The sequence below is a fragment of the Nomascus leucogenys genome, chromosome 8, assembly GCF_006542625.1.
Source record: "Nomascus leucogenys isolate Asia chromosome 8, Asia_NLE_v1, whole genome shotgun sequence".
Classification (NCBI taxonomy): domain Eukaryota; kingdom Metazoa; phylum Chordata; class Mammalia; order Primates; family Hylobatidae; genus Nomascus; species Nomascus leucogenys.
The window spans coordinates 25,114,660-25,186,748 of NC_044388.1; the positions used below are offsets into that span (position 1 = coordinate 25,114,660).

At 43.4% G+C, this 72,089-nt stretch overlaps 1 protein-coding gene across 3 annotated transcripts; it reads right to left on the reverse strand.

Annotated features, from left to right (window-relative positions):
* Positions 1-20,726: 20,726 nt before the first annotated feature.
* SLC18A1 (solute carrier family 18 member A1) lies at positions 20,727-58,688 on the reverse strand. Of its 3 annotated transcripts, XM_003265232.2 has the most exons (16): positions 58,545-58,688; positions 56,354-56,600; positions 54,616-54,979; positions 53,917-53,975; positions 50,124-50,207; positions 48,796-48,888; positions 47,179-47,268; positions 46,877-46,920; positions 40,842-40,902; positions 40,664-40,759; positions 26,504-26,582; positions 25,513-25,564; positions 23,890-23,953; positions 23,486-23,605; positions 23,141-23,274; positions 20,727-21,739 (listed from the first exon to the last, which is right to left on the reverse strand). In XM_003265232.2, the coding sequence occupies exons 2-16, from the start codon at positions 56,475-56,477 to the stop codon at positions 21,626-21,628; spliced, it is 1,578 nt and encodes a 525-aa protein (XP_003265280.1). In that variant the 5' UTR covers positions 56,478-56,600; positions 58,545-58,688; the 3' UTR covers positions 20,727-21,625. The 3 variants fall into 3 exon arrangements, with proteins under 3 accessions (XP_003265280.1, XP_030672301.1, XP_030672302.1); XM_030816441.1 differs by lacking the exons at positions 40,664-40,759; positions 58,545-58,688 and having other exon boundaries at positions 21,626-21,739; positions 56,354-56,477; XM_030816442.1 differs by lacking the exons at positions 23,141-23,274; positions 58,545-58,688 and having other exon boundaries at positions 21,651-21,739; positions 56,354-56,477.
* Positions 58,689-72,089: the final 13,401 nt, after the last annotated feature.

Sequence of the window (72,089 nt, forward strand, 5' to 3'; positions counted from 1 at the left end):
ACAGGGTCTCACTATGTTGCCCAGGGTGGTCTCAAACTTCGGCTGAAGCAGTCCTCCAGTCAAGGTCTCTCAAAGTGCTCAGACTATAGACATGAGCCACCATGCCTGGCCTAATAATCTTTCCTAATTCTCTTCCTCTTATCCAGTTATTGGATTTTCTCTATTTTTGTACCTGTTAGTTTTCTCTCACTACTGTAAAAAATTATGACAAACATAGTAGCCGAAGGCAACACACAATTATGATCTTACTGTTCTATAGATTAGAAGTCCAAAACCAGTCTTACTGGGCTGAAATCGAGGGGTGGCAGGGATGTGTTCCTTCTGAAAGCGGGGGCTCTGGGGGGAGCTCGTTTACTTGCCTTTCCAGCTCCCAGAGGTCACTGCATGCCTTGGCTCATGGCTCCTCTCTTCACCTTCAAAGTCAGCAAAACGACGAAATCTTCCTGGCCCTTCTTCCCTTCTTCAGCTGTTGTGTTGTCCCTTGACCGCGACCTCAGCTGCTGTTCCCCAGCGACCTCAGCTGGGGAAGCTTCTCCTCTTTGAAGGATTCGTTTGATTAGATTAGACCTGCAGGAGTACCTCAAGATCACCTTCTTATCTCAAGATTCTTCACCTGAATCACATCTGCAACCCCCTTTTGCCACATAGGGATCATACTCACAAGTTCTGGGGATTGGGCTGGGGACATTTTTGTTGAACCATCATTCCACTATCACTGACTGCCACATTCCAAGTGCCACAGTAAAGAATGAATAGTATGTTCCCTTCCTCATGGAGCTCTCACTCTATCAAGGGAAATGGACTTGGAAACAGCCTTTGGCATCATGCACCTTATATAAGGCAGAGACACTGTGGGAGCACTGAGGGAGAAGCACTATCTGTATTAGTTCTCTCACTGCTATAAAGAAATACGTGAGGCTGGGCGCAGTGGCTTATGCCTGTAATCTCAGCACTTTGGGAGGCTGAGGCAGGGGGATCACTTGAGGTCAGGAGTTCGAGACCAGCCTGGCCAACATGGTGAAACCCTGTCTCTACTTAAAATACAAAAATTAGCCAGGCGTGGTGGCACACCTCTGTAATACCAGCCACTCAGGAGGCTGAGGCAGAAGAATCGCTTGAACCTGGGAGGCAGAGGTTGCAGTGAGTTGAGATCGTGCCATTGCACTCCAGATTGAGCAACAGAGTGAGACTCTGTCTCAACAAAAAAAAAAAAAAAAGGAAAAAGAAATATCCAAGACTGGGTAATTTATAAGAAAAGAGGTTTAACCGGCTCATGATTCCACAGGCTGGACAGAAAGCATAGTGGCTTCTGCCTCTAAGGAGCCTCAGGAAACAGTGATGGCAGAAGGCGAAGAGGAAGCAGGCACATCTCACATGTCCAGAGTAGGATGAAAGGTCTCGTGAGAACCCACTCACTATGGTGACGAAGGAGGATGATGCTAACCACTCCCATGATCCAACCACCTCCCACCAGGACCCACCTCCAACACGGGGGATTACAATGAACGTGAATACAGAGCCAAACCATATCACTGGCTCTGCCTGGAGACATTAGAGACAGGTTCCCAGCGGGGAGGCTTCCTCAGCCGAGAGATGAATTAAGAACAGCATTGACTGGATGTTGCTGTGGTTTCACTGTCCCCTCCCAAACTCACATCGAAACTTCATCCCTAGTGAGGCAGTGTCCTTTAAGAGGGAATGGGATCATGAAAGCTCTGCCCTCAGGATTAGATTAATCCATTCATGGACTAATGAGTTAAGGGATCAGTGGGGTATGAAGAGGAACTAAGACCTGAGCTAGCACATTAGCACACTCAGTCCCTTTCCGTGTGACACCCTACACCACCGCAGGACACTGTCTAGTCCTCACCAGCAAGAAGCCTCTCACCAGATGTGGCCCCTTGGATTTCTCAGCCTCCAGAGCTGTAAGAAATAAATTCCTTATAAATAACCCACTTTCAGGCATTCTGCTATAAGCGGCAGAAAACGGACTAATGCACATGCCTTATCTCCAACTAGAAGCTACTCCACCCACTATTTATGGACTGTTTTACTACTTGGCTTCCAGGAGGGAGGGAACTGTATTAAAAGAACAGAGATGCATAACTACATACAGAAATGGTTTCCAAGGGGGCTGAGAGCTGTGTCAAATGTAGGTTTAAATGTTTTTTAATGATTTTTATCCTCAGAAAACTTGGTTCAAATGCAATCTTACCTGGATGTCCAACAAGTAAAACAAATGAAAATAATGATTACCCTGGGGCTTCACTGACTGAGTGTGAAGGAGGCTTTGGCTGCCGGAAATGTGGAGGACCCCAGAGACCCTCTGGGGCAGTGGTTCCCAGTGTTTTGTCTTTGCTCTTCAAGCAGCATAATCATTCCTTTAAACAACATTTTAGGTGAACATGTGAAGCGGGGTAACCCCAAACTCTGTCCACCTATCTCTAGGGACAGTCTAGAGCTCTGGGGGCCTGGGCGAGCATCTCTGACCTAGACCAACCGAAGATCTTAACGAGACCCAGAGAGCAGCCACAGCTAATATGGGCAGGGTGACAGAGAGGACAACCTGTCACCTGCATGCTTCCCCACACTTGAGGCTCCAGCACGCATGAGAGAGAGCCCCGAGAGACACGCTATGCATCATATAACGATCCTGAAACAAAAGAGACGCAGAGAACTTATTCCAGATGTCACTGTTAAATGAACCATGGTGGCAGTTTCTGCCCATCAGATTCCCATATGTAGAGACTAATGAAATTCCCCTACCCGAAGCTGTAGAAAAGTTCAAGATTCCCACCAACCCAGAAGGGGGAAAGCTGCATTGAAGTCCTGTTAGGAGAAGGAGGAGCACTCAGCCCTCGGGGCCCAGGGCTGTGGAGAGGCCGGGTGCCCCCTGCTGGCTGTGTCACCACAGCACATCCCGGGTTTCCAGGAACAGGAAGGGAGCTAAAGGTGATGAAGTTTAGGGGCCCTTAGGGCCTCGAAACTACAAGCAATTCTTCAAAGACCAAGCCTCACATGCCTCTGGGTCCAGAGGTGCAAAGGCGGGGCTGTGGGTGAAGGGTTTCAAAGGCAGCCCTCTCTTGCTCACCTCAAAAATCCTACCTAGGTAGACACTTCTGGGTATTATACAGTTTAAGGCATCCGTCATTCATTCTCAGTGGAAAGTCATGCAGATGCTAGAAATCAAAAGAGTTTTTATTTATTTTAAAATTTTAATTTTTTTGAGATGGATTTTTGCTCGTCGCCCCGGCTGGAGTGCAATGGTGCAATCTCAGCTCACTGCAACCTCTGCCTCTGGGGTTCAAGTGATTCTCCTGCCTCAGCCCCCCAAGTAGCTGGGAGTACTGGTGCCTGCCACCATGCCTGGCTAATTTTTGAGTATTTTTATTACAGACAGAGTTTCACCATGTCAGTCAGGCTGGTCTTGAACTTCTGACCTCAGGTGATCCACCTGCCTCAGCCTCCCAAGGTGTTGGGACTTCAGGCGTGAGCTACCGTGCCCAGCCAAAAGAGTTTATTGACTGGGGCAGGACGATGGAAGTAAGAATACAGGTCAGACTCAAATAACAGCCTTACCTCTTTTACTTAGATATCCAGATGTTCATTTTAGCAAATTAAATTTTCTAATTTGCTTTTACTTGTACATTGATATGCTAAGTATAAATGCACTAACTCTGCTATGTTTAAACGCATCCAACACACAGAATTTTAAAGTGTTTTATGAGAAATTCTGAACCTCCAGTAGACAACGACCCTTCTCCTACAAACTACAGTTATTCCAAGGGCATTTCACTCTGTCTTCCACATGTAAGAGCTTGTATCAGGAAAAAAATAAAATGAGAAAGAGAGAGAAAGAAAAGAGAGAGAAGGAAGGAAGGGAGGGAGGGAGGAAGGGAGAGGAGGGAAGGGGAGGAGAGGGGAGGGGAGGAGACAGGAGGGGAGGAGAGGGGAGGGAGGCAGGGAGGGAAAAGAGGGAGGGAGGCAGGGAGGGAAAAGAGGGAGGGAGGGAGGGAGAGAGGGAGGCAGGGAGGGAAGGAAAGGAGGAAGTAAGATATGTATGTATATACTTTTATTTATGTCTATGTCTGGATGGGTCAGCACAAATATTGAATTCACACTATGTGCTGTGGCCTGCAACAGATACTGAGGATGCGAGCATGGATATGAGACCCAGTAATTAGCCTGGAAGAGCACAGAATGTACTGAGGGAGATGCTTCGTAACAATACAGCTGCTATGTTATGTTCTCCTGCTATAACAGAGGCAAGATCTCAGTGTTCTGGGGATGCAGGCGGGGAGGTGTGTGGCCTGGATAAATCTAGGAAGACTTCATGGAAGATGACACATTTGAGCTAGATCTTCAAGGACGATAGCAAGCTTTCTGTCTAGTGTAAGGGAAACTCATTTCAGTCTGCAGAAACAGTGTAAGCTGGGGTGTGGAGGATGAGAGATGATGGCAGCTGGGCCAGGCAGACAACAGAAACAGGGAGAGCAGTGGTTGCTGCTACCACATCACCCTCCTTGGCAGTAGTTTGGCCCTGACTGCTGAGGGGCAGGCCAGCTCAGGGGCATCTCGACTCCCCAAACCAGTGCTGAACATTCCCTGATCAACCTGGCTACCAAACCTTCTTCTGAAAATGAGAAGTAGCTTGTTAACCATCAGAGCTTTCTCACATAAGAATGGGCTTCAGGAGTGGTAGTGAGGTCCCTGTGAGAGGAGGTATGTAAGTAAAATTGATAGGATAGGCCCTTTTTTCCAGGCTGTGGTAGAAGGGAGGTTTGGGATGAAAGAAGATTGGCCTAACATACCCCCCTCAGGTTTCTTCCAGAGCTAAAAGGCCATGATTCCCTTTGAAAGTAGAAGTTCCTGCTCTCCTATAAGGAATGGAAAAACATGTCTAGAGAGGTTAAGTGACTTGCCCCAGGCTACACAGAAAGTTATCCGAATCATTGTCCAAACATTTCACTTGCTATGATCTGATCTCAAGTGGACTTTTAAACAGCTGAGAACAGATGCTGGCTCTTGTCTCTCTGCATCCTCTTTACCAACTTTGCAAGCATCAGACAGCATCTGGATCATCATACATATGCCTCACATATGCAGCTTCAGTTCTGCCAAGCAGGGCCATGCCCAAATGTGAGCATAATATGTTTATGTGGACCTTGAGCAAGACACTGTGAGTTGAGTCCTGACTTCACAACTGCAAGCAGGAGGTCACAGAAGCTTTGCAAATAAAATGTTAATCTCGTACCCTTGGCCCATATCAACACATGCTAATCAGATGGGTCAGGCTGTGCAGCTTCCCTCTGCAAGCAGGACTTGTTGTGACTAACTGAGGGGTTTGTAGTGAACCTGTCCCTTTGCCTCCTGCAGGTCTTGGCATCCTAAAGCAAACCTCAGATCTATCAACACCAGTGATACTGAGAAGCCGATATTCTCTTCACTCTGTTCTCCTTCCCAGCATCCATCACGCCTCTGGGCTACAATCCTGCCTCTAGAAGTCCCAGCTCAATTCACGAAGATGTTCTGGGAAGGAAGGCAATCTTCCCAAAGTTCTTGAGAACCTGGGACGTGCCGTTTGTGCAGAACTCTAGAGTATGCAACGTGGCTTCACACACGTCACTCCATTCGGACCCAGGGCTCTGGTACAGGTGTCATCCAAACCTTCTCCTGCACACATGTAGCAAAGCAAGGCCCAGGGATGACGCCCTCTTGAAGTCACAGAGAGAATAAGCGGAGCAGCAAGAAATCGCAGCACAGTTTTCTGACCCTGAAGCCTGGGTTCTCTTCCGCATACACCAGATGGCCTGTTGAGCAACGCTTGGGTATTCCTTGGCAAGGGGTGAGCAGGGCTGGGATCCAGGGTGAGGTGAAGTGGGCTGAGGACTTTCCAGGACTCATAGCTCCAGCGGGAATGTGAGCAGGCCACAGGCACCGAAATCAGTCTTTAGAGTTCGCTGTGGCCACAAATGGGTGCTGGGCTGAGGTGGTGGCTTGTGGTTGTGAGTGTTGAAGATCACAGTTCAGCGCAGGCCGGGTCTCATCCAGGCAGGAGGACCAGGCACTAACTGGCCTGCTCTGCCCTCGATCTGGTGCCTGTGTGCCTGCCTGACAGACATAGCTCAGAGGCCACCAGGGCTGAGCCGTGGCCCCGGGGCCACCCTCTGTGAGGCTGTCTGGAAGACAGAAAGGGCCACAGGGCAGCTACAGGGACAATGAATGGCTTGCTGGTGAGGGACAGTAGGAGGCTGAAACCAAGGTAATGGACGAGAGCTCACAATCCCAAAAACTGATGGTGCCTTGTAGCAGACAGACACCGAGAACCCATGGCTGGGGCTCTGAAAGGGGAAGAAGCCTGCCAGGATTACCACTGGGTCCCACATGATCCTCCCTGCTCCCCGTTCATCCTGTGTGACAGCCACGCCAGTCTTTCAGGCCTTTCTTCCTTTGGTTTTGATGCCTTAGGAGACAGTTCACAGACCCTGGCACGAAGGCCACCTGCTTCTAGAATCCAGCCCACCCCACCCTCCCAGCCTTGCTACCTCCTCCCACACCAGCTCCTCACTCACTGCCCCACCTCCTGGCCTTTCATCACTGCAGCGCCTCGCTCCGAATGACTCCATCTGTCATCCAGTCATTTGATTCCCTCCCATCCTTGAGGACCTACTTTTTGGGACCCTAGTTATCTACAAAGACCTCCCTGGCCCCTCACTCTGAGCATCACTCTCTCTAATCCCTCTAGGGCTTGCCTGGCCCCACCATATACTGTGCTTCTCCTGTGCTGCCTGCCTAGGTCCTCCCAGCCTCTAGAGGATGGGCTGGCCATGCCTTGTCTACACCTCCCATCTAAACTGGGCTTAATAGCTTGGCGGTAAATATCTGTGGTCCATTTGATTGATGGATTCGAGCTACAACTATAGTAGCCTTTGTAGGAGAAAGCAGCAGCACAGGGAGCACCTAAGACCCACAGCAGACACTGATGTTCTCTGTTCTATCATCTCAGGCTCCGTCTGAATTCTACACCAGGAAAAGCAGAAAACCAGAAAAATAGTTGTCTTGCCACTCACTCCACGGGTGCAGTGGCCTGCAGACTAGCATTCATAACTGGCATATTGTCTGGTTTTTACAATTATGAGCACACACTTCCCCTCATCTGATCCTTGCAGCAATCCTGGGGAAGGCAGGGTAAATATAGTTACCAAGTCTTACTACACTCCATGAAATAAGATTCAGAGAGGAGAAGACATCTTCCCAGGGCCTCCCAGGGCAGGCAAAATCCAAACTAGGTCTTTGATTTTGAAGCCAGACCTCCATCCAGTATGAGATGGTTATTTTAGAAAATGACCATGCCAGAACTAATTATTTTTCTGGTGTTTAATACCCACGACGTGCGCTCAGTGCTCGTAATGCCTAATCTCTGACCCTCACGTCTTTCAATGGTCTTCCATGCCCAAATTAAACCTCATTTCAGGTCTGATCAACGATGAAAAGTTAGGTTTTGTAATGGAATGAAAGTGATGTTAAGGAATTGAATCAGGTGTAAGATAACATTTCACATAGGATTTACAGGACATAATTGTATTTCATCAACAGAACTACTCAAGTCATTCATTTGAACACAGAATTTTTTCTTTTTCTTTTCTTTTTCTTTCTTTTTTTTTTTTTTTTTTTTTTTTTTTGAGATGGAGCCTCGCTCTGTCACCCAGGCTGGAGTGCAGTGGTGCGATCTCAGCTCACTGCAAGCTCCACCTTCTGGGTTCACGCCATTCTCTTGCTTCAGCCTCCCGAGTAGCTGGGACTACAGGTGCCCACCACCACTTCCGGCTAATTTTTTTTTATTCTTTTTAGTAGAGACGGGGTTTCACCGTGTTAGCCAGGATGGTCTCGATCTCCTGATCCTGTGATCCACCCGCCTCGGCCTCCCAAAGTGCTGGGATTACAGGCATGAGCCACTGCGCCCGGTCCCGAATTTTTTCTTTAATTCAGTCCTATGCCAAGGAAAGCCCTGCCGGTTTCTGACTCTCAAAGAACATAGAAGGCACGTTCTCCCCTTCTCTGCAGCCTTGCAGTGATGCTATTTGCAAAGCTTCTTTTGTTTCTGAAGAGGCAGACAGAGGCCCAAGCCTGGTGCCATCAGGGAACTAAAGCTTTATCTGAAGTGGTGGAAACTTCCCGGGGATCTCCGCAGCCCAAACTCTGTCTCTCTTTCACTACTGAGCACTGATCTGAGGAGTCCCATGAAAAAATACCCATATTCAAAAGTCTTACAAAACAGGAAGTAAGCGGATTTGCCAGTCACAGGTGAGTAAAACATTCCACTGGTCCACCTAAGGAACTCTGGCTGATTCCAGCTTGGTGTTTCTCTCCAAGGTCCCAGTGAAAGGTAAAAGCAGGATATGCAGAATCCTAGAATAGTTGGGCTAGTAAAGACCAACCTCCCTGTTTCATAGATGAAGACACTAAACCCATGTTAGGGAAATGACAGCTAGTGAGCACTCTCAGTGGGATTCCCTCTCCAAGTTCCAATCAACCAAGATTTTCCAGCTCACATATTGTGGAAAGTTCTGAGGAAGGCAAGAGGAGTATGTGGCACAGAGGTACCCTTGAGCCCACAGTCTGGCCTTGGGAGATACCATTCCTACACCCTGAATAGTAAGAATGACACTGGCAGTGGCTATGGCTATCTGGGTAAGTGACTCTGGGTGTTTGTTTGTTTTTTGTTTTAGGAGGCAGGGTCTCACTCTGTTGGCCAGGTTGGAGTGCAATAGTACCATCATAGTTCACTGTAGCCTCTAACGCCTGGGCTTAAGTGATCCTCCTGCCTCAGCCTCCTGAGTAGTTAGAAGAAGCACATCATACTACAGAGTAAGTGTTTATTATTTTTAATTTTTTTTTGTTTACAGAATCCCATATAGATCTGATTAGTACCAGCCAGATGGTAGGCAATGTTGTTGCACTGAAGTCAGCCATTAGAATATCATCACTTTGAGGTAAATCATTGACACATCCAGTAAACTACTTTTTAGGATTATCCTTGGGAAAAAAAAAACAGAGCCTGAAGAAAACAGAATTTTCACCCACTTATTTTGAGAGCTGAGAGAAGTTCAGAGGCAAGACAGAGTGAAAGGAAACTACCTTTGGCTCAGGAAGGCTGGAGTTGGAAAGGAAGACAAGGATGTGGACAAGGGAAAAGCAGGGAAGGGGAAGGGAATACAGAAAATAAACTGTGTGAGTTCGTTTTCACACTGCTGTAAAGACATACCAAAGACTGCGCGATTTATAAAGAAAAGAGGTTTAATTGACTCAGAGTTCTGCGTGGCTGGGAAGGCCTCAGGAAACTTACAGTCATGACGTAAGACGAAGGGAAGCAAGGATCCTTGTCACACAGCGGCAGGAGAGAGAAGAGTGAGCGAAGGAGGAACTTGCCAAACACTTTTATGAAACCATCAGGTCTCATGAGAACTGCCTCAAATCACGAGAACAGCGTGGGGGAAACCGACCCCCTGATCCAATCACCTCCCACCAGGCTCCTCCCTCAAAACTTGGGAATTCCAATTCAAGATGAAATTTGGGTGGGGACACAGAGCCTAACCATATCATAAACTTTGCTTAAAATGTGTAAGCCAAAGCCAGTGTGTGTAAGGCCCTACTACTTTGTTTAACAGAAAGTAAAGTACATCAAGTCTCAAGTCTCAGAATTTGGTCCAGGCAGATCCAATTTACTTGTTTGGTGTCTGAGCAATTTAGTGTGGGCTCTACTGCCCTCTTCTGGAAATACTGGGAATTGGTATTTACTTGTGGTTTTTCAAGTCAGTCACAAATACTAGAAATCAAAAGCCAGTTTCATCGTGAGAGTTGAGACAGAATTTGGTAGGTGGCTCAGGAGGAAGGAGAATCAAGGTGCGAGAAGGTGAAGGTAACACAGCACATTTCTTAAAACATGCAGAAAAGTTTCTATAGCCCAAACATTAGTAATAAAATTTACTGCTGCAAAAAAAAAAAAAAAAAAGCCTTGTGTTAAATTTGTTCATGAGGAAAAGGTGTTGAAAGATTGATTTGTTAAGGAAAGGCCTCAGACTTTGGAGTCAGACCCACCTGAGTTCAAATCTAGACTCTGCTGCTTGTTGTGTAAGTGACTATGTGACCTCAAGCTGATAATTTAACCTCGCAGGCTGTTCTCATCTGTAAACTGGGGACCACAATGCCCACCCCAGGGGGATGAAGTGAAACAATGCATTTAAGAGGAACAACATGTCACAGACTCCCCTTTAAGAAACTCAGGTAGAGAAAATTATACAATCCTAATGAGAAAAATAAGGAGAGACCCGAGTAAGTGGAGAAGGATTTATTAATGTCAGGAATAGGCAAAAGTAATTGATGGGAAGAGAAGTCAGAATGGTGGTTACCTCTGGAGGTGGGTGGGTATTGGCAGAGGAGGGATGGAAGGAGCCTTCTGGACTGCTGAGAGTGCTCTATATTTCGTTCTAAGTGGTAGTTACACAAACACATAAATTTATCAAGCACACACTTAAAATTTATGCACTTCACATACATAACCTTTAAAAAGAGGGGAGAGGAGGAGGAAGAAGAAGGAGGAGGAGGAAAAGGAGAAGCAGAAAATAAAGAAAAAGACTATTTTTTTGAGATGCTGGAGTGGAGTGACACAATCTTGGCTCACTGCAACCTCTGCCTCCTGAGTTCAAGCATTCTCCTGCCTCAGCCTCCTGAGTAGCTGGGACTACAGGCGTGCACCATCATGCCCAGCTAATTTTTGTATTTTTAGTGGAGATGGGGTTTCACCATGTTGGCCAGGTCTGTCTCCAACTCCTGACCTCAGGTGATCCACCCGCCTCGGCCTCCCAAAGTGCTGGGATTACAGACGTGAGCCAACGTGCCGAATCCAAGATAAAGACTGAAAACAGTGGTGGAGTGGGGGAGATCCTAGAACTTGAGTCAGAATAGTTATCTCAGCTTTTTAAAGTCGGCCCCGTCTCTTCTACCCGTTCATTACACAACCCGTATTGGTTCTGAAAATTATGGGAGGAGACATCCACACGCTGATCCTTCATGCTGATTATGAAGAATTTCTGCCACCACAGCTGTGAGCAGATAGAGTGAAGGCGAACTAATCTGTGATTCAACCCAGGTGAAGGCAAAGCCTGTGAGCAGTGAGTGGGTAGATGTGATTTCCAAAAGAAACCCCTTGGCTCAAAGTGGCAGGGGCTGGAGACCAGGATGGACTGAGAGGCAGCCAGAGTCGAGTTGAAGGGTTCGTAGATTTCGCTACCATAATTTCTGGAAAGTGCTTCAAGTGTGGGGCGTCAACAAGAGTGGGAATTCCCACATCAGCTCCCACACCTTGGTATGCCAAGCATCCTACGCATGCCACAAGCAGTTCAGCCAGGGCTCCGCCCCAGCTACTTGCTAAGAAGAGTTGTCATGCCAGTTACAGGAAGAGAGCCCTTAACTCTAGCCTCTTCCTGCAAGCATAACAAACACAGGCCCACAGGCCCATAGGCCAAACTCTCTTCTGCAGTGAAGGAGCTCAAAACTGGCTCCTTCCAATGTCCTTATGAGAAAATTAAAACTATGAGGAATTTCCCCCCATTTTCCTTTAAATGAGCTGGAAAGATTTGAATAAAGACTCTTGTAAGCTCTGGTAACTACTGTATGAAAAGGTTTAAAAGGAAATAACTTGGGGAAGTAAACAATAGCCCATGAAAGATAGAAATGCTTTCGAGATACTGTTGGAATGAAAATGTTGGGCGAAAACTGATAAGAACATTAGCAAAAGTAAACTGTCTGAATACTAAATTACACACAAGGAGATGTCAATAAAAATAGTCAACTCGTACCACAGAACACAAGACATAGGAATTGAAGGTGATGTAAGATATGGGGCTGGGGGAAAAAAAGCCAGATTCATGAGAAAAAAGAAAAAGTGAAAGGAAGGACACCTCAGTCCCATCCACCATGCCCTGAAGCCAGCCAATAGCCCCATCACCACCCAGGTGGAAGGATTTATTATGTGGAAAACTTAAAGCACAGAGGGTACAAAGAGAGGACTCGCCACGGAGGCAGGGGAGCAGGGCCACACTTAACACCATGAGAGTGACCCGGCTGAGAGTCTGCTCCCCACCCTGAGCCCCCATTAGCCACTTTGTTCCAAGAAGGTTGACTCTACCCATCCTCACCACCAGGAGGAAGTCTCCACTGGAGGAATTACGAGAGAAGTCCTACAGACACTGATATCAGGGAGTTCTCCAATAAAAGAGCCAACACCTACCAGTCACCCTAAGAGTTCACAAGCCCCAGTCTTGCATGTAGACTTCCAGAAGCCTTACAATGCACGCAAGATATTTGAAGAAAGTCTCCGTAGTGAAACAGCTCAAAACAAGCAAAGATTGGAAGTGAGGGCCAGACGCAGTGGCTCACGCCTGTAATCCCAACACTTTGGGAGGTCAAGGCGGGTGGGTCACGAGGTTAGGAGTTCAGGACCAGCCTGGCCAACATGATGAAACCCTGTGTCTACTAAAAAAAAATGCAAAAATTAGCCAGGCGTGGTGGCAGGCACCTGTAATCCGAGCTACTTGGGAGGCTGAGGCAGAGAATTGCTTAAATCTGGAGGCAGAGGTTGCAGTGAACCGAGATCGCGCCGCTGCACTCCAGCCTGGGCGACAGAGCGAGACTCCATATCAAAAAAAAAAAAAAAAAAAAAAAAAAAGATTGGAACTGAGGAAACATAAATGCAGGGAGAAAAAATAGCTTGACCTGCCCTCAGAGACAGAAAAAATATCTCAACCATAAAATGAGATTAGGAGGCCATGAGAAAATTCAGAGAGCTGTTGTAAATCAAATTACGATAGCTGAAAAAAAAATTCTGAAGAACAGCTGAATGTAGAATTGAGAAAGTCTCTTAGAGAGTGGAATAAAATAAGTTAAAATGATTGAATAGGAGGAAAAGGGAAGATTAATCAATCAATCCAACATCCAACCAATAGGATTTCTGAAAGAAAGCAAAGATATAGCATAATCAAAGATATAGCACAATAAAATTGCCAGAACAGACAATATGAGTTTCCAGATTGAGAGGGCCTACTGGGTGTGCAGCACAGTGAATAAAAAATACCCCAACAAATACTCATTATTGTGAAATTTCTCAAGACCTGGAATAAGATCCCAGTAGCTAAAAGCAACCACAGATCTCATTCAAAACACGGAGAATCGAATGGCACAGGGCTTCTCAACAGCAATGCTGAGACCGGATGAAAGAACAACCATTGGAAATATGAGGGAAAATAATATTCAGCTCAGAATTCTGCACCCAGGCAATTATCAATCAAGTGGGACATTTTCACACATATTCGATGTCTCAAATTATATGCCGCCCTTCCACCTATCTGAGGAATTATTGGAGGACATACTCCGACAGAAGACGAAAATGCATCAAGAACAAGGAACCGAATTCAGGAAACTGGAGTCCAGTTTAGGAGAGCAACACAAGAAAACCCAGCTCAAAGCCCAAGCAGGTGGCTTTGAGAATGAATCCAGGGGACGCAGGGCTGGAAACAAAACGAACCGACAGATGACCTGCTATGCTCGGAAACAAATAGTCAGGGGGCTTCATAAATCAGTGAGTAGCTTGAGAAGAAAGGCTGACAGCAATCTGGAAAATGAAGTAAACAAAGCAACTTCAGAAACAACAAAGCAGACGTCATCAGCTTCACCAATAGCAAAATCTAGAGCAAGGAGGTGAAATCAGACAGCATCCCTGCAGACACCATATTCTGCAGCAAGCATTGCTAATATGGTCATTATAGCGCAAATACTTAGTAAGTGACTAAATCATGAAATAATTAAGCTTGAAGCTTGAAGGACAGGAAGAGGCCTGTAAAGACAGTCATTATCTACCATTAAATTAAGACAGTAGGTTACATCAAAAAAAAAAAAAAAAAAGGCAAATAAAGAAAGAACTGAGTAAGCAGATTTTGTAGATGTAAAAAAGTAAAAATAATAAAATAGATAAAAGTGTGAAAGTGGAGGACAGGATTCAGGAGTGGGAAAAGATGACACAAAAGCCTGCTGTTTTCTATCATATACTTGAGGTATTATTACTTTTTAATGATGTAATTTTAAAACTTACTAGAAAGTTACATTAAGACATGAGACAGTAAAGACTGACAGATAGATGAATAGAACTGAATTGAGAATCCAGAAATAAATTTTCATATTTACAGTCAATTGACTTTCAGAAAGGATGCAAGTAAACTCAACGGGGAAAGAATCGTCTTTTCAATCAGTGGTTCTGGGGCAACTGGATATCTATGCGTAAAAGAATGAAATTGGGTCTCTACCTCCCACCATATAAAAAAACTAATACAAATGGATCAAATATGAAAATGTAAGAGCTAAACCTAAAAACTCTTAGAGGAAAGCATAAGTGTACATATTCATGACCATGGGGTAGGCAATGGGTTGTTAGACATCATGCCAGAATCATAAGCAATAAGAAAAAATAGACACATGGACTTCATCAAAATTAAAACCATGTGTGCTGCAAAGGACACCATCAAGAAAGTAAAAAGACAACACACAAAATGGGAGAAAATATTTGTAAACCACACATCTGATAAGGAATTTGTATGTAGAATATGTATTTTAAAATTCTTACAATTCAATAATAAAAAGACAACATTTTTTTTTGAGATGGAATCTCACTCTGTCACCCAGGCTGGAGTGCAGTGGCACAATCTCAGCTCACTGCAATCTCCACCTCCCACGTTCAAGCGATTCTCCTTTCTCAGCCTCTCGAGTAGCTGGGACTACAGGCGCGCGTCACCACATGTGGCTAATATTTGTATTATTAGTAGAGAGGGGGTTTCACCTTGTTGGCCAGGCTGGTCTTGAACTCCTGACCTTGTGATCCACCCACCGCGGCCTCCCAAAGTGCTGGGATTACAGGCGTGAGCCACTGAGCCTGGCCAAGACAACCATTTTTTTAAAAATGGTCAAAGGCTCTGAATAGACATTTCCACAAAGAAAATGTATACGTGGTCAATAAGTACATGAAAAGATGCTCAACATTATTGGTCATCAGAAAAATTCAAATCAAAACCACAAGCGACCATTTCGCACCCTGTAGGATGGGTATAATTAAAAAGACAGACAATAACAAATGTTGGAAAGGATGAGGAGAAATTGGAACCTTCATCCACTGACTGTGGAAATATAAAATCCACCAACTGTGGAAATATAAAAGGTACTTTGGAAAACAGTCTGGCAGTTCCTCAGAGTTTTAACATCAAGTTATCACAGGACCCAACAATTTTACTCCTAGGTATATACCTAGGAGAAATGAGAACACGTGCCCACACAAAAACTTGTACATAAATGTTTAGAGCAGCATTATTCATTATAGCTGAAAGGTGAACATGACCCAAATGCCCATGAGCTGATGAATGAAATAAGATGAATAAACAAGATGTAATATATTTGTATATTGGGACATTATTTAGTAATAAAAAGAAATGAGGTACTGATACATACCACAACACAGATGAACCTTTAAATTTTTTTAAATTTTTACTTAATCCCAGATGTAATAGTTTTCTAATAAACCTTGAAAACATGTTTAGTGAAACAAGCCAGTCTCAAAAGACCACATATTGTATGATTCCATTTATGTCAAGTGTCCGGAATAGGCAGATCTATAGAGAAAGAAAGATTAGTGGTTGCCTGGGACTGGAGGGTGTTGTTGAAAGAAAATTCAGGGATGATTAATGGGCACAGACTGATAAAAATATAAAATTTATGGTGGTGATGGTTGCACAGTCCTGTGAATATACTTAAAGCCAATGAATAGTACACTTTAAATGGATGAATTGTATGGCATGTGAATTGTATCTCAATAAAGCTGTTACCAAAAAAAATGGATTTTGGCTGGTGGCAGTGGCTCATTCCTGTAATCCCATTACTTTGGGAGGCCAAGATAGGAGGATCTCTTGAGCCCAGGAGATCAACACCAGCCTGGGCAACATAGTGAGACCCATCTCATCAGTTTCCTCTTCTGTAGGATAAGAGAATTGAACTCATTGATAATAGAAAGTAGCCCTTAAATAAGTTTTTTTTTGTTTTTTTGTTTGTGTTTCCTTTTCTTTTCTTTTCTTTTTTCTGTTTTTTTTTTTTTTTTTTTTTTTTTTTTTTGAGACAGTCTCACTCTTTCACCAAGGCTGGAGTTCAGTGGTGTGATCTTGGCTCCCTGTAACCTCCACCTCCCAGGTTCAAGCGATTCTCCTGCCTCAGCCTCCTGAGTAGCTGGGATTACTGATGTGTGCCACCACACTCAGGTAATTTTTTTGTATTTTTAGTAGAGATGGGCTTTCTTCCATGTTGGCCAGGCTCGTCTCAAACTCCTGACCTCAGGTGATCCGCCCTCCTCAGCCTCCCAAAGTGCTGGGATTACAGATGTGAGCCACTGCACCTGGCCTTATAGGGGTTTATGGTTGATAAAGTATGTTCTTTCTCTACTTCATATTACCTCATTCATCTTAATTACACTCCTATTACAACTGTGTCATTGTTATTCTCATGTTACAAATAAGAAAGTTTTCACTGTCACATTGTTTCTATGTGGTGGAGATTCCCCAGAGGGCTTTGGTTTGCAACATTGTAACAATGCTCCTCCACCCGCTCCCTGTCATTCCATGAATATCGTGGCAGATCTACTTTTTGAGCACCAGGCCACCTGCACACTGAGTCACACCTAAACACAGAAAACTTCCTGCTTTCCTGTGATGATTTGCTCAGCAACCTGTTGTGATCTGCACCCTGGTCACCTGCCCCTAATAGGTATAATTGCTGGCTGGGTGCAGTGGCTTATGCCTGTAATCCCAGCACTTTGGGAGGCCAAGGTGGGTGGATTGACTGAGCTCAGCTGTTTGAGACCAGCCTGGCCAATATGGTGAAACCGTGTCTCTATTAAAAATACAAAAAATCAGCCGGCCATGGTGGCACATGCCTGTAATCCCAGCTACCCCTTGGGACACTGATGCAGGAGAATTGCTTGAACCTGAGAGGCAGAGGTTGCAGTGAGCCAAGATCATGCCATTGCACCCCAGCCTGGGCAACAGAGCAAGACCCTGTCTCAAAAAAAAAAAGAAAGAAAGAAAGAAGGAAGGAAAAGGAGAGGAGAGGAGAGGAGAGGAGAGGAGAGGAGAGGAAGAAGGAGAGGAAAGGAAAGGAAACGAAGGGAAGAAAAATTATCAATTATTGACCTGGGGTTAGTAGCCAAAACAAGCAAAGTATGATCCCCAGAATGTACTCTTCTCCCCTATGATTTCCAGAGACCACATAATGACTCGATTTGGATGATAAATCCTAAAAGACCTTGACCACGCTCACGCCTCTGCTAACACTGTACTCGTCATTCTCCAGAATAAGAAAGAAAAAAGGGGAAGAAGAAGCAGGGAGGAAGAGAGGAGGACGGGGGGGGGAGAGGAGGAGGAAGAAGAGGGGGAGGAGGGGGAGGCAGAGGGGGAGAAGGGACAGCAGGGGAGGAGAGGAGCGAGGAGAGGAGGAGGAAGAAGATAAGGAGAAGGAGGACAACAAGCAGGGCAAGGAGGAGGGGAGGGGAACGCAACACACTTTACTTCTAATAATTTCTTGAAAGCAACAAATGAAACCTGAAATGAAGTTTGTGTTTCTGGGGTGATGCTGGCTCTCAGCTTTGTCTGCCTCTCAGCTTTGTCTTTGGCTTCTCACTTAGTTCCTGCCCCTGAGCTCACGGAAAGCCACCCCAAAATGAGCCAGTGGCAGATGGAGCCACAGAAAGCCAGAGCTACAGAAGCTGATGCCAAAGCCCAGAGACGTGAAATGACTTATCCCAGGTCACACAGCTAGTTAATGTCAGAGCTAGGCTAGGACCTCAGGATTAGGTCTGTTTATTACTGATTTGGTCCTCCCTCAACCACCTTGTGACTTGATCATTTCTCTCTTCAGCACCTCCCAGCAACAGCAGAGAGCACTTCGTACCAAAGCCACCATGCTCCAATGCTGCCTTGTTGCAGAGAAAGTTCTCCTGTCCCATACACGACATTGTAGGGGTGAGCTCAGCAGAACTGAATTGGGTAACGCAGCGGCCCTGGGGTGTCAAAGCCTGCTGAGAATCGACCACACATCCAGGAAGCTGTGTGGAAGGGCTGCACCACCCTTTCTTCAAGTAAGCCTCAGAGGACTGACACGTACAAGCATTACAGAGCTGCCTCCAGGAATAGGGAGCAATGTTACTAGGAAATTTGTTTGAAGCCTGGGCAACAAAGCAAGACCCTGTCTCTGCAAAATAATAATAATAATAATAACAATAATAATTTAAAAAATAAATAAACTGAGTGTGATGGCATGCACCTGTAGTCCCAGGTACTCAGAAGGCTGAGGTGGGAGGATTGTTTGAGCCCAGGAGTTGGAGGCTGTGCTGAGCCATGATTGCACCATTGCACCCCAGTCTGGGTGACAGAGCAAGACCTTGTCTCTAAAATTTTTTTAAAAATTATTTTATGTAGCTAAGGCTTTATCTTGGAAAAATCAATTCCATACGTAAGACAACACAGTGGGTGGGGGGTGGGGGAAGTATTTCCTAGTATTCACCCTAGAGTTAGCCCTCTAGTGATTTTAGAGTTCCTCCAGTGGTGTTCTGAGACTGTGGCCATCACAAATGAGCCTCCTTAAAGGTGTAGGCAACTTTAATCGTATCCCCTTGAATCTGGGTCCCTCCCCATAAGAACTTTCCTGTCACTTGCCACACTGCTGTTCCTGCCACCCGTTCATCATCCTGTGTGATCTCTGCATTCCTTCAGCCTCCGTAGTTACCTCCTTAATTTAAGGTGCTGTAGCTCCCACCCCAGTGTGGAACTGCCACACTTTTCCTGCTTTCGCACTTTGGAAAGGATGTGTCTTCTGGTTTGTTTCTAATGCTCTGTTAAACTCCAACATTTTCCTGGCTTATCAAGCACCACAGCTCATTAGTTGCACAGTCTTCTTTGCTACATGGTAATTGGTGGTTGAAAGCCCACCTTTCTATAAAGATTTTTGTAGTCTCTGCACCTCCTCCCTTTCATGAGGGAAAAATGCATCTCTTCAACTGTCCCACGGTGGAGTGAAGTGCCATTTTATGATACTTTCGTAGAAAACTTCTTGTGGCTCATCCTTGCTGGGTGGCATTTTCATCATTAGAAGAAATTCATCTGACCTGTGAATATGGGAAATTTACCATGCATTCTCTTCTTTATATTAGTGGCTTTCTTTATAAGGCCACTAATAAAGACTAATTCCATTTCCTATTTTTGTGGAATTCTTCTTTTTATACTCTTCCATATATAGGCTACATTTATGATCTTTAACCTACCTCTGGTCTATAATTTCAAAAAGTGTCCTGACCTACTTTACAGTGTTAGGTGTTGACTCTATTTTTTGAGACAGGGTCTTGCTCTATTGCCCAGGCGGAAGTGCAGTCGCACGATCATGGCCCAGTGCAGCCTCCACCTCCCAGGCTCAAGTGATTCTCCTGCCTCAGCCCTTTGAGAAGCTGAGACCACAAGAACATACCACCGTGCCTGGCTAATTTTTAAATTTTTTGTAGAGAAGGAGTTTCGCCATGCTGCCCGGGCTGGTCTCGAACTCCTGGGCTCGAGTGACCCTCTTGCCTTGGCCTCCCAAAGTGCTGGGATTGCGGGCATGAACCACTGTGCCCAGCCAGGTGTTGACCCTTGACAAGAATTGTTTTAAGTCTCAAATTGTGTCCACTGGCTTCCCTTTATCCACATTTTTGCATATTGTTCAAACAATGTGAGCTGGCAAGCCAGGAATCAGTTTCTCTAAAAAAATATTGTTCCCATTTTTAAAATGTGTCCATTTCTGTAGCAATCCCAGTCTTTATTATAAGCCCTGCCCCAGGTGGATGTCAGAGTCAGCAGGCTGTCATTGCCAGAGCTCCGCATCCCACCCCACCCCACTCCCACCTGTGTAAGGTATCCCAGTGGTCATTCATTCACTCTGCATGCGTACTTACAGTTTGTATATTTTGACAAACAATTTTCTAATTTCACCTTTGGGCTCCTTCAAACTCAGAGAAAGATGTCATCCTGACCAAAGATGATTATAACACACCTGGTTTTGGAAATCAGGTAGTCTAGTTAATGCCAGCCCGCTAAAAACATATCCGTAAGTCAGGTATCTGTCATTTGCAATATAAAGATTCATTGAAAGGTTCAGCTTGAATATGCTCTTTGATTCATGGTTTGTGTTGGAGCCCCAGACTCCTACAGAGCAGTGCAAAAATCAGAGCTGGGTGTCATTCCAGATAAAGTCTGAAAACCCCAATCTGATATTCAGGCATCCCAAAAGCCTGTCTCTGTGGGTCTCTCCATCCTGCTTCTACGTCTATCTCTGCCATTATTTTCCACCCAGCCTATGAGCATCCCACCTGTTCATACTTGAACACAGAATGTATACTAACTTGCAGCGTTCATCATTTTTTATACTGTGCACACCCTGCTTGCCCAAATAGATGGGGAGCTACTTAGGGGGGTGCCATGTCTCCCAGCTCTTTGAAATTCCATCACCCAATAAGTATTTCAAAAAGGTAGAAAAGTGTGCTAATATTTATAGTATTTGCTCTATTTGCCCACACACTCTCTTGTGCTATAAAACAACATCTAGTTTACCAGGTCTGAGTTAGGCAATAATGTATTTATTAGCAAGTACGAACAATGTCTCATTACACACCTCCTATTAGGAAATCTACAATCGGGAGGGATTTCAAGGCAGTTTCTTTTCACTTCTTCCCATGAAATCTTGGGTCTAATCAATTATTTTTTCTGTCTTTCTTCTACTTTTATTTCTAAGAGTCTAAGAGGTTCAGAAAAGGTAGGAACACACAGGGGAGGTCAGGAGAATGTCAATAACTCCAGCAGAAGAGAAATGGGCTCCTCTTTCCGAATGATAATGAAAATAGAAGAAACTTTTCACTGAGGGTAAAGCCCTTTTAGCAGCTGTAGATTTAGCCACAGAAAAATCACTCACTTTATTTAAAAAAATGCAAAAAAAAAAAAAAAAAAAAAAAGCTGGCACTTGGCAGCAAGAAAGTGCTGAGAACATTTTCTCAACTCAGCTGGGAAAACCCAGGAAGGAACATGTTGAGGAACAGAGGGTAACACTCTTCCAACCTGTTGGGACTATGCCAGAGAAAATCAGGCAACAGATAAACGAGGCTTGTCAGTCGCCCCACTGGTTTCAGGGGCACATTGCTCACTACCGCCTCCATGCAATGAGTCACCCCTTGCAGAACCCGTCACAGCTCAAGTTTAATCAACCTCACAGCAGCGGGAAGGTGCATCACTCTGTCTTCTCATAAAAGATGGGCCACTGCGGCACCAAGGCATAGAGGAAGAGCTACAGGTTACACGGGCGGGAAGAGTATTGGGGACGGTGTTCATGGGAGGGGAGGAAAGAAGATTCCCAGGCAGAGGTATAGGAAGCCCACTGAGCCGTGGGCTCAGCCGTGGTGATCTGGTCCCAGGGAAAGAGGTGGTCACTAAGGCATCATGAATTCAGGGAGCACCTTCTGCAGCTACTCCTCGTGGTCAAGCTCCTCATCACTGTCCTCCCCCAGGGGAAATTCCTTCGTGGGCTTCTGGGTTGCATACATTCGGGTCTCCATGGGGCAGTCCTGACTCAGAATAGCCTGCAGAGACAGGCAAGAAGAGAAGTCACTGCACATTTTTTTTTTTTGAGACCAAGTCTCGCTCTGTTGCCCAGGCTGGAGTGCAGTGGCGCTATCTCGGCTCACTGCAAGCTCTGCCTCCCGGGTTCATGCCATTCTCCTGCCTCAGCCTCCGAGTAGCTGGGACTACAGGCACCCACCACCACGCCCGGCTAATTTTTTGTATTTTTAGTAGAGAAGGGGTTTCACCGTGTTAGCCAGAATGGTCTTGATCTCCTGACCTCGTGATCCACCCACCTCGGCCTCCCAAAGTGCTGGGATTACAGGCGTGAGCCACCGTGCCTGGCCAACCACTGCACATCTTTTTTTTACCAATCTCCCCATTCCTTTCTCCCACTAGTTCATCCAAGGCTGGCATTGCTAAGTACTCAAGAAGCATGCATAGGACCCTCTGCATGTACATGCACCGGCCTCCTGAGTTACCTAGTATATCAACCCTTGTCAGGACAAATATCTCATATGCTTTTAACTGAATCTAACAGTGGTAGTGACAGTTACAGCAGGAAACCAAATGGAGTCACCACCACTCCCTCTCACACCTTTCTGTCTTCTTTTGCTCCCTTCAGCAGCCTCTGTCGGCATCCCAAACCCATCAGGCCCTCAGGATGTTTGTGCTGCAGTAAGAGGAAAGTGCTTTACTAAAGAAAATCCTATGGTATGGATCTCTTCCCTGGGGTTTTTGTACTTTTAAAAAGGTGACCTGCTGACCAACATGGAGAAACCCCATCTCTACTAAAAATACAAAAAATTAGCTGTACATGGTGGTGCATGCCTGTAATCCCAGCTACTTGGGAAGCTAAGGCAGGAGAATCTCTTGAACCCAGGAGGCGGAGGTTGTGGTGAGCCGAGATCATGCCATTACATTCCAGCCTGGGCAACAAGAGTGAAACTCTGTCAAAAACAAAAACAAACAAACAAACAAAAAAGTGACCTGGTAAGGATAATCGTGCACTAGAGTGAATGAGTGGATGAACGGATGTGCCAATGGAATTCTGCCCACTTATGAGGGAGTTAACTTGGTAATTCACATCTTGCTAGTAACTAGCAAGCTAAGAACAGTAACTACGTGATGTCTTTGATGGTCCTCTGCCCCCATTTGCCTTCTCTACTGAAGACCCTTCCTGATAGCCCCAGAAGGAGGGAAGTGGTTACTTAGAGAAGGGAAATTAAGAAAGTGCACAAAAGAAATATGTAGATGAAAGGGGACTGGGAAACATGGCAAAGCAGAGAGAGTATCAATAGAGCAACAGAGGGAGGAAATAACAGCCTGAGAGGAAATAACAGCCCAGGATGAAAGGGAATGAGAGAGATGATGGAAAGAAACAGAAGTGAATTTTTTTTTTAGCAGTTGGTGCTCCTTACAAGCTTCTCCTCCTTGGCCGGGGGGCTCCGCAGGTAGTAGCAGAGTGGAGCATAGACGATGTTGATGACCCCAATGATGACCATGAGCCAGGGAAAACCGATGGCCTGTACAATGGCACCCCCGGTGGATGGACCTGGGAGGGATACATCAAAGTCACAAGTGTCTACGGAGTCTCCATATGGAGTGTCCTCCATGTAAGACACTATGCTAGGGGCAGTGGGTGACCCAGAGGATGTCTCAGGGTCAAAGATCTCCAGAAACCTCGGAGGATAGCCTCCTGGCTGCACTTCCAGCTGGTAAAGAGTAGATAGGGGAAAGTGGGGCACCAGGTCCTGCCAACATACCTATAGCAAAGCCCAGGCAAAAAGCCACGTCAGCGATGGCGTAGACACTCCCATACACCGAGGTGTGGCGCAGATCCACCAGGTGCCCCATGATGGGCATCATAGAGGAATCCACCATGCCTGTGGCCAGAGCAAACAGGACACAGTCAGCCCCACCCATAGCCAGTACCATCCCGCCTCTGCTCCTCCATTTAGTCCATTCGCTTTGTCTGCTGTCTTCTCCCTGGGACCAACACCTGTTCCAGGTGGGAATTACGAGCTCATCTCTCCACAACCATGCCAGCTGCCCTCCTGATCCTTCTGCCTCTCCACCTACCTCCTCTGATGAGAAAAGGGGGAGGAAAGGCATCAGACCCAAAGCCAACATGCAAGGGTTTCTTGTTTTCTTTGAGGGCACTTCTTACCTATGGCAAGGCCAAGCCCTGCATTGGGGCCAATGAGACCAAAAATATTGTGAGCCAGAGGAACCTGCAAGGGGAAGGAGGAAGAGTCATCAGGACTCCAGATGGGTCAGGTGGGAGCAAGGTTCAAAGACTTTTCACATGAAATGCCTTTATTCAGAGTGCACTATTGGCCACATACATCATCTTCCTGCACTTTCACACTTTCTCACGGAAAAGAATCTATACCTCCATTTTAAGGATATGAAAACTTGACCAGCGCTATTGTGTTTATTGCTCTATCCAAAGTTACAGATCTAATGAGTGGCAAGATCAAGTTTGGACCTCAGACTTGGCTCCATTATGCTCTAACGAGGGCCTTCCTCTGTTCCATGGATACTTTCTCCCCTTCCTCTACCCCTCTCCACCTAAACATACACTCCTGCTCTCATTCTTCATGGAATAAAGTTGCCTCTGTTTTCCATTATGGACTTCACTGAAAGGTTTCATTTAGACTTCTAACTTGGTAGCTGTTGGAGAAAGAAGACAGAGAAGAGGCCCCAACAACCAGTTAGCTGTAAGCTAGAGGGGGCAGGCAGTGTGGCTTGGGTCCCCTGTCAGGAAGCTTGTGAGACTCATTCCCGTTGCCCTCCCAATCCCCCAACAAAAACCCTTTCTTCCCTCTTTTTCAGATTCCTTACCTCCCTCTCTGGGCACCTGCCATTCAAACCTGCTACCCCAGGACACTCCCCCTCAAGGGTTTAGCATACCATTTAGAGGCTACTGGCTGATAACAATTTTTAGGGTTCATGCCTCAAGAAATGTTTATAATTTATCAATAGTATTGGCTGAGATTCACTATGGGCTAACCACATGCCAGACACTGTGGTTTATTTGGATTACCTTGACAACCCTGTGGACACCATCAGAAACCTCTCTACATAGATGAGGACGCTGAGCACACGGAGATGAGGTAACCTGCTCAAAGTCACATGCATAGAAAGTGGCAAAACCTGCCATGGAGCCCGGATCCCATGCTCCTGCTCAGGACCTCCAGCATGGTCTTGAGCACAGTGTACAGTGCCTTGTAGCCCTGTTCTTCTCTCCCTCAAGCCTAGGAGGTTTGTGTGTTTCTCGTCCCCACTGGGGAGAGGAGGAAATGAAGGCTTTGAGAGCTTGAGGGGGATTCTTGGAAATAGAAAAGTCCTTCTTTCTTTCTTCTTCTATCAAGCCTCTGGTGCCAGAGACTGGGGCATGGATGATGGCTCCCTGGGGATTTATGAGGCTCTGTCAGGGTGGGATGAGTAAATGAAGTCATAAAATGCACCATTTTGCCATCCCCAGAAATAGATACCAACATGTATCACTTCATATGCCCACACGTACAGCCTCAGACCTCCGGCTCCAGCTGCCCTACAGCCCTCTTCCTCTCCTTTCCCACTTCCCCTCAATGGAAAGCCACTGCAGCTGGTGGCCTCTTCCCCCGCGCTAAATTCCTGCCTATTTAGAAGCAGTCTTTCTGACAGTCCTTGCCGAGCCAACTCTGCTCATTTTAAAGGAAAGTAGTCTTTAAATGTCTGGGTCTCTCTCTCTCTTCCTCTCTCTCTCTCTCTCTCCTTCCCCTCCCCCAGGTCTTCTTATACTTACACAGAGCAAGCTGGTACCTACTACCAGCATCCCGATTAAGGAACACAGCCACCTGGAAGAAAAAAGCCATCATCAAACACCACTAGGGGAGAGCTCGCCCCCACCTGTACCCCATCACCACCATGCTGACCTGTCCCACCAGCCCTAATCCCAGCAACCCCTTAGGACCTGAGGAAGGCATCCCTACATGACCAGTTTGTACCCAAATGAGCTCTCTCCCTGCCCTTTCCTTGTCCCGCCTGGCTCCACACCTCTTTCTATAGAAAGGCAGAGGAGGTGCCGTGGGACACACTCTTTCTTCCCTGACAGGAGGAATCAGCTGACTCAGAAGGCACTTGCTCCTTAGAAGTAGCCCTCAAACTTAACTCATGCTGTTGCCCAGCTCAGACTGCCTCCTACCTGTCCATATTTTATTTGGTCCTTGAGGTCTGTCTCAAAAAATACAGAAAGTACCAAACTTCTTTCCTTCTCTGATGTCCTATGGCAGTGCTTCTAAAATCTTGGTGCTGAACTCCAAAGATAAAATTAAAGCTGTCCTTATTGTAGTGGAGGGAGAGAATCGAGACCCATAGCTCTTGGCCCCCAACCCTTCCTCCTCAGTGGCCTCTGGGGTGCCTCTGTAGAACTCCCTAGGGTTCCATAGAACATAATTTGAAAACCACTTTCCCAAAGTACTGCATTTTTCATAGCTGTTCTCTGTTGTGGTTATTTTATCTCTTCAACTGGACAGCAAATGGATGGAAAGTAAGGGCTGCCCCTCGTGTATCCACTGCCTCTTCTATACCAATCAGCTCAGAGCTCAGGACTACCCATTCTCCATACCACCCTCACCACCCACTCATTACCCATCCTCCCAGTGGGAAGTTTTTATCGGTGTGTACTCGTTCTAAACTTTCAACCGTATGGAAGCTGCTCATCATTTCAAGATCAGGAACAGGCACTCTTCCATCTTACATTTCTATTGTTTGTCCCAGATCCCCAGGCTACATACCGACCCATCTTGTTGGCCAACACACCAAAGAGGTTGGTGCCAATGAGGTAGGACACACTGGCAGGCAAGAAAGCTAGACCTGTGGAAGGACACAGATCCTTACCTTAGGACATGCCCAGTTTACTCTAAAATGCCTTGTCTCCTACGAGACAGTGAAGTCCACCCCTGTAACCTTCCAATATCCCCAAACTACTTTGTTTTAGAACCTGGGGACCTTTGTGCAAACCCACAGTAGTTGCCGTAGGACCCCCACCCCTCTCCTTTCTTCAGGAGCAGGGCTTTGTTTAGCCTCAGTGCTTTTTTTTTTTTTTTTTTTTGGGGGACAGGGCCTCACTCTGTCACCCAGGCTGGAGTGCAGTGGTACAATCTTAGCCCACTGCAGCCTCGACCTCCTGGGTTCAAGTGATCCTCCCAGCTCAGCCTCCCAAGTGGCTGGGACTACAGGTGAACACCACCACACCTAGTTGTTTTTTGTTTGTTTGTAGAGATGGAGTCTCGTCATGTTGCCCAGGCTGGTCATGAACTCCTGCCTGTCTCGGCCTCCCAAAGTGCTGGGATTACAGACGTGGGCCACCACACCTGGCCTAGCCTCTGTACATTAAATGTGCTTCCAGCTTCCCACTTAGATTCCTAATGAATGGCCCTGATGAGCCATTCTCATGTATAAAATACCCTTGATTATCAGCGTGAGAATGTGAGCTTCAGAGATGGCATGGTTGGGTGCCACATACCCGTACATAATTCCTGGGAAGTGAATTCCTGCCTTGCTACTTACCTGCCCTTCTATTTCTCTGAGAGGGATCTTGGATTAATTACTAAACCTTTCTGAGCCTTGGTTCCCACATCTGGAAAAAGCAAAGCTATGATTATATCATACCAGGTTACAATGTGGAGCAAATTAGGTAATGCATGCAAAAATATTTTGTAAATTGAAGTCCTGAACACATGGCTTTTTGTGATAGTAGAGGGAAGTGTTCAGGAAACATGGGCTTTGGAGCCACACAAAGCTCCAAATTTTGCATTCAAATCATGGCTTGATGACTTGTTAGCTCTGTGACCTTGGACAATTTACTTAACCTGTCTGAGTCTCATCCATTCATCCATTCATTCATTCATTCATTTTAACAAACTTTTACCATGTGTCAGGTATTCTGGGGGCTGGGAATACAGCGGCGAATAAGACAAACAAAATTCTAGCCCTCAGCTAGCTTATACTCCAGGGGAGGGAGACATACAATAAACAAGTAAACAAATACACAAAAAAGATAATTTTGAAAAGTTTGAGTTATGTGCAGGAAATTTAATGTGGTGATATGGCACAGCAACTCAGAAGGGCTACCCGGGATTTCAGGGTTGGGGAAGGCTTCTCTGGGGAAGTGACATTCAAACTGAGACCTTAATAACCAAAAGACAGCACTTGAAGCAGAAAATTAAAAGCACCTAATGCAAATTAAGATGTCTTAAAGAAATAATTTAGTTTGCTCTAAGAATAGAAAGGATATCTGTGTGGCTGAAATATAAGAGGAAAGTGGAGGGTGAGAAAATGAAGGTCCTAGAAATGAATCTGGTTATTCCAAGGGCAATGGAAGCTTTGGAAGGAAATGACATAATTGGATTTATATTTTCTAAAATCCCTTAGAAGAATGGGTTCATGGGACAAGAGTGGAAGCCAGACTATTTGCAGAATCCAAGAGAGAAGTGATGGTGCCTCAGATTAGAAGTCATGGTGGAGAGAAGTGAACAAAATGAGAGGTTTTGGAGGTAGAGTTGGTGACATATTCTGTTGGATTGGGTAAAGGCATAGCGGGAGTGAGTATGGGAAGTGAGAAATCAGGGATAACCTAGGTTTTTGTCTTAATCAATTCGGTAGCTGGAGATAGGGAAGACTGGTTGAAGTGCAAGAGCGTGGGGGGAACGTGAGAGGTTTGAAGTGACTGGTAGATATCCAAGCAGAGCTGTCAGGCAGTTAGATACACAAATCTAGAGTTCCAAGGAGAGAGAAATTTGAGACATTGGTTTACACATGGTTCTTAAAGCCATGCAAATGGATGGGATTGCCTATGAAAGAACAAATAAAGAATAGAGATCTGAGGACTGAGTCTTGGGGGACTCCTATCTTTAAATGTTAGCAAAGAAGGCAGAGATAGCACAGGTGATGAGTAGTAGCCAATGAAGTAGGTAAGGGAGATGGAATTGATGAGTCTGGCCTTTGATCAGGGCTGGGATGCTCAAACCATAATTAGACAGAAGGCTGTGAATGTGGGTTCAGGTGCAGGATATTGGGTACACTTAGTGATGGAAACGTGAGAGTTCCCTTCTCATTGCTTCCATTTTCTCATTGCTTCTGTTTTCTCAATGACTAGGAGGCAAATTCAACAATTGAGAATGATGATCGTGAAGGGACAGGAGCGCATATGAGATTAAAATGAAGAAATATAAAATAGTCATCTTGGAAAAGAAGGAGGACATAACTAGGGACTTATAGAAAGATTGTTAGACAGTGTGAAACCCACTTTAGATTTGTGGCCATAAGCACAAGGTGAGATCAACAGCCTGGTTGTGCATTTTTTTGCAGCCCCATGCTATGGCTCAGTTACAGACAAGGAGTAGGCAACAAGATAGCATTAGCTAGAGTGAAGTTTTTGGTAAGTGACAAGCCCAGAGGGGGTGAGGAGTTTCAGAAGAGTGACATCCATGATGGGCCATTGAATCCAAGTTGAAGAAAGAAAGAAGTGAGGACAGGCTGGGCGCTGTGGCTCACGCCTGTAATCCCAACACAAGGTCAGGAGATCAAGACCATCCTAGCTAACACGGTGAAACTCCAACTCTACTAAAAATACAAAAAATTAGCCAGGCATGGTAGCGGGCACCTGTAGTACCAGCTACTCAGGAGGCTGAGGCAGGAGAATGGCATGAACCCGGAAGGCAGAGCTTGCAGCGAGCCACTGCACTCCAGCCTAGGAAACAGAGCAAGACTCTGTCGCAAAAAAAAAATAAAAAAAAAAAAAGAAGTGAGGACAGGAGTAGTGATGGAAGAAAAATTACTGAGGACAGTGAATTGGTGATCCCAGTTTAGTCCAAAATTGTTGATATGGGACTATTAGAACACCTGAGAAGGGAATATGTAAGATGAGAACTGGATTGTTTGGAATTGAGATTTCAGAGGAAATATAATTAATACTGATGTCAAGGTGATATTGCTTGGATATTTGTCCCCTTGAAATCTCATGTTATAACTTCATCTCCAGTGTTAAAGGTGGGGCTGAGTGGGAGATGTTTGAGTCATGGGAATGAATCCCTCATGAATGGTGTGGTGCTGTCCCCATCCTCACGGTAATGAGTGACTTCTTGCTCTGTAAATTCACAAAAGAGCTGGTTGTTAAAAGAGCTGGGCCTCCTGAGGCCCTCACCAGAGGCAGATGCTGGTGCCAGGTTTCTTGTACAGCATGTAGAACCATAAACCAAATAAATCTCTTCTCTTTATAAATTACCCAGCCTCAGATATTCCTTTATAGCCATGCAAAATGAACTAATACACAAAGTGAGGGCATAAATAGGATTAAATTGGTTAAGGTGAAAAGGAGGAAAGGATCATTGCAAAAGAGTAGATTAAAAAATTAGGAGGCCAAGATCCACAGTTATCCACCTGGATATTGAAGTCACCAAAAATGGTGACAGGAGTAGAGGTGAAAAGAACATGGACCAGATGTTGACAGCTTTAATGAATGAGGAGGGACAACTAAGAGGTCACTAGATGTTTGCAACAAAGAAGGGTTGGGTGGTGTAATCTAACAACATGATATTCAAAGGAGCTGAGGTCTTTGAAGGAGGACAAAGAAGAAATGACTCGGAAGCAGCAAAGGAGAGCAAGGTGTGGAACATGAACTTCCATCTAGATGCTGTAGGAAAACAATGTTCACAGAAAACATCTGGGTCTCAGTAGGGCAAGAAGATGAAAGACATGTTCAGAGAAAAGGATGAGGGCATAGGATGCTTGCTGATGACAAGTCCAGGATTTGAAAGAGCATTGGGAAACTGGGTCAGATCAAGAAATCTCTGAGGGCAACCCCCTTTGGGAGCTCTGTTTTCACTCTATTAAATCTTGCAACTGCACACTCTTCTGGTCTGTGTTTGTTCTGGCTCAAGCTGAGCTTTCACTCACCATCCACCGCTGCTGAAAGCTGCCATCACAGACCCGCCATTGACTTCCACCCCTCCGGATCTGGCAGGGTGTCCGCTGTGCTTCTGATCCAGTGAGGCACCCATTGCCACTCCTGATTGGGCTAGAGGCTCGCCATTGTTCCTGTGCACCTAAGTGCCCAGATTCATCCTAATCCAGCTGAATGCTAGTCATTGCATTCCACGGTTCTCTTCCAAGACCCATGGCTTCTAATAGAGCTGTAGCACTCACCACATGGCCCAAGGTTCCATTCCTTGGAATCCGTGAGGCCAAGAGCCCCAGGTCAGAGAACAAAAGGCTTGCCGCCATCTTGGGAGCGGCCCACCCCATCTTGGGAGCTCTAAGAACAAAGGCCCGCCAGTAACATCTGGTGGCCAATACAGGGCTTCTCCAAAGTGGTGAGTAATATCAGATCACTTTTGTTTGCTATTCTGTCCTATCCTTCCTTAGAATCAGAGGAAAATACTGAGCACCCGTCGGCCAGTTAAAAACGATTAGTGTGGCTGCTGGACTTAAGACTCAGCTGTGAGGCTTTCTGGGAAAAGGCTTTCTAACCACACCCAATCCTTCTAGGTTGGGAGCATTGGTCTGCCTGGAACCAGCTTCTGCTTTCACAATTTTCCTGGGGGAAGCTGAGGGCCAACTAGAGGCAGAAAGCTGGCATCCCAAACTCCAGGCATTGATCGATTGAGATCATGACGCAGCCAGAAGTCTCTACTCTATAGTTAGTTGCCCATGTGTGCGCCCCTACCTCTTCTTCTGACCCATACCTCCTGGGTCCCAACCATGACTTTCTTGAAAGTATAGCCCCAGAATTCTCTTTACCTCTGAATTTACTTGCTCCAATCCCTGCCTCCTAGGTACTAATGCTTCAGACTTTCACTTCCTCTGCCAGGTATTAGAGCAAGTTGTGTCTCCAAAGGGGATCTAAGGAAGATCTACACTGTGTCCTTAGGCACCAAGGCTATGAACCCAGGGAGTCTTGCCCCTGGTGTCCCTCCAAATTTAGGTATACAGCTCTCAACATGGGCAGTTATGTGAGACCCGTTCCCCACCACCCTTGCCAGGGCCCCAAGTTTGTAAATGGCTAGGAGGATTGCTCTGCCATTGTGTAAATACACTCCTCCCCCAATTTCTACCCAGCTTACCCACACTGTGCAATACAGTCTCCAAGCCTCAGTTCCTTGGTGAGGGCCTTAGAACTGAAGACCCAGTACTTTAACAACTGGAACTGGGCCTGCGACAACATAATAGATCAGTAAGAAAGCAAATTGAGTAAATTAAAGGGATGGCCCAAATGCATTCAATCTGTAGTGGCAACTGCTTTGCTAACAGAAGAAAGTAGAAAAATAACTTTTAGAGGAAACCTCATTGTGAGCACACCTCACCAGTTCAGAACTATCCTAAGTCAAAAAAAAAAGGTAGCTTACTCACTAAAAAATCTTAAAGTATGGGGCTATTCTGTTAAGAAAAAAAAAAAGTTGATTTAACATTAACCACTGAAAATTCCCTTAACCTAGCCAATTTCCTAACAGGGGATTTTAATCTTAATTACCATACAAAGGTCTGACCAGACTTAGAAGGTATCCCCTTCAGGACAGGAGGATAGATAGTTCCTCCCGGGTGATCGAGGGAAAAAACCGTAATGGGTATTCAGTAATTGATAAGCAAACTCTTGTAGAAGCAGAGTTAGGAAAATTGCCTAATAATTGGTCTGCTCAAACGTGCGAGCTGTTTGCGTTCAGCCAAGCCTTAAAGTACTTACAAAACCAGCAAGCCCATCTTTTTCTCCTGGCTCTCCTTGTTGTAGGAAAAAGGCACATAGGATAAATGGGATCCATCTCTCATATTTCGTACCCAAAAGGACTTAATCTGGGGCAACAAAAAGCTTAAGATCAATAATTAGGGCATATTCCTACAAAGGAAAAGAAGGACAAAGGCCCTAGTGGGCAAAAACTCTATCTCAATCCTGACTCAAAGGGTTACCTACACCCTCTCTGAAATGAATTTGCATAATAATTGTTGTTTATGGGGATGTTTCTTGATGGAGCAACTGGGTTGCCCAGCCAAGCTCTAAAACTCACCCCTGATCGCAAAGGCAATGTTGGGCATGCTGGTAACAGACCACCAGAATCCAGCAGCCCAGACTCCTTTCTTTGTGGTCAAAAAAGGCGGGAAAACCGGTGCAGGACTGCTACATCAGTGAGCATAACTAATCCGGTAAGCAGAGGTCCATGGGTGGTTACACACCCTGGAAAGGAATAAGCATTAGGACCATGGAGGACACTCTAGGACTAATGCTCATCGGAAAATGACTAGGGGTGCTGGCATCCTCATATTCTTTTTTCAGATGGGAAACGTTTTCCCCAAGGCAAAAACGCCCCTAAGAAGTATTCTGGAGAGATATAATGTTACTGCTAGATCAGACACTAACCCCAAATGAAAGAAGTGCAGCCATAATTGCAGCCTGAGAGTTTGGTGATCTCTGGTATCTCAGTCAGGTCAATGATAGGATGACAACAGAGGAAAAAGAACAATTCCCCACAGGCCAGCAGGCAGTTCCCAGTGTAGACCCTCGTTGGGACACAGAATCAGAACATGGAGATTGGTGCCGCAGACATTTGCTAACTTGCGTGCTAGAAGGACTAAGGAAAACTAGGAAGAAGTCTATGAATTACTCAATGATGTCCACTATAACACAGGGAAAGGAAGAAAATCCTACTGCCTTTCTGGAGAGACTAAGGGAGGAATTGAGGAAGCATACCTCTCTGTCACCTGACTCTATTGAAGGCCAACTAATCTTAAAGGATAAGTTTATCACTCAGTCAGCTGCAGATGTTAGAAACAAACTTCAAAAGTCCACCTTAGGCCCAGAACAAAACTTAGAAACCCTATTGAACTTGGCAACCTCAGTTTTTTATAATAGAGATCAGAAGGAGCAGGTGGAATGGGACAAACGGGATAAAAAGAAGGCCACCTTTTTAGCCATAGCCCTTAGGCAAATGGACTTTGGAGGCTCTGGAATACGGAAAGCCTGGGCAAATCAAATGCCTAATAGGGGTTGCTTCTAGTGTGGTCTACAAGGACGCTTTAGAAAAGATTGTCCGAATAGAAATAAGCCACCCCCTCGTCCATGCCCCTTATGTCAAGAGAATCACTGGAAAGCCCACTGCCCCAGGGGATGAAGGTCCTCTGAGTCAGAAGCCACTAACCAGATAATCCAGCAGCAGGACTGAGGGTGCCCGGGGCAAGCGCCAGCCCATGCCATCACCCTCACAGAGCCCTGGGTATGCTTGACCTTTGAGGGCCAGGAGGTTAACTGTCTCCTGGACACTGGTGCAGCCTTCTCAGTCTTATTCTCCTGTCCCTGACAACTGTCCTCCAGATTCGTCACTATCTGAGAGGTCCTAGGACAGGCAGTCACTAGATACTTCTCCCAGCCACTAAGTTGTGACTGGGGAACTTTGCTCTTTTCACATGCCTTTCTAATTATGCCTGAAAGCCCCACTCCTTTGTTAAGGAGAGACATTCTCACAAAAGCAGGGGCCATTATACACCTGAGCATAAGAGAAGGAACACCTGTTTGTTGTGCCCTGCTTGAGGAAGGAATTATTCCTGAAGTCTGAGCAGCAGAAGGACAATATGGATGAGCGAAGAATGCTCATCCCATTCAAGTTAAACTGAAGGATTCCACCTCCTTTCCCTACCAAACACAGTACCCCTTAGACCCGAGGCCCAACAAGGACTCCAAAAGATTGTTAAGGACCTAAAAGCCCAAGGCCTAGTAAAACTATGCAACAGCCCCTGCAGTCCTCCAATTTTAGGAGTACAGAAGCCCAGCAGACAGTGCAGGTTAGTGCAAGATCTCAGGATTATCAATGAGGCTATTGTCCCTCTATACCAAGCTGTACCAAACCCTTATACTCTGCTTTCCCAAATACCAGAGGAAGCAGAGTGGCTGACAGTCCTGGACCTTAAGGATGCCTTTTTTACATCCCTGTACATCCTGACTGTCAATTCTTGTATGCCTTTGAAGACCCTCTGTAACCGTACTAGCCTGGTAAGCCTATTTAATACCACCCTCACTAGGCTCCATGAAACCTTGGCCAAAATCCTACTAACTGTTGGATGTGCCTCCCTCTCCACTTTAGGCTATACATTTCAATCTCTGTATCTTTAACCTTCTTGTTAAGTTTGTCTCTTCCAGAATTGAAGCTGTAAAACTATAAATGGTTCTTCAAATGGAGCCCCAGATGCAGTCTGTGACTAAGATCTACCACAGACCTCTGGACTGGCCTGCTAGCCCATGCTCCAATGTTAATGACATTGAAAGCACCCCTCCCAAGGAACTCTCAACTGCATGACCCCTACTATGCGCCAGTTCAGCAGGAAGCAGTTAGAGCGGTCATCAGCCAACCTCCCCAACAGCACTTGGGTTTTCCTGTTGAGAGGGGGTACTGAGAGACAGGACTAGCTGGATTTCCTAGGCCAACTAGGAATTCCTAAGCCTAGCTGGGGAAGGTGACCACACCCACCTTTAAACAAGGGGCTAGTAACTCAGCTCACACCTGACCAATCACATAGTAAAGAGAGCTCACTAAAATACCAATTAGGCTAAAAGCAGGAGGCAAAGAAATAATCAAATCATCTATCACCTGAGAGCACAGAGGGAGGGACAATGATCAGAATATAATGATAGGCATTCCAGCCAGCAGTGGCAATCCCCTTTGGGCCCCCTCCCATTATGTGGTAGCTCTGTTTTCACTCTATTAAATCTTGCAGCTGCAAAAAAAAAAAAAAAGAAAAGAAATCTCTGACATATGGGGATAATCATAATTTCTACCAGACAGGCCAGTTGTGAGGTTTAAACGAAATAGTGCATATCAAGCATTTTGCATAGTGCCTGTCGCAGAGTAAGGGCCCTACAAGCACTGGTCTTGATTATTATCATCATAACTCATGAGTGACATGTCAGGACTTGAGTCCAGGCCATCGCACTCTAACTCCAGGTGTTTCCACTATGCCACATCCCCAGTGTGGTAGCACAGATGGCTCTGGTATAAGGGACTGCTTGAGATCAGCAGAGTGAGTTTGTGTGGATCTCACCAGCCCTTTTAATCCCTCTCTGTACCTAGAAAAAAACAGTGCAGGCTAACAAAAAATACCATGGCAATTACAATTAAATTAAAAGTCAACAATCAACCAGTTATTGGCTGACAACTTGTTTGCTTTTAATATTCTCTTCTATGGAGTAGAAGTAAGCACACCTTAGTGTATTTGTGTAGGCTATCTGGACAGGTGGCAATCTGTTGCAAACTGTACCCATTCGTTTATATTTAATTGCTTAAAAATATTAAAACTACTCAATTGTTTATCTAGTATGTGGAAGTAAGCACCTCTACGTAGCCTACAGCCTCCTAGATACAGCTCCTTGACATCATTTTAAGTGGTGTAAAATCTCCTTAATTAGATTTTTCTCAATCCATGTTGCTTGTTCTTTAGGATCTGATTATAGCTTACATTTTAGTGGCATTTTGTGCAAAATAGGTGCTCCAGAATATGTATTTATAGATACATGACCCCTGCATGAAAAAACATCTGTTTTTCACAGTGAATCTCTAAGGGGTGAGGGATTACACATTTTGTGACTATCAAAATGGTTTAAACTAAAATTGTACAAACAATTTTTTATTTACTGATAGTGTCCTGTATTCCACACACTGGGCTAATCCATTTAGGATTCCAGATGAAAATGACTCTGAAAAATATCTACATTTTTACAAATTAAAAAACTGGAGTTGGTCTTAGTCTGTTTTATTTTTGCTGCTGTAACATATTACCACAGATTGGGTAATTCATAAAAAAAAAAAAGATGTATTTGGATCACAGTGCTGGAAGCTGGGAGGTGCAAGTGCATGGCACCAGCATCTGCTTGGCCATCTGGTGAGGGACTTCTTGTTGGGTCATAATACAGCCAAAGGGTATCACATGGAGAAAGTGCATCTGAGAGAGAAAGGAAAAAGGGGCCAAACTCCCCCCTTTTGTAACTAACCCACTGCTATGATAATTGCTTTAATCTATTCATAAAGGTGGTGCCCCTAGGACTTCATCACCTAGTAAAGGTTCCACTTCTTAACACTGTTGTATTGGGGATTAAGTTTCCAACACACAAATTTTGGAGGACATAGCATTCTACCCCTGGCCTCCAAAATTCGTGTCCTTCTCACAATGCAAAATGCATTCAATCCATCCCAATAGTTTCAGAAGTCTTAAGTGGTTCCAATATAAACTCAAAAGTCCAAAATCCAGAGTCTTGTCTAAATTAGATATGGGTGAGATTCGAAGTACGATTAATCCTGAGGCAAATTCCCTCCAGCTGCGAGACTGTGAAATCAAAACAAATTACACTTGGCCCTTTGTATTTGCAGGTTTCATATCCTTGGATTGAGCCAACCACAGATCAAAATTATTTGAGGAAAAAAAAAAATAACAATACAAAGATAAAAATAATACAAACAAGAAAACAATACAGTATAACAACTATTTACGTGGCATTTCCATTGCATTAGGTGTTACGAGTCATCGAGAGAGGATTATAGTACATGGAAGGATGTGTCTAGATTATATGCAAATACAATGCCATTTTATGTAAGGGACTTGAACTTCCTTGGAGTTTGGTATCCATGAGGAGTCCTAGAACCAGTCTCCTATGGATACCAAGGGATAATTTATCTACTTTCAAAAATAATGGTGGAACAAAGATAGAATAGACATTCTCATTTCAAAAGCAAGCAACAGGGAAGAAGAAAGGGGTAACAGGTCCCATGAAAGTCCAAAACCCAAAATGGAAAACAATATTAAGTCTTAAACCTGGAGAATAATTGCCTTTGACTCCATGTCCAAAATCCTGGGCACACTGGAGAGGAGTTTGGACCCCTAAGGCATCAGGCAGCCCCACCCTTATGGTCTTTCTGGGCTCAGTCCACCCAGCAGCAATCATGGGTTGGAATCTTGTGCTTACAGGCCACCATGCTGGTGCCTCTACAGTTCTGTGATCTTGCAAGTGGCTGTGCATGACATCTTTTGAAATTTAGGTGGAAGAAGTAATGCACCCATAGCTCTTGCGTTCTGTGCATGTGCAAAATTTGCACCACATAGACACCAGCAAGGCTTACCACTTGAACCCTCCAGAGTGGGAGACCAGGCCACATCTGGGCCCACTTGAGCCAGGGCTGGCACAGTTGAGGGGCATTGCACTGAAACGCAGAGAGCAGAGTCCCAAGGTGGTCCTGGGCAGTGAGCCCATGGAGGGTGCCCCAGGCTTATTCCCAAACCATTCTGCCCTCCTATATCTCTGGGCCAGTAATGGGAGACACAGCTCCAAAGGTCTCTAAAATGCCTTTGGGGTCTTTCTCCCACAGTCTTAATAGATGGTACCTGGCTCCCTTTTATCCATACTAATCACTTTAGGTTGCTTGGCCACACTCTTGGTGTGCTCTCCTAAAGACGCCTTTTCCTTCTTTCCAAGGCCAGGCAGCAAATTTTCCAAGTCTTTCTGTTTTGCTTCTCTTTTAATCATAAATTTCACCTTTAAGTCATTTCTTTGCTCTCACATGTCACTATATAAGCAGTTAAAACAGCCACACAGCAGCCTGAAGCTTTGCTGCTTAGATGTTTCTTCTGCCAGGTATCTTAGTTTATTGCCTCTAAGTTCTTCATTCCATAAAGTCCTAGGTTATGGATACAAGTCTGCCAAGTTTTTTGTAACTGTATAACAAAGATAGACTTCAGTGTCCAATACCTTGTTCCTCATTTCTATCTGAGACCTTGTCAGAATGACCTTTGCTGTCCATATTTCTATCAACATTCTGGTCACAAACTCTTAACCAATGTCTAAAAAGATTCAGACTTTCTCTACAGCTCTCCTCTTCTTCTGAGCCCTCACCAGAATCACCCTTAATGCCTTAACCACAGCAATACAGGCTCTTTCTAGCCTGCTCCTCCAAATTATTGCAGCCTCTACCAATTTTCCAGTTCCAAAGCTTCCATATTTTCAAGTATTTGTTATAGCAGCAGCCCTGTTTCTCAGTACACATTTTCTGTCTTAGTCCATTTTCTGCTGCTATAATATAGCAGAATACCAGAGTGCATGATTTATCAAGAAAAGAGATTTATTTGGCTCAGGGTTCTGGAGGCTAAGAAGTTCAAGGGCAAGTCTTTAGCATCTTTTTGGCCATCTGGGGAGTGCCTGGTTGCTGGATCATAACATGGCCAAAGGGGGTCACATGGAGAGAGAGCACACACGAGAGAGAGATAAAGGGAGCTGAACTCCCCTTTTATTATAACAAACTCACTCCCATGATAATGGCCTTAATCCATTCATGAGGGTGCTCCCATGATCTCATCATCTCTCGAAGATCCCACTTCTCAAGACTGTTGCATTGGGGATTCAATTTGCAACACATAAATTTTGGGGGACACATTCACACCATATCAGAGGTCAAAGAGGTTAAATAACTTATCCAAGGCCACAATCAGTAAGTGACGTGGTCAGGATTCAAACCCAGGTGGACCTGGGCTATTTTCTCCCCTTGGTGATGCTACCTAGCATATGGCGGGCCACACAGCAAGCACTCAGAGGCAGACTACACATAACTTTCAAAAGCATGGACTCCTTTGTTGCTCCCAACACCCTTGAGGGATGCTCTTCATGTACAGCAGCGATTTTCCAGGTGTGATCACTGACCAGCTATATTAGCATCACCTGCAAACTTACTAGAGATGAAAACTTGTTTTGACTGAATTGCTGTCTCCCAGCAATCAGAGTTTTAACGAGCTCTCTAGGTGATTCTGATGTAGTTATTGGACAACCTTTGATGTCAGACTTTACAGACCAGATAGCATTGAGGAAGCTGTAAAAGATAGCGGTAACTGAGTGACTGGTAACTGAGTAATTGGTAACTGGCAACTGAGAATGGCCCCTATGCTGCTGGGAGGAGCTACTCTGTGTTGTAGCTGCTCACCAGTATGGAGACTCTGAGTGGCCAGAGCCTTAGGACAGGCGATGAATTATCTGCACTGAACACCGACTAACTCAATTAATCGTCATGGTCAAAAGCACTCACAACCCATAAAAATTCAATTTGGCACTAGGAGTGCAGCTGGGAGTCTTGCTTAGAATTGTCCCCCCCAAAATTAGATTTAGTGCTTTTTATTGCATGCTGAACTATATCAGGTTCTTATCAGCTTCCCCTCTGGCCCCGTAAGCCTCTCCTCCCTGCAGTGATGGAGCAATTTGCATGTAGCCTTCCCTGTCCTCTTTCCTCAGGGTTCCTGGGAAGGGCTAGATCCTCCTCCCCAAACTCCTCTCTAAGTCTCTGCATGAACAAAGGAAGCTGGACCCCTCTCTCCTGGACCCATAGCTTTTCCTAAGTGAGTGCTACATAAGCCCCTTTTTGGAGGTAAAAAAGATAACCAAAGGGTGGTCTTGAGGATGAGGAGCTGAAGGGAGAAGAATGTGGATGGTAATGGTGCACATTAATATTGTACAGGGTACAAAGCACTTTCACCTCATATGTCATTTATTCATCCAATTTCTCTTGAACTAGATAGTATTTTGATGCTCATTTTAGCAATGAGAAAAGTGATGCCCAGAGAGTTTAAGGCATTTGCACAAGTTTTCATAGAAAATCAAAGGAGCTGAAAGAAAAACCTGAATCTTTGGACTGGAAATGATTAATCATCCTACTACACAGCTAGGTATGTGACCTCTCCATAGCCCCTTTCATCCTTTCCCACCCAACCCTTTCTCAGACTGCTTCTCTGAGGGACCGCACACCCGCCTGGGCTTGATTCATTGGTGTGGACATGGGAGGTCATTCTACAAAGAAGCATGTTGTCCCTGTGTGACACTGAACTAAAGGACTCATGGCACCCACCTCCTCCTGCCAGGCCCTGAGCGGGAGGCTGAGGTCACTTACCCAGCTGCCACTTGGGGGAGCACATGGTCTGCATCATCCAGATGGGCAGTGTGGGCTCCAGGATGGCCACTCCCATGTTGGCAAAGCAGATGGACCCTGGGGAGACCATTCTGTGAGCAGCCATGGCTGCTTGAAGCCCAGACTCTCCCCGCCCAGTGGGAGGTCATCGCCAGCTTACCTGCAGCCACCAGGATGTAAGGGTCTTTGAGAAGCATAAAGAGTGGAGTCCCCTTGGTACTCTGAGAACATGGATAACAAAAAATGTCCATTTGTACAGTGCATACATCTCTCCTATTTTCACAGAATCTGAGAAGGTGCAATTACGGGCTTAGAGAACATCTATAGCAGCTCCTTTACTGCAGAGACCAGGAACCCCAGTCCAGGGAGAGAAAGTGACTTGTCTGATGCCACAGAGGGAGCTGGAGGCAGGACCCCTCCTGTGTGCAAGGTAGGCAAGGTAACAGTCACAGATAGAGAAGCAACATATTCCAGCCATGATTCCTGCCTTCACGTGACCATCAACAAGGTCAGAGTGGATTGGTAGCAAGGTCAGGGTTGGACAATAGATGTCTGGACTCCTGGTTTCCACTACATCTCCCTGGTACTAATATTTGTCCTGGGAGAACCACAGGCAGAGCACTGAATCCCAATAGCAAGCACAGAAGCCGTAACTCAGAAAGCCGCTCAAGCTTTCTGAATTCTTCATTCTGATCATTTTGAGCCACACTGAACTAAGGTAGAAGAAGCAGGGTTAAAATACAGCCTAAACACCCAGGACCCGCTCTCATCAGGACACACTCTCATCTAAACTTGGTCGCCCCACCCTCTTTCCATGCATCCCAGCAGTCCCTCAGCCATCATTACTGCCTTTGCCTAAACTACACGTCCTTAGCTTCTCCATAGTTCCATGTTCTACCCACTCTTTAAAGCCAAGCTTAAATGGCTCCTTCTTTTCCAGAGTGCTCCCTGACTCAGTAGCTGGGGCTTCTCTGTCTTTCAAACATCCTGAACACTATGTCCTAATCCTTCATGGTGTTTACTATATTCTGTCTTGTAATAGATTTGATCATTTTGGTATGATAACCCTCTCTGCATACACACAATAGTGGATTGATTAATTTAGAGATCCTAAAACTAAAAAGATCATTCTCTTACCCAATTATTATTCAAAGTAAAGAAACTGATGTAAATCATTAAAATATACATTTAAAAGTCCAATAAACCCTTTGACCCAACAGTACTTCTAGGAGTTGACTCTAAAGATCAATGCGAACATTATAAAAATGCACTCATGCAAATTACAGCACTATTTATAACTACAAAATACTGAAAACTACCTAAACATAGGAGATAGAATAAAATATGGCGCGCACACAATTGTGTACCATTGTGTACACATACACAATTTGTGTGTGTGTGTGTGTGTGTGTGTATATATATATACCACACAGGTGGAAAATAATAAGGAAAGATTCTGTGAACTAATAGAGTAATTTTCAGGACATATTATTGAGAAAAAAAGGAGAACGCAAAAAAAAGAATACACAGTGTGCTGCCTTTCATGTAATAGAAAAGGGAAAAATAAGAAAACACATAAGCGATTTATTTTGAGGAAAAAACACTAAGACACAGGAAAGACAAACCAGAAAGCATTAAAATCGGTTACCTACAAGTGGTAGGGATGTGGGATGGGGAGGGTTAGAAAGACTGGAGGGATTGACACTTTCTGAGTACACCTTTTGGAATAATTTTGACTTTTAGGTGGTAATGTCCTATATATTAAAAAAATAAAATTATTTTACTATTATGGGCTGAATGGAGTCCCCCCAGCTTAGTCAAATTAGTATGTTGAAGTCCTAATCTAATATGACTGTGTTTGGAGACAGTATCTTTAGGTAGGTAATTAAGGTTAAATGAGGTCATAAGAGTGGGGGCTCTAATCTGAAAAACTGTTTTCCTTATAAAAATAGGAAGGGACATCAGGGCTCTCTTCCTCTGTGCATGCACACTGAGTAAAGGCCATGTGAGGACACCCTGAGAAGGTGGCTATCTGCAAGCCAGGAAGAGAGGCCTCACCAGAAACCAACCCTCAACAGTACCTTGACCATGGACGTTCAGCCTCCAGAGTCATGAGAAAATAAATATGTGTTGTTTAAGCTACCCAATCTGTAGTATTTTGTTCTGGCAGTTTGAACAGACTAATATAATTAGCTAGAAAGGAGAAAAAAAAACTAAAACTAAATGCCAAAAAAAAAAAACCCCACAAATGGATGCAAATGAATTTCAAATGTATCATGCATTATATAATCACACTAAAGGTGGAAAAAAGAACTAATGCAAGTATGGTAATTTCTAGATACAGTATTTGGCTATATTCATTAAGTCTACGAGAAAAAGAACTGAAAAAGTCTTGAATATTTCTTGGTAGCTTTGTTTTTTGTAATGGCATGGGTAAGTATTACAGAATTATACAAGCAGGTAAATTTTTTTATCTATTTGTATAATAGGTATTTTACCTATTTGTATAATGGGGGAGACAAATTTCTTACTTTGAAAGAAGGAGAATACATGTATGGAATGGGGAAAGCAGGGAAAAATCCCGTGGAGTTGGGCTGGAAGTGGAGGTCTCAGTACAAACTCGTGTGTGTGTATTAGCTCCGTCATCAAGACGGCAGGGAAACAAGGTGACCCCAATGGCAAAGAGCAGCACATTGAGTGCCCATAGTTTTTGTTTTTGTTTTTGTTTTTGTTTTTGTTTGAGATAGAGTCTTGCTCTATAGCCCAGGCTGGAGTGCAGTGGCGTGATCTTGGCTCACTGCAAGCTCCTCCTCCCGGGTTCATGCCATTATCCTGCCTCAGCCTCCTGTGTAGCTGGGACTACAGGCACCCACCACCATGCCTGGCTCATTTTTTTTGTATTTTTAGTAGAGACGGGATTTCACTGTGTTAGCCAGGATGGTCTTGATCTCCTGACCTCGTGATCCACCTGCCTCGGCCTCCCAAAGTGCTGGGATTACAGGCATGAACCACTGCGCCCGGCCCCATAGTTTGGTTTCTAAACACCACTCCTTACTAACAAGAACCTGGGCTCCTTGGGGAAATGATTTCAGGGCTGAGGCAGGGAAAGTACAAGATGAACGTAGGACATATTTTTGTATCAAAAAGGAAAACATTACTCAAAAAGCAATGAAGTTATGTTAAAATGACACAGCAACCAGTTAATGGGCTTTGACTTGTCAAATCTAGGACAATTTGAGCATCAAAATAATTAAGGACTGGAGGCCAGCCTGGGCAGCACACAGACCCCATCTCTATAAAAAGTTAAGCTGGGTATGGTGGCATGCCTATGTAGTCTCAGCTACTCAAGAGGCTGAGGCAAGAGGGTCACTCGAACCCAAGAGTTGGAGATTACAGTGAGCCATGATCACACCTCTACACTCCAGCCTGAGTCACAGAAAGAGGCCCTGTCTCCAAAAATAAAATTAAATAAGTAAATAAAGAGAGTGATGAACTACAAAAATAGGACTCCATGATTCTACACTGATAATATCAGATAAATAAATTTTTTTAAGTTTTTTGTGAGCATAATCACATGTACATAAAATTATTACATACCTATTAGGTATAAATATTTATAAATATATACATATAAAGAGAGTAAGAAAGGAATGGCTATTGCTTTTTTGTTTTTTAGAGTATTTTTTTTGAGACAGAGTCTTACTTTGTCACCCAGGCTGGAGTGCAGTGGCTTACTGCAACCTCCGCCTCCCAGGTTCAAGGGATCCTCCTGCCTCAGCCTCCCGAGTAGGTGTGATTACGGTGTGTACCACCATGCCTAGCTAATTTTTTTATACTTTTAGTAGAGACAGGGTTTTGCCATGTTGGCCAGGCTGGTCTCAAACTCCTAGTCTCAAGTGATCCGCCTACCTTGGAGGAATGACTGTTCCTTACAGCAAAGTGCCAACTGATGATTTGGATGAATTGGTGAACTAGAAAAACCAGTATTTTGTAAACATTATAGTAAAGATTGGGTCAGTCAAAAATCATCAATGGATAACAAATCTAGGCAGAAAGGAAATTTAAGGAGGAGTAGGAGATTTATATGACTTTACAATGTCTCCCACAGGTTATTTATTAGTTACGAGGTGAAGAAGTAATAACTACACAAGAGACCCACACAACACCTTGACCCAGTGATCAAAATGGACATCACCACTGAGAGGCGACAGGCATTAAATACCTCCAGACATGACACTCAGAAGGCTACGGTATCATGAAGAAACATCAGACAAACCAAATTTAGGAATACTCTATAGATAATTGTAGTCTTCACAAATGTCAATGTCATGAAAGATAAAGGCTGAGAACTTTTCCAGATTAAAAGAGGCTAGAGAGGTGTGATGCATAAATGTCTTACACAATTATGGACCGGGCTCTGCACTAGAGAAAAAAAGACTTCCATGGAAGACATTTTCGGAATAATTGACACAATCAGAGTAGGCACAGCAAATTAGACTAAAGTATTACATCCATGTTAAATTTCCTGAATTTGATAGCTCTATTGACATTACATAAGGAAATAATCCTGTTCTTAGAGAAAATGCTCTAAAGTATCAAGGGGTAAGGGAATGATACAGTCAATCTACTGTCAACTGGCTCAAAACATTAGTAATCATAATAATAATGTATGTTTGTTAGAAAGAGAGAGAATGGGCTGGGTGCGGTGGCTCATGCCTATAATCCCAGCAATTTGAGAGGCTGAGGTGGGTGGATAACTTGAGCTCAGGAGTTCGAGACCAGCCTGGCCAACATGGTGAAATCCCGTCTCTACTAAAAATATAAAAATTAGCTGTGCATGGTGGCGTGTGCTTGTAATCTCAGCTACTTGGAGGCTGAGGCAGGAGAATCACTTGAACCCAGGAGGCAGAGGTTGCAGTGAGCTGAGATCACGCCACTGTGCTCCAGCCTAGGTGACAGAGCAAGACTCAGTCTCAAAAAAGTAGATATTTGTGGGAGCCTCACTTTCCTGGAATCTCAAGCTGGATTTACCTGCTGAGTAATTCACTACTGCTGTACAGTTAATAAAAAACAGTAGCTGAACCACCTAGATGATTGTCCCCATGCCTAGGCCAGGGCTGGAGGGGTGCTGGGCCCAAGCATATTCCAGGCCTGGGAGCCTATGCAGAGGGTGTTTGGTGCTCCTTACCCTGAGGAGTCCTGGATGGGTGGTGGTTATGACTTCCCTCCCCAGGACCCAGACATGCTACTCCTAAAGCCAGTTTGTAAAGAGCAGAGTATCTCAGCAGACTGCGGGAGGCTCCTAGTTGCCCTGGGGGAATTGGCACTCTAAAAGTATTGATTATGTCATAGTTTCAAATTCTTTCAGATGCTTCTCTGTTCACCCTCGATTTCATTATCTGTAGAGTGAGGCTAAAAATTGTACTTATTTCATGGAATGTGTAAGATGCAGCATAGATGGCGCACTAAGCTGAGCTCCTGGTGTGTGGAAAGCCCTGAAGAATGATGAGGTGTTAGTGTCATGACTTCCAGAATACCTCGACGAACTGTGGAATGCAAAGTCAAGGCCTTTAGATCAAACTTTTTTACACTTGATGCACTTTCTTACTTTTTTTCCTTCGCAGTGGGATATGGATTTTCCAGAGCCATTTTTGGCTTACAGTCAAACAAGTACCAACTCTGGTATTTATTAACTGTGACAGAATGACAGTTAGGGATATTCACAGAGGATGTATTTTATTGGAGAAGAGTTTGTCTAGGTGGCCCCCACAGCCTTCATCTCTGAGATGATGTTACAGCTCCGAATACTCAGTCCCCAATGTCATTATCTCCTAGGTATAATTATATGTGTGTGTGCATATATATATATGGAGATCTCCAGATATACATGAATATATATACATATATGCACTCCATATATGTGTGGAATATATATATATATATTTTTTTTTTCTGCATGGCTTCTTTGATTCTTCACAAGGCTCTTCCACCATCTTTGTCCAACATCAAGCCAAATACCTCACTATCCCCCACACTACCTGAAATGTAACCCTATCCTGGAATCCAAACACAGTTCTCACTTTCCCTGACTCTATTCCTCTTCACTTTTGTCCTTGTCACTTGGCAGGCATGCCTGGGTTCCGGCATTCAGCCATCCTGTATAACTGTTAGAAATGGAGCTTTGTGTCTGCTTACCTCGGGAGAGACTTTGGAAGGCTGTAGGATGCAAAGCTGGAGTGCTGAGAAAGAAAGAAGGCAAGACAGTTCAGCGTGTCTACTGGTTAGCTGGGGGCTCCAATAACAGCTGTAGTGCTACCCCCTTATTATGTATAAATTTAACTCCCTGAGTTTCTTCTCTCTTTTCTACAATGGGGCAGTCCTTGATCCATCAAAATATGTCCACATCACTCATTCTTAGTGAAGACTGACACCACAACATAATGCATTCCCAACCTCATCTGGTCTATCACCCGCTGGAGGCTCTGATGATGACTTACCTCCATCCAGTAGTGCCAGGAAGGCCAGGATGAGGAAGGGTGCAGACTGCCCAACAAACTCATACATTACACTTCCAAAGGGAGCTCCCACTGGAGAGGCAAAGGAGACACAGATTCCAGAGGTGAGGATAAGTCCTATCCAGTGAGAATTGTCCACATTTACCCCATGAGCATTTGCAGAAGCCCTGCTAGGGGCTAAGCTCCACCTGAGGCTCTGGGAATTCAGATGGAGACATGATCCCTGTCCCCATCAAGCCCACTTTCTAGTGGAGGAAATGTGTGTATGTGTGTGTGTGTGTGTGTGTGTGTGTGTGTGTGTGTAGGGAAGGACACAAATAATTAAAGCATGGTGAAAGTTTGACAGTAAAATGTTGCATACAATGAAAGCACAGTCAATGTCTCAGGAAGTTCAGGCAGCCACGAGGGCTTTGCCAAGTGTAGAGTATCTGGAGGGGAAGAAGCTTGGTGAAGAACACAGAGGTGTCAGAAAAGAGTGTGTAGTTGGAGAAGAAAAAGAAGAAAGTGGGTGTTAGCAGAGTATGAATATTTGAAAGGAGAAAAGTAGAGCCTTGCATATGCAGGAACCTTGTATATGCAGATGAGTCATGTACTTGGTCTTGCGACCCATGGAGAAACATCAGGGGAGAAACATCACCTGCTCTGGGCTCAGGAAGATTGTTCAGGCAGCATCATGGTGGAAGGAGAGAGTACACAAGAGGGAGGATGCTGCCAGATTCTAACCCAGAAGTGACAAGGAGCCAGGAGTGGCTGTTGAGAATCTAACAAGCTTGTTCATTTGGGAGCTTATTCATTTGGGACATGATAGAGGATTTCAAGATGCACAGGTTTTAGCTTGGGCATTTGGGTTGATGGATACTAACAAATAACGGGGATTCTGTTTTCCTCTGCTTCCCATGGGGCTAGAGGGTGGGGCATAGGCCGGGGAAGAAATTTCAGGTATTTTGTTTTCGATGAGCTTGTAAGCTCCTAGAGGGCAGGAACTATGCCTGGGGCTTCCCACCCTACAGTACTGGCACTGTGCTTAGCATGTAATAAGTGAAAGTATGTAGCTTGTCAATTAAGTTGTATGAGTGAGGAGCCTCAAAGAAACGGTAACTTTATCGTTTGGAGCTTGGGTTTCCAAGCCCAGAAAATCGGAGTCTGTATATTGGCTGTGGCGTTTCCTAGCTGTGTGATCTTGGATGGCGATTTCGCCATTCTTATTTTCATCTCTATAATGGGGAAAATCATTCCTCCTTTCATTCCTGGCAGTGAGGAATAAAAGAGATTATACCTGTAACAGATATAGCAGAGCATCTGGCAGCGGCCATGCTCTGGTGGTGTGTGCATGGGAACCGAGGCGAGGCAGTGGCCTCTAATGCGGGGAGACTCACTTCCTCCAACAGGCTGGGCTTCCGGACCTTTCCCCGACCTTTATGTGTTTCCCAGCTTCTTAAGAAGAACGAAATTTCACTTTTTCTCAGTGATATTTCTGAAGGAGTTGAAATAGGATGAGGCCAACGAAGGAAGGAAAATACTCGTCTTCCACACCTTGGGAACACCTGCTTCCTGGAGTCCCACTGTCCTGAACCCAGAGCTCCAGCTGGTGCCACTTACCCAGCAACCCCAAGGCCAGGCCCCCCAGAGCAGTTCCCATGGCTCGTCCTCTCTCATAGTCGTCAGTGTAGACACTGGCCAGCATTCCAAGACCTGCGCAGAGAGTGACAGATGCAGCTGGCTCCCCGGGGGGCTTCTATCCGCCTCTCAGAGCCCTTGGTCCCACCCTGTTATCTCTTCAGTGACAATCTTAGCTAGAGTTTCAGTTTGAGGGGTTTTACAAAACTTTACCCATAGTATTTTTCAAGTACTGCCCTCCCTATTCCCCCAAGCCCGCACATTGTCCACTCCTGTTCAGAATATTGTTGAAAGTGCAAGGCCTCTGGGAAGGATAACATAGAAAATCCATTGTCTGATTATACCATGTTTCATAGCATTTTCTCATTTCCTAGCATGTTTCCCTAAATGAGGGGTTACAGAGCAGGTCAGGGAAAGGAAAACCTAGTCACACAGAGACCATTCTATTTAACAGGGGTGCCCAGGGAAGAGCAGGAAAGCACTGGGGACCTGGAAGAGAGTGTGGGCTCGTGCTGTACGGCAGCTGGACTCTCAGGCCTTCATAGTCATGGGTAAAATGGCATAAAATACCAACTTCATAGGATTGCATTAGATATTGTATTCACCAGTACTTTGAAAACTGTGCTGGTATTACCGGTGGTATTAACATGATTATTCCTATAAAGTACTAAGAGGGGGATAGACAAAGGACCATTGAGTGGCACTAAATAAAAGCCTGCCCTTCTTCTTGGTTTCACTGGAGGCTTGTTCTGACCTGAGCTAACTGCATCTGAATACTAGCAGAGGAAGTTATGTCAGGCTCAGAGATCTATGGACCCTGTTAAAAACTCTATAATTCCTTTTTTTTTTTTTTTTTTTTTTTGAGTTAGGGTCTAGCTCTGTCACCCAGGCTGAAGTGCAGAGGCACAATGATGGCTCACTGCAGCCTTGACCACCCAGGCTCAAACCGTCCTCCCACTTTAGCCTCCCAAGTAGCTGGGACCACAGGTGCACACCAATATGCCTGGCTAACTTATTCACCCCCTTTTTTTTAATAGAGATAGGGCTCTCACTACGTTGCCCAGGTTGCCCGGGTTGGTCTCAAACTCCTAGAATCAAGCTATCCTCCTGCCTTGGCCTCCCAAAGTGCAGGGGTTACAGGTGTGAGCCACTGTGCCCAGCCCAATTCCCTTATTTCTGAATCACAATTTCTACCTATCCAGGTAACATTTTCCTTAATTTCTCCATATATATAGAAGATCTGAGGTAGTAAGAGATGTGTGTGTGTGCATGCCTGCATGTGTGTGTGCATGATGAGTTGCCAGTATTACCTGCAACAGATGAAAATGAAGATCCAATGCCTTGAAGGGTTCGGGCCACAAAGAGTAGAGTATAGGTCCCAGAAAAAGCAAACACTAGGCAGAGAGATAGCAAGATAACTGCAGTTAGCAAATTGCTTTTGCTTCCCCAGCCACCAGAGAACATGCCTGTGATACTGCAGATATGAGTCATGATGCATATGTTTTTAATAAAGCATGATGACTGTTCCCTGTTTTTTTGAGTTGTCTTTTCAATCTCCCACTCCTCAGTTTTGCTTTTTAAATGGCAAGAAAACTGAGAAACCACAGAAGTATAAGCCAAGTCACCACACAGCAGATGGAAGGCTGAGTCTCTACATCTCTTGCCAAGAACCCAACATTCTGTCCACTGAAATGAGGGATGTCCATGAAGCTCAGTGTCCTAGGCTGGAAACTGGTTCTTAGATCATACTCCTGGATCCTCCATGTGCAACACCCAGATCTGGTCTTTACCGTTGCTTGGTCCCACAGGATCATGTGGAGTACAGTGACAGTAAGTAGGTGCTTTGAGAATTATAGGAATCGGGTAGAAAATAATATCTTGTGATACAATCAGATCTTTTTTATATCTTATATTGAACGATCTTTTAACCAGACAAAATCAGCATGTATTAAATTATACTGAATGCGCAGCTCTGCTAGACTCTGTAGAAAAGGCAAAATAAAAATAACATCTAGTTACTGCCCTTGAAGAGAGTCAGTCTGTTGAAGATGGACACCCATGAAACTGAGAACCAACAGGAATATGTCATCCAAAACAGTAAAAGAAATATGGCTCTGTACTGCCAGATTCCCAGGCAGTCAGACCTAATGGTTATCTCCCTTGTTCCCTGAACATCTCCGTTATACTGTTCTTTTTTCAAGGTGCTGAGATCTCATATTGTTCAAACACACATGCTTTACAAAAAATTTGCGCAGTTAACGCAATCCTCACAGCGTTCTGAGTCGACATACATCCTCCGTTTACGAAGATGACGGGATTAAGAGATTAAAGTAGACAGGCATAGGAAATTATAAGAGTATTGATAATTGGGGAAGTGATAAATGTCCATGAAATCTTCACAATTTTATGTTCAGAGATTGCAGTAAAGACAGGTGTAAGAAATTATAAAAATATTAATTTGGGGAACTAATAAATGTCCATGAAATTTTCATGATTTATGTTCTTCTGTCACGGCTTCAGCAGGTCCTTCCATTCAGGGTCCCTGACTTCCCGCAACACAAAACTAAATCAGAGGGTGCTGGTGGTCAGGGTAGTTAAGTCCAGACATGTCTCACCTCCAATTCCAGAATAATGTCTCCTAGGGTAAGAATAATCTCCTCGAAGTGTCTGAATCAGAAGAATTGTAATCCCTTTGCCCATTCATTACAGATGTCTTTGGTTGTGTTTTTAATCTTCCCCCATTACTTCCCGGCAGACATGATCACACTGAACTTCTCCTTGTCTCCCAAAGATGCACATTCTTGGTCTCTCCTTTCCTGGCCATCAGCATCTTTTCTCAGACTTTGTTATTTCCAATCTTTTCTGTCTACTCTTCCAACGTCCTTTGAGAATAGAGTGACCCATTCATCTTGGTCTGCCCAGAACTTCCTTGTTTTTAAAACTGAAACTCAAAATACCCCCACAAAAACAGAAAGTCTTACATCCTGGGAAGCCCCTCACTACAGCGTGGATATGGGTTGTTTGTCCCCACCAAATCTCATGTTGAAACTTGATCCCCAGTGTTGGAGATGGGGCCCAGTGGAAGGTGTTTGGGTTATGGGGATGGATCCCTCATGAATAGTTTAATGTCCTTCCTTAGGTGGTGAGTTCTCACTCTACAGTTCTCTCAAGAGCTGGTGGTTATAAAAAGGCTGGCACCTCCCTTTCCTCTCTCTTGCTTCCTCTCTCATCTTTGCACAGCCAGCTCCCCTTCACCTTCCACCATGAGTGGAAGCTTCCTGAAGCCTGCACCAGAAGGCCACCAGAAGCATGGTGTCATGCTTCTTGTAGAGCCTGCAGAACCATGAGCCAACAAATCTCTTTCTAATATAAATGACCCAGCCTCAGGTATTCCTTTATAGCAATGCTAAGTGGACTAAGACACCCATCAATTCTAGGCAAACCAGGAGAGTTGGTCATTCTATTTAGGAAGACCAAAGCAATTATTTTTTTCACTTTGGACCCTTTACATGGGCCACTATTTCACTCTTGATTACATTAAGCATGGCTCCTAGTTAGGGGGTAGAGGGGTTAAGGGTAGTAATGGGCATCAACAATCTCTTTTAAGTATTTTTTAGAACATTGGACAAGGATACCCTAAACATCAAATGTACTTTCTTTTGGTTAGAATTAGGCCAACTCCATATAGCAACACAGCTATCCTATGGAAATAACAATTATTTAACATATATAGTTTGGTATTAGTTAAACAATAATTATTTAACACATACAGTTTACTTTAAAAGTAAAGCTTTTAACACATGAGTTCTTGGCAGAGAATCAGGCAAGGATATCATGCTAAAACGTCTCAGATCCACTAGCACACTGCATTCTCTTACTTCTCAGTGTGTGTCTCATGTCTCCCCAGGCAACCATCATATACACTTCTGATACCTGGAATCATGTCTTTTCATTCTTTATGTGACTATGGCCATCTGGGCATTATACATGCACTGCATAAAGTTGTGTGGAATAAATCTTAAGCTTCATTTGATGAAATAGGGCATCTGGCATCTTATTATTTTTAAATTTGCTGTCTAACGTAGGCTGAACTTCTAGAAATTCCATGAACAGTGCTAATTTGAATTTCTTCATTTTCTTCAAGTCGGCTAAAATTTCACAAAGAAGATGTAGTTCTCAGAGAGAACCTCACATCTCAAGTTCTTGCACTTTGCAGCCTTCCAGCCCAGAATGCAACAAATTCTTGTTAAATATTGGGTTGATAGGAATCAAGTCCTGTGCTGGGAAAGAAGAAAAATTGAGGAAGAGAAAGAGAGAAAGTAGACAGGAAACAGAAAGGTACAAGAAAAATGCGAGGGAGAAGGAGGTGTGTTGGTGGAGAGCAGAGGATCAGCAGGGCGATCGGGAACCAAGGCTGGATCCACAGGCTGCCTTCCCCTGCTTTAACCTGCAAACGCTAACCCCTTTTCATTCCTTCTTCCTTTACTTCTCAGCATCAATTTCCAGACTTATTTTTCTCATGTACTGTGTTTATCCCATCTCCATTTTATTAGAAACATTTAGCTGATCCTGGATAGACTATTTATCTTTCTCTTTCTTGTTTCTTTAGCAAATTTACTTTTCTAAGCTTAACCTTTAAAGTCCTTTACTGAAAAGCAGTAGGCTTTTTGGAATTTTCCAGATGTTACTGTCCAATTTCCAATTTTTTGTGAGTTGCCCTTTACCATGGCATATCAAAATAACATCATTGCTTCTCGTAGATGGAAAGTTTGTATTAAACTTGCTCAAGGGATTACTGATGCATACATAACACACACACACACACACCATAGCATACATATTCAAACAGCTTTCATTATGTCCAGCTGAAGTAAATAAAATATCTGTTCTTCTACAGCAGAGTAGACCAATTCCAACTAGACTGAATTGTCACTACTGTTGTAGTCCACATACCAAAAACAGCAGAGCTTTTAAATCAATACCCCAGTCTGCTTAGTCAGATGCCTAATTACTTTCTAGGTTACCCTGCTATCTACACCGCATTCACTTGATAAAATCAAAGGTAATCAGTGAAGGGAAGAAAAGAGGAAGCAAGTTACTTACTAACTGTGGAGAGAAACATGATAACAAAGCCAGCAAACATGGGGATATGATATCCAATCCTAAAAGGGAATTGAAAAAAAAAAAGATACAATTCCAACAGGCACTCATACACTTGGACTACATTATTAAATGTAAGTGGGAGCGGAAATGCAGCTATTTGGGTGTACAGTAAAACATGCCTCTGAATGTAGTGTGGAGATGAAATAGGGCATGTGGATGAGTATGAGCAAATAAACAAACATGAAAATATGACCATAGATCAGGGCCAAAATTCTCATTTCCAGAAAGGATAGCCTAGATAGAGTGTATATCTCTTGAAAATATCAGAATAATCCTAAATACAACTCCTGGGAAGCCAGTGCTCTAGATTACAACAGGACTGTCCCATTCATACCCTTTTCCCATGCAAGCCATGCTTTCCCATGCAAGCCCAGGTCACTGATATAACATCACAGCACGCTGATGTTCATGGTTCTCTTCTCAGTACTCAATACTCAATATATCACTAAGAAAATCTGATTCCATGACATTTCATCAGTAACATGTTTTTCTTGGTGTAACGAGCTTTCCAAATAGCTGACTCCCCTGGGGAACCAGACAAGTGAGTATTTCTTCTTTTTCCCTTCCAACCCCCTTTCTATACTTTTCTAGTCCTCCTACTCCTGTGTACCCTGCGGGGCACTGCACCCAGTGTGATACCTGTTGGTGAGAGGGCCCACAAATGGGTTGACCAGAAGTTGCATCACAGCCTTTGAAGCAAACAGAACCCCGACCCATGTATTCTCTTCCTCCAAGAATTCTGTGCCTTGCAAGCAGTTGTTTTTATGAGCTAAGATGGCTTCAGTGGCTGGAGGTGGGATGGTGCTGGCAGTGCCATTCATCCATGCTATTCCACTAGGCACGCTTTCTTCAACAGCCATGGTGTTGTTGTCAAAGAAGGAGAAGATGGTGGAAAAGGCAGGAGAGGCGAGGGCATGTGGGGAACTTCCGGCATGGCCGAGGTGCAGAGAAGAGTTGACTTCTTTGAACTCCATGTCTAATAGGAAGGTGGGCACAATTGGCACTGAAAGTCAAAAAGGACAAGTGATGGGGGCTAAGGACAGATGTCATCTTACCACTGAAACTCAAGGGGCTAAGAACAGATGTTAATTCTACTGAAAGCCAAGGAGGACAGGTGATGGGGGCTAAGGACAGATGTCAACTTACCACTACTAAGATCAAGGGCACTATGATGAGGTTCAGCCTTATGCCCAAGGCTGGCATCTGGATTGGCATGGTTTAAAACCTACTAAAAGACTGTGCCTGCCCAAGTTATCCTATTAGTTAAAGTAGCTAAATTCTGACCTTATACAGTTAGTCCTCATTGTTCATGGTTTCCACATTGGCTAACTCTCCTACTCACTTAGACTGACATGTAACCCCCCAAACCAACACACACTGAACTACCACGACATTTCACAGACATGTCCAGCTCTCACACAGACCTGGCCAGAGGAGGGGATGGGAGGAGGCAGGGCAGGGTGGCCAGAGGAGCCTCAGCTCTGGGACCCCTGGACAGGGCTTGGATCCCAACTCTGGCACCTGTTAGTGGAGAGGCCTTGGGCAAGTCACTTAACACTTCTGAACTTCTTTTTCTCTTTTATAAAAGTAGGATTTACCACGGTGTTTAAGATTTAAGATTATAATTGTGCGTGTGGTGTGTGTGTGTGTGTGTGTGTGTGTGTGTGTGTGTTTCCCCTGGGAGCAATGATTCAGTATTCACTAATTCAGTGTTTGTAGCGACTTTATAGAGCATAACTATAACTACAGAACTATGAATAATGAGAAGTGATTGTATTGGATTAACAACTTGTCTTGGAAATATCCTTATTTAAAAACATATGTTTTACCCAAGAGGAGAAACCTGTTAGTGCCCATTTATACACAGGTATAACTTAATGTAATGATTAGGAGAGTATCAACTTAAAAAAGCAGAATTCTGAGGGAAAGAACCACATAGAAGGCAAGGTCTTGATAAGAAATCGGATATCCAAATAAAATATGCTGTTTTTATAGAGCAGAGGCCAGAAAGGCACCGCTGTGAGAAGATCTCGCTGCCTCAGAGGCACTTGGAGTCATTAGCACCTTGGGAAGACAGTTTGGGGAGGAAGAAAAGCACAGCCAGTTGTGGCTCCGGGCCATCCTCTTCTCCAGACAGACCCTCTCTGGACCTCCTGCTCTTTGAACCTCCTGAGTCTTTTAGCTGTGTTTGACAAGTGTCAGACTGCATTTTCTGCAGGGCTTTTTTTCCAGTCCCCAACAACCTCTGTGTGGTTTTTTTTTTTGAGCATAAAAAGGAACATTCTCAGAAGGATTCACTGTTGAACTCAAGCAGGGTGTATGCTGCCTGCTGGGGCCCACAGCAAATTAACCCTCAGCACAACACCCCCAAACGTACCCACCACAGTAAACAGCATGTTGTCCAGGAACAGAGCGACGAATACCACCACCAGCACCAGCTGCCGGGACGCTCTCCCCTCCTTCAGCAACCGCTGGGGAGCATCCAGAACACTCCGGAGCATGGCGAGGGCCGGGCTGGGACAGTCTTCCCCTGCAGGCTCTTAGGGAAGGTCCTGTGACAGCTACAGGTCTCCTGCAGCCTTTATGGAAGAGGGGAGGGAGTCTGCCCAGATGAATAAAACTCACTATTAAAACGAAAAGTGCAAAGAGTTGCAAGTAGTAGGACGATATTTGGAGACATCTCAATGTCTGTATCACTGTTCACTTCTTATACGTCTCAATAACTCTACCTGGTTCCCAGAATGGCTTCCTGGTAAGCATTGCTTACTAGCTATTTATGTCTGGATTTATATCTAGCCATTAATTTCCCTTGAATTTAATGGCTAGATATAAATCCAGATAAAAATAGATGCTCTACAGATCGCTTAACCCTTTGTTTTTCAAACATACGACATTTATTTGCCTATCACCTTGATGGTTTATGTCATATCTGAGGACTACCTGTACTATCATTTACTTCATCTTTTTCCTCTAGATCCACTCTTTGAAAATATTGAGATACTGCCAGGTATGGTGGGATGTGCCTGGAGTCTCAGTTACTTGAGAGGCTGAGGTGGGAGGATATCTTGAGCCCAGGAGTTTGAGTTCAGCCTGGACAACATAGCAAGACCCCTAACTCTCAAAAAAATTTTAAAACCAACAGAGATGTTGATATCATGTTTCAAAAGTTATTTTATGTGGCATGCAAAAAAAGTATGGCCTCTGTTCTAGGTGCTACCCCAAAATATTTCATGTGGCACAGTGTGACTTGGGCTGCCCACTGAGAAACACTGGTGTAGACCAAACTTCATCTCATAGACAAGAAACCTGAGCCTCTGGAGGTTAGGAGATTTGTTTGGGGTTGCACAATTAGTGCCAAACTGGGATGAAACCCCAAGCTTTTCAACTTGCAGGTTTATCCTCTACCATGTTCCCTTGCTCTGTGGTTCTAGAAGCACGCTCATTCTTTTATTTGAGCTACAAACTCCTGATCAGAAAGATGCCTTCGTCGGTGAAAATAAAATATTGACTTTCATGATTAGTTTGCCATTTAGGATTTCATATCATTAGCCAGCATTAAGTCACAGTACCTTGTCAAACTTCAAGTAATAACAGTTTCTGGAGAGAATTTCATTTTCTTTGATGTGGCTTCTGTTGTGGTATTGACAATACCAGTCATTTAAATTTTAAAATAGATTACCGTCATGAAATCTATCGGGCCCTAAAAACTGTATACTCTTTGAGTTAGTAACTCTACTTCAAGGAACCCATCCTAAAAAAAAAAGATCAGAGATGCAGTGAAAGACTTATACTCAAAAAGATCAATTGCAGAATTATTTTTCTTAGTGAAAAAAGTCAAACATGTTAATGGTGGATTATTAAGCAGCTCTTAAAAATTATATTTTCAAATAATTTTAATGACGTAGGAAATACTATTACTATAATGTTAAGTAAAAAAGGGAAATTGTCTAAATATAAATATATGGGCACATTTTTGAGAGACTAGAGAGATACTCAAATGCCAGTTATTTATAATCAATGACTTTGGTTATCCTCTGTGTATTTCTAAATATTCAATAATGAGCTACTTTTGTAATTAAAGAAGTAAATGATTTTAAATGATTATCACTGAAATTCAGTAGTCAGCCTCAGGTGTTGGGAGTATCCCAAGCACTGAGCTACTGTGTTCTAAGCCCAGGGCTGGAAGAACCCTCTCACTACTACAGATTAATGTGACCAAGGTCCTACGTGAACCAAATTCTCAGTTAAGTTTTAACTAGTAAATGCATGCAATTACTTACGATCCTTCATTTCTCTGTATAAATGAGGTATTTCTGAATACAAATTGACTTAGGATATGCATGGATAAGAATAAAAGACGAGCCATGGAAAATTAAAAAGCATAGCGAATGAAGTAAGTACTACAAAGAGAGAGAAAAACACACACCAAAATCTCAAAACAAAAACAAACAAAACCAGGAATTTGCCAACAAATCAATAGTAAACTTTACTGAACAGTCAAAATCCTCTGAGAGAGACACGAATCGCAAGGAAAGATTAAATTTGTCCGGAGAGAGACAAAATCTTACCTTGGAGCCCATCTTGGTGTGAGGCACTCAGTGAGGTATTGGCAGCTGTTAGCAAGACAGCAGGGATACTGTTCTCTCAATGTGGATGTGCTGATGGATTTATTGCCTCCTGTAATCTGAGGATGCTGTGTATGTGTGCGTGTGTGTGCCTCTGTCCACAAAGATTTAATTGCAACCTCCAACAGGGTTCATTCAGACCCTTAGCTCCCTGCGTCAAAGGCAGGAAGGCAGGGCTGGAGAGGATAGAGAGGGCAGATATTATCCTAAGCAAAGAGGCACTGGACTGCACTGTTTTGCCTCTCTGCTTATCTATCATTGAACTCTTTAACTCTTGCCTGGGTCTGAATACAAACTGGAAGCCAAGATGGAACCAGCGTGCAGTTCCTGTTCCTTGCTGCTTAGTCAAAGAGGCTCCATGTACCCCAATTAGCTTTCTGGAAAGAAACAATGCACGTTGTTCTCAAGCCGTAAAAACCCAACATCTATGGCCTCTGTAAAGGCTTAGATTGTGCACTGTGTCTTCACATCTCAATACTGGTTCAGTGCCTGATACATGGTAGCATCCAATAAATATTTCTTGCATGGACGACTGGATGGTTAACCACAGTAGAAAGTGCAGCTCATTGTGGGATCTTGAGAGGCTCTAATGATCTATATTATTCTGACATTAAACCATTGGTGGCTCAAAGAACATAAACAATTTACGAAAAAGCAAATACACTCCATGAGCAAGGGCAGTGCAGAGGTTTCCTATTTGTGGAACTGGTTGGCCCCTCCTAATTGTGGGAATTAACTAGGGGACTTTGGATTTAATGCTAAAAAAAAGGAAAGAGTTTTTTAATTTTATTATTTTTATTTTTGAGACAGAGTCTCGCTCTATCACCCAGGCTGGAGTGCAGTGGCATGATCTTGACTCACTGCAACCTCCACCACCTGGATTCAAGCAATCTTCTAATCTCAGCCTCCTGAGTAGCTGGGATTACAGGTGCATGCCACCATGCTCAGCTAATTTTTGTACTTTTAGTAGACACAGGGTTTCACCATGTTGCCAGGCTGGTCTTGAACTCTTGAACTCAAGCGATCCTCCTGCCTTGGCCTGTCAAAGTGCTGGAATTACAGACATGAGCCACAGCGCCCGGCTTAGATGGAAAGAGTTTTAAAATGTAAACCTAGAGAGAGAAATAGGGATAGGAAACAAAGACATCAGCAGAGTGTATTCATTGCTATAGTTTGCTGCTGTAACAAATTACTACAAACTGGTGGCTCAAAACAACACGTATTTAGTATCTTGCAGTTCTGGAGGTCAGAAGTCCAAAATACATCATACTGGGTTAAAATGAAGGTGTTGGCAGGGCTGCACTTCTTCTGGAGATTCTGGGGGAGGGTTGTTTCCTTGCCTTTTCCAGCTTCCAGAGGCCTCCTGCATTTCTTGGCTCCTGGCCACTTTTACCCTCAAAGCTAATAGCAATGCATTTTCAACTCTCGCTCTGACTCTGAGCCTTCTGCCTCCCTCTTTCACTTGTAAGGACTCACGGGATGACCCTGGGCCCACCCAGGTATTCCAAGATCACCTCCCCATCTCAAGATCCTTAATCATATCTGCAAAGTCCCTTTTACCATGTAAGGCAACATACTCACAGGTTCCAGGATTAGGAGGTGGACATCTCTGGGGTGCCACTGTCTACTCTCTACAGGGAGCATGGTACACTGCCCCCCAATTACATGCAGGGCCTGTGGCCTGAGCCTCTAGGGAATGAGAGGGTTAGGGCCAAAAGATGGAGGAGCTGTATTAATAAAGATATTTGCAAGACTCTGGGCATAAGGCAGCATCCTTTTTGGAGCCCAGGTGACAATTCTGCCACCATGCCCTCCACCCTAAGTGCAGTGTTAGAACTCTGAGGATTGACAGCCTCCAGCATAGTATAGCTGTGTCCAATAGAGGGCGCTAGAGGCAGAGGGCTTGGGTAGAGCAGCCTCACAGGGATGTTCCGAGACACCATCTAACCGGGGATGACGCCCCAAAATTGGGAAATCATGATTTTGGGAAACTGAGGGCCTGGGAAAGCAGGTATACACTAAGAATCATCATATGTTGGGCAATGATAAGAATAACAGCAACAATTACAGTAGCTATCATTTATAGATTACCTGCTATTTGGGCATGTTTCTAATACATACTCATATATTATATGGATAATACATATTAGTTCAAATAGATACATGTTTTCAGTTTACTGTAACCATGCTAGTATTCACGCGCTGGCCAAGTCTGGGGTCTCCTCACAAATGCCCATCACTATTAATAATCAAATTTTTGTCCATTAAAAATGAATGAGCACTCATCTTCCTCCCTTTAATCATACAATGTAAAAAAAAATAGCTGTGAGTACAGTGGAATGGAAATTCACATACACTGTTAGTAGCTAGGCAAATACCATTCTTTTAGAAAGTAATGCAGCTTTCTATCTTTTGTCTTTTAAGTTATAAAATGCATGTTGCTTTTGACCCAGTAATTTCACTTCTTAGCAATCTATCTAAAAAGGTATGCTAAAATATGGGGGAAGGGAGGGAAATCATAGGTACAAAATTTTTATCATAGGATTTAGAGAAAAACTAGAAACATCTCAAATGTCCAACTGCAGAAATTATTTAAGTGCATGAGCTTGAAGGACTGTCATGTTGCCCTTAAAACAGATTTAAAAAAAGGTTATAATGAAGACTATATATCAAGCTGGAAAAAATTTTATATAGAAAAATAAACATATAATTTATATTTATAGATTACATATATAACATATAATTTATATTTATAGATTACATATATAACATGTAATTTATATTCTATAATATGTTATACATAATATGTGTAATTTATATTATATGTATATACACACAGATATTATGACAGAAAGTAAAAAGGTAGAATATAAAACTTTGTGTAGATTGGGTCTGGGCATGGTGGCTCATGCCTGTAATCTCACCACTTTGGGAGGCTGAGGCAGGTAGATTACTTGAGGTCGGGAGTTCAAGACCAGCCTGGCCAACATGACAAAACCTTGACTCTACTAAAAATACAAAAGTTAGCCAGGCTTGGTGGTGCACACCTGTAGTCCCAACTACTTGAGGGGCTGAGGCACAAGAATTACTTGAACCTGGGAGGCAGAGGTTGCAGTAAGCCGAGATCGCTCCACTGCACTCCAGCCTGGGCAATAGAGTGAGACTCTGTCTCAAAAAAAAAAAAAAAAAAAACCTTTATGTAAATTCACAGTAGCATTATGCACAATAGCTAAAAGGTGAAAGCAACCCACATGTCCCTCAATGGATGAATAAAGGAAATTATGACCCATGCTATAACATGGATGAATATTGAGGACATTATGCTAAGTGAAATAAACCAGTCACCACAGGACAAATACTATGTAATTCCATTTATATGACGTAAGTATAACAGTCAATTTCATAGAAATAGAAAATATGATGGTGGTTTCCAGCGTCTGAGGGAAGAGGGAAATGGGAAGTGATTGTTTAATGGGTGTAGAGTTTCAATTTTGCAAGACGAAAACTTCTGGAGATTGGTCAGTTGCACAATAATGTGGGTATACTTAACACGAGTGAACCATACACTTAAAAATGGTTAAAATGGTAGATTTTATGTCATGTATATTTTTCCACAATTAAAAACATAAAAACAATACTTTATTTACATTGTGATTATATAAGTGGTTAGGCCCAATGGCAAAATTATGGAAGATTTTTAATTTATTATTTAAATAATAGTGAACAAAACTTAAAAATGAAGCATGGCCAGTAAAAAGTAACAGCTCAGTCTATACTGGTGGACTCTGAGTCCTTGCAAAGAAATAATAATTTCTAGCCAGAGCATCCTGCTGAGAACTCTCTGAGACTGAAATTGAAGTTTGAGGCTCTTTGATAGTGGCTCTGTTATCTTTCTAGTTAAAGTGGTTGGCATACAACATCCTCAGACAGACAGCTTTTTCTCTGGGCCAAATAATATCTATAACCCAATTACATGTACCCTGGGCTGTGGCTGACATGACCTGGCAGAAGAGACAGTCCTGTGACTCAGAGCTGGAGGGTGCTTTTGTTTCTCATTGCTTCCTGTTTCCTGTGCTGTTCAAATATTTAACAATCAGTTCCAACTTCTTCCATTCAGCATATGTCATTATCCCAGCCTCAGATTGGAGGCTGACTTTGGTTCAGAAGTCACAGACTTCTGAAAACAAAGCCAAAGAGGAGTCAGTGCTGATACTTTACAGCCATGATCTGCAGGGCCCTGTGGACCCTGTAGGAGTGGATATGTGTCCATAAAAATAGGGAACTGCATGTCTGTAAACCAAGGGAAGTGCTGGTTTCAGATCCAAGGGAATAGGAGACGCTAAAAAAGTAAAATCGAAATCAGCTGGAACCCCATTGAACAGTTCTATGGTAGGGACAGTGGTAGCAAACACAGCAATAAATAAGTGATAGGAAAATTCAGTTAGGAAAATTCAGGCCCTACCCCCAACCCACCACCAAAACTGGCATCCCTTCACAACATCAAAAATATTTGGAAAATAAAAAAATAAAAAATAACAATACATGCTGGGTGTGGTAGCTGACATCTGTAATCCCAGTGCTTTGGGAGGCCAAAGCAGGAGGACTGCTTGAGCCCAGGAGGTCGAGCCTGCAGTGAGCCATGATCAAGCCACTGCACTCCTGGGTGACAGAGCAAGACTCATGTCTCAAAACAACAACAACAACAACAACAAAAATCCAATCAACCAACCAACAAACAAAGGAAAAAAACCAATGCAACCATAAAAAATAACACAAGTAGAAAACAAAGTACAATAACTACTTCTACAGCATTTACCTTGTATCAGGTATTAAAAGTAATCCAGAGATGACTTAAAGTATACAGGAGGATGTACACGGGTTATGTGCAAATACCACACCATTTTATATCAGAGACTTGAGCATTCATGGATTTTGGTTTCTGCAGGAGGTCCTGGAACCAATACAGCATGGATACTGAGAGATGATTATATACCATTTCAAAAACCCTCTTTAACTACCCAGGGTCAGCCTGGCCACTTTCCCCGATAGTCAGGGTGCATTAACTCTGCCTAGTTTGACTCAAACCTGCTTTGCATGGAAAATACAGCCACAGTTACATCGACTGGCCAGAACTTCAGCCTCCTTCCCTTTGTTTCATCTTGGAGCTATGCAGGAGATGATTAAGAAGCAGACTGGCCAGATCCAGAAGCAGAGATATCAAGTTCTATGACACGTGGGAGACGTTGCCCTGGATCATGGTTATCTGTCTGTAGAGCCTAAACTTTAAGGGCAGGGGTTTTATCCTACCCGTCTTGGCATTCCACCCAGCACCAAGCATCTGGCCCAGTAGAGGTGATCAATAGCTATTGATAGTTGTTGTCGGTAATGATGAGGAGGAGTCATTCTCACCTCTCTGAGCATCACATAAGACTGGCAAGGTATTGGAAGCTTTGAAGGAGATGTGAACCTCCCAGAGCCCTGGTGCTTCAGGATAGGAATAAGGATATTCCAGCTTTCACTTGCAATTCAGCTCTCAACCCCACCTGTCCTTGATTGTGTGAGCAGAATTTCACAGGCAGAGCTGATGCGTTTAAAACCCACCACAGATTCTTGAGATCTTAGCCTTGGCAATGGCTCCTTGTTAAGTTTAATTTATATGCAAGATATAGAAAAAAATCTACCGTCCCCAAAATCATTGTGGGTGACCAGGGAGTCTGTGGAAATATCCATAATTTCAATGGAGCAGGAAGGGCCAGTGTTAATATCTCTTAGAGACAAATGCCATGCTTTCTACAAATATCTTTTTAGAAATACTAGGACACAGAAAAGAAGCATCTAGATGATCAGTTTCAGTCCTGTGTCTGCCATTCACTTAGCTGTGAGACTTCGGACAAACTACCTGATTGCTTGGTACTTCCATTTGCTGACTTAGAGCATTCTTGTGAAGATTCAAAAAGAATAAATGAACAATAAACACTTAGAAGAGTTCCTGGCACCCAGTAGGCACATAATATTTATCCTATGCACTTACTTATCAGAAAAACAGTAAACCACTAACTCTGCTCTCACTGAACTCTTTTTGTTGAGGGAATTTCTAAAAATTAAGTTCCCTAAAATAAATTCCTCTTCTAAATGCAGCATTCACTGTGAACTGCTTCAGAACTCTTATCTCATGCTAACCATGAGAATGCATAAACCTTGCTCAAGACTTACTTCCACCCAACATTGTTCCTCAAAACCAAATCCTTCCCAAGTTATGTCTAACTGAAAAAACCCACCTCCCCTCCTCAGCGCCCCTGGCCAATACTCTCTGACCTTTCTCTTACCAGGTAGACAACCCAGCATGCTGTTCCACACTGTTTTGGATGAAAAATCATGTGTGTTGATCTTATCTCTACAATTCAGCCTTTAGCTGCTTTGAAATAATGTATTATATAGTAATGTCGCCTTTGCTTTAAAGATGCAACCCAAGCCCAGAGGCACAGAACTAGTTAGGAGCAAACCTGAGGCTGCTCCTCCAACTCTCAGTCCAATGTACTCACCAGTGAGAGCAGAAATATGTCCTGCGGTCCTTCTGCGGTTCTGCAGTTTTCAGCATCACGCTGAGTTCATGAGCAGTGCTCACTCGGTATGTACTTGTTGATAGAAAATGTCATTCAAGTACTTTGACTTCTCTGATGAACAGATCATAAATAAACCAAGAATTAAGGCCTTTTCTGGCAATGGTCAGATTCAGACTTTGAGGCAGTGCTGCCATATTGCTATGACAACTGGTGGAAATGATCCAAATTAGAATATGTCCCCAAAATTTTTCCAGATGCTGTCCTATGTTATGAGTCCAGTTGGTCCCCAGGTCATCTTTGACACAGAAAAGAGGCTTCAGGCAGATGCCAGGTCAGATCCTGGGTCTTAGATTTTTATTTCAGAGGATCAGACACCCACAACTGTTTTAGAACTAATTTGGTTTTCCGAAGTTCCCTTAGATGAGGTTAGAATAAACCCTCTACAATTATTCTGCATCAGAAAGGATCTCTCAGACTTACCCAGATTTGTAAACAAGCAACAGAGCCAAAACTGAGTGGCTTCAGAGGCCAGGGAGTAAAAAAGGAACGACTGTCTAGAAAGCTTAGACTGCTGGTATCTCACTTCCAGAACTTAGGAAAATCACTTTACTTCCCTAAGATTCAGTTTCCTCATCTGTAAATTAGGGAGTTAAGTCTAGCTGAGTGCTAAGATCTATTCTAGGTTTTACAATCATTCTTGTCTTAGAAGTAAAACAATGAATTCTTATCTAACGTTGACTCTATGTCATCTATTACTAACCGCTGTGACCTGATTTCTATCAGGTCTTTCTAATATAGAACTTTTAACTTACCTGATTGCATGCTTGTTTTACCACTAGCGATAAAACCTGCTCCCTGTTAAAGTGAAAATTATACCATTTTAAACAGAAGCACCTTATTATTTCTCTTTGTACTTTTGATTCAAAAGCATAATGAATGTTCATGCCAAAAATGTGACAAATTAAAAAAGAAAGCAAAACATCTCATAACTCAGAGTAGTCACCATTAATATCAGTATATATTTCTTTACAATATTTTCCAAGTGTATGTGTACACAAATAGATAATACAAATTTCATAGTGTATGCCACTTCATATAGAATGCTCTGTCAGTACTGTGTTATGAAAATTTTCCCAGGCTTCCATCTTAATGTCTGAATAACTTTTCATCAGATCAAAGTATCTGATTCTTTTTTGTTGGAACATTTGGGATGTGAGAAGACTCTCATGATCTGGAAACAAAAGAGGGTCTTTGACAAAGGATACTTGGAGTTTCAAGGACAGGTGTCCCCATTTCAGACAGCCAGGCGACAGGAAAGCAGTACTCGGTAAGAGACTTTCCATCCATCAGCTTCTTCTTGGTCTGTATATTTAAACATTTGCATCACCCTCTTAAGTAGCCATTTTTCTGATCATAGGGCGCCCTCTGCTCTTTCCCTTCTATTGTACAACACATCTGTGACCCCAGTGACAAAGAAAGTAATATGGGATATGGAAGAAAACCAGAGATCTCAGTTTTAGGAGGTCAAAGTACAATTTCCAGCCTATACACCTCACTCTGCATCGGATGGTCAGAATTTAAAAACAGCCAACACGGCCAGGTGCAGTGACTCACGTCTGTATTCCCAGCGCTTTGGGAGGCTGAGATGGGTGGATCACCTGAGATCAGCATTTGGAGACCAGCCTGGCCAACAGGGAGAAACCCCATCTCTACTAAAAATACAAAAATTAGCTGGGTGTGGTGGTGGGCACCTGTAATCCCAGCTACTAAGGAGACTGAGGCATGAGAATCACTTGAACCCGGGAGGTGGAGGTTGCAGTGAGCCGAGATCATGCCACTGCACTCCAGCCTGGGCGACAGAGCAAGACTCTGACTCAAAAAAAAAAACCAAAAAAACAAACAAAAACAAACAAACAAAACCAACAACAAAATATATAATTAATTAGCTTCCTCTCCCATCTTATGCTGAAAATGTTGTATTGATGATTTTATATTGGCATATGCCTTGTTATATAGAAACACATAGGTCTATTTATTTAATCTGCTGTGGTTTGTCTTCATAGTATTTTCCTTGATTAGAATTTTCCAGCAAATAAAGAGAGATACACATTATACGGGAAAAGATCAGTCACTGGCATGAGATTTTCTTACCCCTCTCTTCTCTATTTTTCTTCCCCAATAACGATTTGTAATAAAAGAATAAGAGTTTGCCTTTCTGTCTAAGGTGTTGATTTCTGAAAGTTTCTTTTTAAATTCTTGAGAAGCAGGCATGACACGAAATCTTCCCAACTCACAGGTGGAGATTCAAACACAGAAGGAATTGAGGATTGGCCCAAGGTTACACTCTGCATAAGGAGACAGTCAGCACCGAAACTGCGCTGGTGATTCTGAGTCTCATGTTTTGACCACATTCCCTACTCCTGGGGAATTCCTGGGATTTTTGCATTCCTTGGGAGTAAAACAAGGATATGGTTTCAGCAAATAACAGGAGGACAATAGCCAGTATACAATATCCGTAGGGTGATTCTTCCTTGGTGGGGGGCGGGGAACCCTCCATATGGAAGAATAAGGTTGGTGGACAACTGTTCATTTTTAAGAAAAAAGCAACACATTTTCATTTATCTAACAGATATTTACTAAGTACTATGTGTAAGTTACCTTGCTAGGTACTTTAGATAGAAGACAAGAAAATGATAAGATACAGTCCCTGCTTAATACAAACTACTCAACTAGTCCAGGAGACATATCATTTCTTTCTTAGAAAAGAGCCTGACACGGCCAGACATGGTGGCTCACACCTGTAATCCCAGCACTTTGGGAGGCCGAGGTGAGCAGATCACGAGGTCAGGAGTTCAAGACCAGCCTGGCCAACATGGTGAAACCCCGTCTCTACTAAAAATACAAAAATTAGCTGGGCGGTGGCAGGCACCTGTAATCCCAGCTACTTGGCAGGCTGAGGCAGGAGAATCGCTTGAGCCCAGGAGGCGCAGGTGGCAGTAGCCGAGATCATGCCATTGTACTCCATCCTGGCTAACAAAAGCAAGAATATGTCTAAAAAAAAAAAAAAAAAAAGAGCCTGACACATATTAATTAACACATAAATACTCTATTAATCAATAAATCAAAGCATGTAATAATAATGTTAGCTAAGACATATCTAGCCTTTGCTATTTGCCAAATACTTTGCATTACCTCTTTTAATACAATAATTTTATGAAGATAATATTATTATTCTCATTTTACAAACTAGAAAAGTGAGGCCTAGAGAGAATAAATTTTGTTCAAAGTCATAGAACTAATCAACTCAGGACTTAAACTAAGTGTGTCTGACTTCAGAGTCCATGCCCCAAGCCCCTGATAGAGGAAAAACTTCAGCTGACTTAAATTTAAATGTGTTTAATTGAGCAGTGAACGATTTGCGAATCAGGCAGCCCCCAGAATCACAGCAGATTCGGAGAGACTACAGGGATGCCTTGTGGTCAGAACAAATTTATAGATAAAAAAGGGAAGTGATGTACAGAAATCAGAAGTGAGGTACAGATAGAGCTAGATTGGTTACAGCTCAGTGTTTGCCTTATTTGAACACAGTTTGAACACTCAGCAGTGTATGAGTATCTGAAGTACCACTGCTGGGATTGGCCAAGACTCAGCTACTGTTACAGGCGCAAACTCCTAAGTTAGGTTTTCAATTTTGTCTACCTATTAAGTTAGGTTGCAGTTCATCCACAAGGACTCAAATATAGAAGTACAGAGTCCTTCTCGGGCCATATTTAGTTTGTTTTAGCACCTCTTACCCTTAATATTGTGCAAGCCCCCCACCTCCAGGTGATACTCTCTCTGTGTGAGTATATGTGACTTTTGGATATTTAATACACATTTCAGAAGAGAAAAAGATTTTTCTCTCCAAATTGCAGCACCAATTATTGACATCAATGCACACTTTCCTGCTTTTTACCAATGTACAAACATGTTCTACACTATTGCAACTGGTCTATATCTGTGCTAAGCTTTCACTCAATATTATTTTGTAGAAATAGTTTCAAATACTTGAATTCCACCAGCTATATATCATATTCATGTCAGTATCTATTAAATATACACTACTGGTGCAGTTTATTATTATGGGAAATTTAGGTTACTATTTCATTTTCACTCTGATGAATAGCATTGCCATAACAAGCTATAAACATTTATTCCTTTGGTTAATAAATACATCATTGAGATCATGGAATCAAATTATTGGATCAAACTGTGTGAACAAGTTTATGATCCCTAACCTATACCAGGTTGCTTTCCAGAAGGCTTGGCCAATTTCCAAAGCCATCAGAAATGAGCTGGTGCAACACTTAGCCCCGAATCCTGCCAACACTTAAAAAAAATCATTTATGGGGTGAGGGGGGAGGGACAGCATTAGGAGATATACTTAATGCTAAATGACAAGTTAATGGGTGCAGCACACCAACATGGCACATGGATACATATGTAACAAACCTGCACATTGTGCACATGTACCCTAAAACTTAAAGTATAATAATAATTAAAAAAAAAAGAAAAAAAGAATCATTTAGTTTTCTTAATTTAACAGATAAGGTGGAATAGTGATGCTTAGTTTGAATTTCTTCATTACTAGAGAAACTAAAACTTTTCTATATTTTCCTAAATGTATTTTTCTATGTATATAACACTTCATTTATCCTTTTCCTTCTTACATATTAAAGGGATAATTTTTTTAAACCCAAGGAAAAGCGTTTATATAATATTGCTGTAAATAATTCTAAGAAACTCTCAATTTCAGTTGACTAACAGTTTTGGGTTACCTGAACTTTGCACAGGTACCATCATAAGATCCAAATAAATTACACAATTTTAAAAAATGTAGTTGTCTGAGAAGTTAGAGACTGTGTCGAGTAATACCAACTATCTGACACAACCATGTGGCAATTTGATTAAACACTTGTGGTTCCATAAATGGCAATACCACTCTCCCAATTTGTCAGTGATGCTTACTTGGTGGTTTTCTTTAAGAGTTTCAGGCTCCTTTGACAATCTGATAGAAATCTGTGGGTTATTTCCACGGAAAATATCCATATGCACACATTTTGCACAAGGTTTCACAGACTTCCAAGGGTGCCAAGTTAATAATCCCTGTTTTACAGCAATCTTGGACTTATTTCTATCATTATTTTTTTCATTTGAAATGTTTTTCCCAGCTGCACTGTGCTCCACATCCCCCTTGCCAATCCCCCATTCCATATCTGAGGTTACAGAACGGAAAAGTGGAGGAGAAAGATATAAATGGCCACTTTTTAATGATATCATTATTGCGATGAGTTCTGCGATAGAGCTAAGGCCAGCGTGCTATGTAGGAAAGCCATCATCTGGTTTGAGTCCGTGTTGCTCACCCAGACAGTCACAATAGCTTCCTAACTGGTCTCTCCATTTTTCTCTTGCCTTCTTCACCAGTTCATAGTTTGCCCAGTAGAACAACATGTCTCTTTAAAGCCTAATCGGATCATATTCCTCCTTCATAAAATTCTACAATCACTCTAAGAATATAATTTGAACTCCTATCTGCATAGCCTCCAAAGCTGTACATGACCTGACCCTGCCCTCTCTCCTGCTGTTCTCTGCTTAGCTGTGTCCTTCCTAGGCCCACTTTCCTTCTTCTGCCTCAGGACCTTAGCACTTGCAAAACCCTCTGCCTGCGCCACACATCTCTTAGCGCTTGCCATGATCTGCTTTCTCTCTCCATTCAGATCTCAGATGACTGAGAAGTGCCTTCCGTGATCACATCATCTAAAATCTTATCTTCATCTTGATCACTCTTTTCTCTTTATCTTGTTTTATTATTTTTCATCATACTTGTCACTACCAGGCACTTTATTCACATGTTTGTTTTCTGACTTTCTCCCTCCAACAGGTATCATGATGACAGAGTCTTTGTTTATTTACAAATATATCTCCAGGACTTAGATCAGCACCCAATACACATGTGCATTTTCTCAACAGATGTTTGTTAAATAAATGTTGGGGTTACCACTCTACTTATACACATTAGACCACAACTAATTTCTATTACCAGAGTAAAAAGTTAAAAAAAGGTTTTTTTTTAAAGTAAAAGCCATGAGCTACTCCTAAAATAATAACATAAAAATTGTAATAACTAAGTCTGATATTCACATATGAAATTTACCTACCATTGTGAAAAATTGGTATGAGAAGACTAGATTTGTAATTTTTATAAAAAAAGTTGTGATGCATTGTATTTGAAAAAATCAGTACAAACACATGTTAAAGGAGTGAAACTACATAGAAAGGTTATTAAATTAAAAATAAAATTTCTCCTACCGTTCACATATTAATCTACTTTACATGGCATTTTGCAATTGCTTTTTTATTTTAAACCTAATACTGTGTCTTGGACTTTTTAAAAAAAAAACTCAACACTTGAGGCTCTACTGAATACTTTTCAAAAGTTTGAGAAATAATTTTGACTCAATAGGCTATAAATTATGAATGGGCATTTAGATTTTTTCTAGGTTTATGCTATTACAAAAATGTTTTTTAAACATCTGTGTGTATGTATATATACATGTATATGTCTGTAGACCATATATAATAATATATACCACATGGCGTATGATGTAATGTATTATATATAACGGAAATTATTTGTCACATATACTGAGTGGATAGATAGATACAGATATATCTACAGAGAGAGAGAACGATAAGTTCCTAGTACCAAAATATTTGAATGAGATATCACTGAATTGTTCTTCTAAATATCATACCAATTGTGCTCTTATCAGTAAAGTGTTACAATTCCTGTTTAATTGTATTCGTGCCAACTTTGGACATTAGTTAAACTTAAAAATTATAATCTTCTGGGTGCAGTGGCTAACGCCTGTAATCCCAACATTTC

Excerpts from the sequence above, each read along its gene's own strand:
- SLC18A1 (XM_003265232.2), bottom strand. The coding sequence starts at position 56,477 with ATGCTCCGGAGTGTTCTGGATGCTCCCCAGCGGTTGCTGAAGGAGGGG. Across the intron at positions 23,954-25,512 it reads TAGGTACCAGCTTGCTCTGT|GTTCCTCTGGCTCACAATAT; the intron begins GTAAGTATAAGA and ends TTCCCCTTGCAG. Across the intron at positions 23,606-23,889 it reads AGGGCTTGGCCTTGCCATAG|GCATGGTGGATTCCTCTATG; the intron begins GTAAGAAGTGCC and ends CTCTGGCCACAG.